The sequence below is a fragment of the Polypterus senegalus genome, chromosome 11, assembly GCF_016835505.1.
Source record: "Polypterus senegalus isolate Bchr_013 chromosome 11, ASM1683550v1, whole genome shotgun sequence".
Lineage (NCBI taxonomy): Eukaryota > Metazoa > Chordata > Cladistia > Polypteriformes > Polypteridae > Polypterus > Polypterus senegalus.
The window spans coordinates 163,238,886-163,310,974 of NC_053164.1; the positions used below are offsets into that span (position 1 = coordinate 163,238,886).

At 37.4% G+C, this 72,089-nt stretch overlaps 1 protein-coding gene and 1 pseudogene across 1 annotated transcript; one reads left to right on the top strand and one right to left on the bottom strand.

The window, feature by feature from the left end:
- Positions 1-29,229: 29,229 nt before the first annotated feature.
- On the bottom strand, positions 29,230-56,584 carry ppp1r10 (protein phosphatase 1, regulatory subunit 10). The gene is made up of 18 exons (XM_039769998.1): positions 56,271-56,584; positions 48,788-48,905; positions 47,823-47,909; positions 47,255-47,390; positions 47,093-47,144; positions 46,550-46,642; positions 46,248-46,385; positions 41,477-41,579; positions 40,889-40,992; positions 40,654-40,754; positions 40,392-40,524; positions 40,145-40,294; positions 39,726-39,972; positions 39,239-39,314; positions 37,633-37,833; positions 34,152-34,275; positions 32,428-32,808; positions 29,230-31,357 (listed from the first exon to the last, which is right to left on the bottom strand). Exons 2-18 carry the CDS (start codon positions 48,892-48,894, stop codon positions 31,251-31,253), a joined length of 2,340 nt encoding a protein of 779 aa, XP_039625932.1. The 5' UTR covers positions 48,895-48,905; positions 56,271-56,584; the 3' UTR covers positions 29,230-31,250.
- Positions 36,507-36,611, top strand: LOC120539877 (annotated as a pseudogene).
- Positions 56,585-72,089: the final 15,505 nt, after the last annotated feature.

The window sequence follows — 72,089 nt, forward strand, 5'->3', positions numbered from 1 at the left end:
GGTGTCTGGGCTTTCCCTTAAAGATAGGGTGAGAAGCTCAGTCATCTGGGAGGGGCTCTGAGTAGAGCCACTGCTCCTCCTCATCAAGAGGAGTCAGATGAGGTGGCTCTGGCATCTGATCAGGATGCCTCCTGGACGCCTCCCTGGTGAGGTGTTCCGGGCATGTCCAACCGGGAGGAGGCCCCGGGGAAGACCCAGGACACGCTGGAGGGACTATGTCTCCCAGCTGGCCTGGGAACACCTTTGGGATTCTCCTGGAAGAGGTGGAAGAAGTGGCCGGGGAGAGGGAAGTCTGGGCCTCTCTGCTTAAGCTGCTGCCCCTGCGACCCGACCCTGGATAAGCGGAAGAGGATGGATGGATGGATTGATGGACCCGCACAATTCACATGTTTTTGTAGGCTACCACACAGCAAGGCTTAGTTACTTTCACATTTCCACTGACACGAAAAACAGTTGCTCCAACAGTGCCTAGGGGGCAAATATCTTTCTTGTCCTTCTACTTGACTGCAATCATTTTGCCTTTTTTCCACGCATCTACTTGCACCACAGTGCAGACCTACAGGTGACTGGATTCACCAGGCATATCACTACGGTTCAGTTGTACAGAACCATATGCATCAGTTTCATTATCTTTGTCAATGTCTGATGACCAATTCACATTGCCATCACTAGCGCTTGATTCAATTAGTGGTTCAGTTTAAGTGTGTTCTAAAACTGGCTTACAGCTTCTCTTTTACACACCATTATCTTTTGGTTACCTTAAAGTGGCAAAACGCATAGAAGTATTCATGATTTTTTGCAGTATGATGTTATTTCATCCACTAGATGGTAGAATACTGTCCCGAGAGTTATTCAAGCTTAACACTGTAAAGTGAATCCTTATATGTCACCCTGAGTCTGACTTGGGAATAACTGTATTTTCACAGAATCCTGTATCCAAGTCAGTAAGTCCAATAGAACAACAACAGATATGTAGTTAGAGTCAGCATTAAACCACAAGCCAATACAGTTTCTGTACCATGATTTGGTCTAAAACCTGACTGAAACTTATCAAGAATAGAGTTTTTATTTAAGTAATCATTTAACTGCTGAAAACTACTTTCTCTAGAACTTTACTTAAAAAGACAGGATAGAGACGGGCCTAAAACTGTCAAAGACAGAAGAGTCAAGATCATTTTCTCAAGAAATGGTTTTATTACTGACGTCTTTAAGGAATCGGAGGAAACACCAGCACCTAATAAACATTTCATTATTTCTAGCGCACTGTCACTGAGCACATCAGAAACATCTTTGAAAAAGCCTGTTGGAACTGGACACAAGTGAAAGATTTTAGCTGAGTAGAATGTAATTCGTGTAAACCTATATTAGTGGAGGAATTTAATTTACTGTCGTGAACACACTGAGGCTCTATAGTGTTGGCTTTTGAGGGACATATTACATTACATCGGATATTGTTTATTTTGTCTTTAAAATGCTGCAGAACCTGCTTTATTATAAAAGCTCAGATTTCTTTTTTATATAAATTTGCAATAACCTGTTCCACTGAAATCCATAGCTTGAGCACCATTGCAAACATAAAGAAAACTGTGCGAAAAATATGGACTTTTTTACTAAAATACAAAAAAGGTTTAGTTTTGTGTAAATCGGAATAAAGCTATTCCTTCTGTAGAGCATGCAAAAACATACAATCAAGGAGATTAATCCACTACAATCAAGCATATCTGCTTTTACTATAATGGAGCTTGTTATTTTGTGCCAGTTGCATTCAGTTTTAGCAGTAAGATAACCACATGAGAAAAATGTAATAGCCATCATTGGGGGGAAAAAGCACAGAATGAATAAATGAAATTGTATTGCAAAACAGCATAGTTGCTACAAATTAGTCTTGGCATTACAGTTATAAATCCAATAACAGCAACATAATGACATTACCATAATATTATATACAAAGGTAGAATAGTGTTCATTAGACAGGAAATACGTAAATCAGTATGACAGAGTGTAGACGTTCACTCATTTCCCATAAACTAATGGTATTGATTAGTCAATATAAATTAGGTTTGGCAGAGTGGAGTAAGGATCTACGGAAGACAAAAGTGAATTAAAAGTTACAATTGACCAGAATAGCTATATCATTTAACAAAACAAAAAAATTACTAGCCCAGAGTTCTTCATTACTGATGTACTCTTGCAAATGTATGTTTTCCCAATTGGTATTTCATAACAATGAAGGGTGAGCAATGAAAACTTGAAAAACACAGAAGACACATTGGTTGTAGAACTAAACTTAAACTGAAACCGTGTGAACCAGGAGGCTACCTGCTGCAGCATGTGTTACTGTTCTTTTCTTTTACCAATGTGCAAGTTTTTAAGTATATGGCACTTGCTGTGCTACCCATCTGCGATGGGATGAAATCTTAGCTCTCAACGTGGTGTAGTACACCATCTATTAAGATGTATTTTGTAATGCATGTAGTAATGAAATGCATTACATTTGCCATTCCAACAAGCATTACTACAAATATATGTGATATGCCATCTGTTGGAATGACAGAGATAGCAACCAGACAAACACATGTATCCTTTTATTTAGGTGGATTCTCAAAGAATAACTAGCTGCGTCTGTAATGCAATATAGTAAGGCTCGTTATTATTGACATTGGTAGCGCAAATGAAACATTTTTACTGTTTGAAAGTAATCCTCCTTCCACATATTTTTATGAATGCTAAACATCTCTGGTTGTCATTTACCAATTTGACAATCTGGATTACACTTTTATTCTCAAATGTCCTTTATGGAATTAAAGTTTAAAATAAATGAAATCTTTGCTAGTCAGCTGAATGCTTTTTCTCTGTCAAAGTATGTGTATTTATAATAATTCAGGCAGTGTTCACATGTAACATCATATAAATTTACTCACATTTTCCTATATGCTTATATTAATTTGGGAGAATAGAGCATTGTAGTCTAGTAACTAAGGTGTTGGACTTTAACACTGACAACATTTATTTCTTTATCACATTTTCATATCTAAATGTAGTTCATACTGTTTCACAAGTAGTGACAGAGGTAAAATGGAAAGATCCCGAGTCTGTAAGTCACCAGTGGTCACAATGGTAAACATTAATATCTGATTTGACAGCTAAGCTATGTTCAGATGAGCAGAATGAAAACTAAAAACTCCAGCTTTAAAGAATACTGGAGCAAACCCTAGGAGTCCCAAGGCCCAGCCCAGCATTCTTCAGTAGTTAAATTCAACATCCCATTAATATTATGAGGTAATAATATTTGGACCAAATGTTTGTCAGTCAGAATATGCAGCTTTGGGGTCCCATCTTATATATGAAGTCTTTCTTCAAGATGCATAAAAATATAAATACCCTACAAAACATACAGACCTCCCTCCAGTCCTCCCAAGATCGAGATTCCAGCTCCAATAGCGTGGGAGCATCAGCAGGTTGTCATGCCACGTGTGCTTGTGGAGCACTGGGTGGAGATTCTTCTTCCTCCTGACATGTAATCACCTTCTACAATTTGCTTCACACTCAGTAGCCATGTCGCCTTCTCGATCATTTTGCCTATGCAACTTGCTGTAAGAAAGACGTGGACCACAGCTTCACAGAGACAGGAGCTGTCATTGTTTTTCTTCCAACCATGTAATGGGCTTCTGTAATTTATTTCACACACATTTCACACACACTGGAGATCCAGTCCCAGTAATCTGTGAGCACCAAAAAGTTGGACACAGTGGAAAATGGGGCTGTCATTATTTTTCCTCCTATAACGTAATCAGCTTCTGCATGTTGCCTCGCTTTCGGCAGATGTCACCAAGGTTCTTTTCCTATAGCAATGCCACATGCCTACGTAGTTGTTTTTTTTCCTGCCAGCTATGTGCAGCCATGGAGCTGCTTGCCATGTAAAGGATCCAAATCCCAATTACATGCCCAAGGTAGCCCACACGTTCAATTCATGAGTTGTGTTATGTATATCATGTCATAAACTCTTGATTAAGACCAATATCAAGGCTGAAGACTGATTTCCCGCATGGTGGATGGATGCATGTTGTGGTGTGCAGCTGGGACGCCTCTGTGCTGGAAGGACTGGGGAAAGGAGCATATCCAGAGCATTAACTTCCCTGGAGCGCTGGGTGGTAGCCCCCTGAGTTGCCGCGGTGCCTTGGACTCCTGCAGGGCTCCATGGGAGTTGGAGTTGGATACAGCCCTGTTGGGATCCGCTGCTGCTTATGGGCAGTTCCGGAAGTGCTGCCAGAAGCGAAACAGTGAGCACCTGGAGCACTTCCGGGTGCCTTAAAAAAGGAGCCAGCAGCCACTACTCCGGGAGCCAGAGTTGGGAGGGGGGAGACAAAGCTTGCCAGGAGGAGTGGAGAAGAAAAGAAAGAGAAGTAGAAAGAGAAGAAGAAGAAGATAATTGTCTTGTGCTGTGCTTAGTGAACTGTGTTGAACCGGAAGGTGTTTCCCACGAGGAAAGAAGAAAAAATAAATGTGTGTGCTTGCACTTGTGCCTCCTGCGTCTGTCTGGGTTGGGTTTGGGTGGCTGTACGTGCCCTTAGGCTTCACAATCTATAAATATTTTGATAAATTGCCACACAAAATGCTTACTTTTATTTAAGATGACATCTAAATGTAGTGGTAGAGTAAATGTATTATTCAGAACAGGAGGCATGTCTGTCCCATACTATGTCATCATTTGTAGGGTAAAAGTTATCACAAGCTTGGAGAAAAAAGTTTGTTGGTGGAGCACAAATAGAAGAAATGACAATTTACCACAGTGGGAGTGAGAAAAGAAAAAGGAAGTAAAAAGATGCAGGATGAAAATGTGACACTTAAAGAGTCTTTTCAAATCTTAAGTAAAATCCAGGAGCAAAGAAAAATAGATTTCAACCACAAGGCAGGATTGTAGCCAGGAACTAATTTCAGAGGGGCATGAGAAAGGGCACAAATCATGATCAATCAGTTGGAACTGTCATAAAATAGTTTTCAGAAAGGTCTCAAACGCAACCTCCCTTGGCTACACCTATGCCTGAAGGTACCGATAACATTAACAACAACTGCACAGGCTAGTTTGTCAGCTATTTTATCAGCTCACTACTTCTCCTTGTCGACAATACTCCACACAAGAATCCTGCCACACTTGTCCCATGACAACACCAATACCACCCTGGGCCCTGCTGCTCACCCCTTGAGAGAAGAGAGACATGCACAGGGATAGTGTGCAAAGTCAGCACAGGCAGAATTTGAACTCAGGATTCTGGAACAGTAAGGCGGCAGTGACGGCACTGTCTTTATAAAACATTTTATAAACAGAGAGTTGTCTAATTCAGGGAGCTTGTGCTAAATGAAATGATAGGATACTTAGATGAACTTACAGTATATGATATTACTTGTCTGTCAAACCTAATGACAAGAATGGCAATACTTCTGCTAACTTAAATTATAGATTGGTTTAAACTATTTAACCAATTAGAGGTTGGGAGCATGCGCAGATTATAGTGCGTTGCCACATCCACTACACGGCGAATCACCCGGATTGAGATCTTAGTGCAGCCGTGCCACGGATGACACCTCAGCATCACAATGAACAGTGTCAGGTTGTTTTTTTACAGTGGCTGGGAGGACATTTAATCTAATGTCATAGAAATTTGTTTTTAGAGATTCTCCAGTGGTAACATTGTCGCGGTAGCTTATTAGGGCCACAGAGAAAAAAAAGTAGAGGCACAATGAAGAAAAAAGAGTCCATTTCGCGATTAAATCTAAAATGTTCACACTTTAATCTCGTAGTTCATGTCGTCATTAAAGTAAAACGTTGTAAACTTCATCTTAAAATCGATTTTCACGTTTAATGCTTTGTATTCTAAGTGCGCTCGGCCCAGTCGGAAATCTCTACGGATTTCCTCTTGTGCCGTTAGGAGCCGCAGGCAGCAGTCACCACTGAGAATACAGTAAATGAATAAATTCGTGATAATATAGCTCTCTGGACATTTACAGTCGTAAGATTTTGATTCGATACCAGTTACATGATGAAATGCATTAAAGCATGTATATTACATTTTACAGATAAATTGTTAACTTCATTTAAATAATTTAATAATTAGACACGTGGGGAGCACGGTGGCTTTGTAGTAGCGCTGCTGCCATGCAGTTGAGGGGGTCACGTCCTGGTGTTCCCTGCCTAGACAGTTTGCATATTTCCCTGATGGGTTTCCTTGGTGTACTTCGGTTTCCTTCCAAAGACATGCAGGTTACAGGATTTGGTGTTGCTTAACTGACGCTTCTGGTGCACATGCAGTGATCTGGCGCCCCGTCTAGGGTTGTTCCTGCCTCGCGCTCGATTTTTGCTGGGACTAGCGCGACCCTGCATTGATGGAATAATTAAAAATGTATGATGAATATTTCTCAATATTCCTTAAAGGCTTTGAAGAATCGGCGTTCTAAGCTTACAGATGGTTTTACATTTATTACAGATGGTGGGACTGATGTATATAATAAATAAGTATAACGAAGATTTTTTAGTGTTTCTTAAAAGTTTTGAACACTCGGTGTTCCAAGTTTGTAGCTAGTTTTACTTTCACGAGGACGTTGATTGTATTGTGACTGGATATGCGGAGAAAGGAAACTGATGAATAGAAAGTGGGTGCTGCTATGTTACGGCTGTTACACATGTTTAATTATTTCATCCATCCATCCGCCCAGGGCCCCACCCCTAGCAGCAACCATCGGGAGCGAGGCAGGAATAATCTCTAGACAGGGCGCCAGATCATCGCAAGATGAATACAAGCACACACATACACTAGTAGCGTCAATTTACCATCACCAAATCTCCTAACCTAAATGTCTCTGGTAGGAAACGAAAACACGCTGAGGAAGCCCACTAGGAAATATGCAAACTCCAGGCAGGGAACACCGGGGACGCGACCGCCTTAATGCAACGCCCACATGTTTAATTATTAAAAGTATTTATTATTAAAATGAAGTTAACAATTTATCTGTAAAATGTAATATACATGCTTTAATTCACTTCTTCATTTAAATGGTATTAAATATAAATCTCACGATTCTAAATGGTCAGAAAGCTGTAACATTATGCATTTACTGTACTCAATAATACTAATAATAATTATTATTTGCATTTATATAGCGCTTTTCTCACTACTCGAAGCGATCAGCAATTGCAGGCTAAGGGCCTTGCTCAAGGGCCCCACAGAGCAGAGTCCCTTTTGGCATTTGGGATTCGAACCGGGAATCTTCCGATGTGACGATCCCTGTTTGCGGCTCTTCTCAGTGCAATAGGAATCTCGTTTAAGAGGCGATTAACGACTGGGCACTTAGAATACGTCAGGTCAGGTCAGGTTGGTGGGCATGAACTGGTACAGCGCATTGCCGCACCCACCACACGACGAAACTGCTCGAGATCCTGGTTGGCAGGCAGACACTCGGTCCAGTCCAGTCCTATACCCCGGAAATGACCACCCAGCTGCGACAGCCAGGTGTTAACGTGGGCATCCCCTTGGCCTAGAAAAGCTTCTCAGGTCCTCAACAGTGAGGATCCTGTGAGCCGGACTACTCTCAGGGAATAACATGGCCGTAGTGCCGTAACTGATGCTTCCTCACAATGCAGGTACTGTGCCTCATTTGGGACTCCACGAGGAACCGTTCATTCGAGACAAAGCCAAACCAGCGGTACTCAAGGATTCTCCGAAGAGACGCAATACCAAAGGAGTCCAGTCTTCGTCTCAGGTCATTTGATAGTTTCCTTGTGTCACAACCATATAGCAGTAAGAAGCATTTACCTTGCTGCTTTAGTTAAGATGGAGTTTGAGAAACTCATGTAAATCAGACATCGATTTTAAGGTGATGTTTACAACGTTCAGTTTCAATGACAACATAAACTATGGGATTAAAGTGGAAATTTCGATTTTAAACAGAAGCATGTGTCCCGGACAACAGAGTACTCCAGCCATGGTCATGTGCAGTACCAGGCAGGATTGAATGATCTTACCATCAAATACACATTTGGGGTAACTATCCAGTATTGGCTGGGATGGTGTATTGACATTTAAGTCACTGGGTAGCTGAGCGGGTTGCTTTGGGGCAGCAATAGTTGGCAGAGGTACAGGAGAAGCAGTGTCTGTTGACGCCACAGGAGTAGACATGCCAGCTGATGTCTCTGATGTACCAGCAGCAGCATCATTGCTACTGCTATTGGTACAGGCAGGAGCAGCGCCACACTTTTTAAAACCTTGGAAAAAAGGATGCATCTCACAGCATTAACTTTCCCTTTGTGAGCTGTTGGAAGCTGGGGTGGAAAGTGAATAAGCTTTACTAAAATCGATGTGATTACATCAGTATATGAAACGAGAAAACTGTTGAGTGCAGAGTTGAAAGCTGGAGCGGGGCTTTATGTCGGGTCTGACAGACAGACATATGTCCTCAAGTCGGCTCTATGCAGCAGACAGGCTCACAGTGGTGCTTGTTGGATCGAGAAAGGAACACGTCTCTACCAGACTGAAACTGTAAGAAGAACAATGGACTAGTCCCCCATTGACTGTACAAATATAGATGTATTTTTTTTAGTTGTAAAGCAAAACAAAAATGATTTCCTAATATGGAGAAGGGAATAATTGATGTAATCACTTCTGTGCAATATAATTCCTTCTTCAAGGCAGCTAAACCACATTCTGTCTCAGTTCCACAATACGTAATGTCATGGTAAGGGCAATAATAAGAACAAGGAAGTCTGGTCATATTACTCCTGCTTGTAATTCTATTCATTGCCTTCCAGTTATATTCAGAACTAACAACTTGTAAAGCTCGGAATGGTCCAGTGCCAATTCACCTTGTTGAACTCCTAAGGATAAACACAATTATATGTTGAACAGAGTGGATGTAAACATATGTCACTTAAAGGATCTGGTTACTTTTAACTGAAAGTATAAATCTACATGACTCTCAGATTATTTCAAGGAGGAATAACATCTACCTAGGGGGTAAAACATTTCATCAACTTTCAGATTCAGATAAGCAAATATGAAAGATATCCAGATGACAATGCAACAAAGGTTACAGATCCATATTGGTCATGATCTAACCTCTTACTGTACTGAGAGGGCTTGAGTATACCAAAAAAAAAGCTGAAAGATATACCAGAAGGAATGCAATTTTCCAGAAGTGACAGTTAAAGCTGTAAAGCTAAAGCAGAGACATCAATCCCTACAAGTCAGTTGCAGGAGCAGGAGTGGCTAAAATACGGTAACAGTGTCACTACCTCCCATTCAATCAGTCTTTTATGTTGCTTGGGCCTCTATCCGTTGTACATAAAAATATTATTGAAGATAACAAGATAATAAACTGTAATACAAATAACTGATAGTAATTATAAAACGAAGAGATTATACAAATAAAAATAAATGCTTACAATGACAGAGCAGATGCCAGTAACAGATGAAGACAGACATTGTGAGATAAAAATGATGGTTCTAGAAAGAAATGACATGTTGCATGTTCTTTGAAACATTAATAGAGTTTAGTACAAGTAAGAATTTCACTGTTCTCTGTACATTAGGCAAAAATCACTCATTAAACCCATAGAACCATGCAGTAGAATGTGGACATAAGAGGTAGCCAGGACATTTATTTCAAGGATGCTTCTATAAAGTACTGAATTCAGGGTCTGAATCCTTCTATGAATGAGAGATTTTAGTTTTTGATTTTTAATAAATTTGCAGACCTTTCTGAAAACATGTTTCCCTTTATAATGATAGGCTGTCACCATTTGGAGAGTAGAGTCATGGGCAAAAGTGGCAAATTTAAAACACAATAAAGTGTGTAGAATGTGAAGGGGCTTAAATATTTTCTAAACCCACTATATATTCAATATAAACTGGGACTTTTTCAGTACATCTCATAGGCACGCTCTAAATTTGGAACACTCCTAAGCCTGGAGGGGTTTACATATTTGAGCTGCATTAAATTGTGTTACGCACATTTGTACACAAAATGTGTTCCATCTTTAGTTAATTTCAAGTAAAAGGTTTGTTACATTTTAGGTGTCCTTAGTGTGTGCTTGGTGTGTGGGTGTGTGTGTCCTGCGGTGGGCTGGCACCCTGGCTGGGGTTTGTTTCCTGCTTTGCGCCCTGCGTTGGCTGGGATTGGCTTCAGCAGTCCCCCGTGACCCTGTGTTAGGATATTGCGGGTTGGACAATGAATGGATGGATAGATGTAGGAGTGTGTTATTGTTAAGGCATTTATTTAGTTGGATGGTGTTTCTTCTTCAATATGTATTATCATTTTATAGTAAAGAACTTTTAGTGGATAGTGGGAAAATGATCAGGAGCTAAGTTGTATTGGTTTTAATAAAATCATTGAACTTGCATGCAACTGAGGAAAAACACATTATGAATACAAGCACACACATACACTAGTAGCGTCAATCTACCATCACTATATCCCTTAACCTGAATGTTTTTGGAGGAAACTCACTAAGAAAATATACAAACTCCAGGCAGAGAACACGTGATCTCTTTACTGCAAGGAGGACTCTAAAGACTTGGACCTTCATCCTTTTGCAAAGATATTAAGTGCGCCACACACCCCTTACCAGAGATCTCATGACCCCCCCCACATGCTCTCCTAATGCATCTACCTACTCCATATGAAGAGTCGCCAGAGATAAAAATGTCACGGCCAAGGTAAGTAAACCTCTCGAAAAGGTCAACACTCTCTCTGCAGACAGAAACACTGCTGATGGCTGTGCCCAAGAGGTCATTGAAGGCCTGGATCTTGTTTTTTATCCAGGATACTCACAACTCCTCACCCAGTCTTTTGAGAGCCCCAATCAGGGCCTCCATTGACTCCGCGAAGTTCACAGCATTGTCAGCAAAGTCAAGATCAGTGAACCTTTCTTCACCAACGGATACCCCACAGCCGCTGGATCCCATGAACCTGCCCAACACTCAGTCCATACAAGTACAAAGCTGCTCTTAGCACAGCTTTATTGAAATTTCATCTTCTCCTGCTGCCAAATCTAAAAACATAACATCACTTATTAGAACTATTCTTCAGCTTTAATAAGATTTTTGCAACCAACAATATTTAAGTGAAAAACAAATGGATCATATTTAGTAAAAATACAATATGTTCAGTAATATAAGTTTGCATGCCCATTAACTAAAACTCTGTGGATCACCTTTTGCTTTCATTAGAACAGTATGTCTGTTTGGATATCTCTATCGACATCAGGATTTTGCAAATTTATTTCAGTCTTCTTTACAGAAACGTTCAAGTTGAAAAAAATTGACAGGGGATTTCTTTGATTCACCATTTGCAAGTAAATCCAAGGATTTGGGTTAGAATTTGTGAATTTCCCCTTGAGATTAATAAAGTATCTATCTATCTATCTATCTATCTATCTATCTATCTATCTATCTATCTATCTATCTATCTATCTATCTATCTATCTAGAATTACTGTGACGTTGCAGGATGTTGATATTCTTTTTTGTTCAGCTATTTCTTGACTGAGTTAACCATGTACGATATGTGTAACACAAAAAGGTAAAAGTCTTCATTAACATTAGGTTTCTGGCAGAGAGCAAGCAGGTTTTGTTTTGCATGACAGTGGGTACTGAATTGTTGAAGCTGTCAGCTGTTTTAGTGTTGTTTCAGACATACCTTTGTGTTCTACATTTGTTTCTTTAAATGATTTAGGGGATTCTGTGTGCATACATACTTTAGTATTTTGAAAGTGTACATTTATTTGGGTGTTCTTTTTTGTGAGGAATTGTTTCCATCTTGCCCACCTACCCCTAATGCCTGCGATCAGTTCTGCCCCATTTAGTCCAGATACTGAAGATTTCCCTTCGCTGGTCCATTCTGGCTATTCTTTTTACTTGTTCGGGTTAAAAGACTGCCACTTGTGTCCGGACCAAACCACTGAAGGGGTCATCTCTTGATGCCATCACATTCACAACTATGATGAGACGTTTATGTTCATCTCTGTGTCCACTGTGGTAAAAGTCGCCTGATAGTTCTTTAGAAGGCTAGTTCAACTTGCCATTGCACTCACTAATAAAAGCAAATTTGTAATGCACATTTCACTTTGGGCAAAAGTGTTCATTATATGTTCTTAATGTAAACATTACATTTCTTTGAATTCCCCTCATCATGAAGGCAAATGACTTGAAAATATTCTCCTCTTTAATGCATATTCTAATGATGAATTAAGTAACATATAACAAATACTAAGAAATATATATTTCATAGCATTATATTATATAGAATATATATGTGTCGCATGCTGTGTATACATTTGTGTGTGTGTCTGTCTATGTTGATATTGCATTATTGTCAACTGTTATGAGGAGAAATGCAAGTAAAATTCAATTGTGCTATGTATACATGACAATAAATTTGAACTTGGAACGTTAACTTTCTCCATTTGTCAAGTCAGAAGAATCACAGGAATCTTTGATTTCAATCAAACTGTTCTTTTGGTAATAGAGGGGCTGTTAGCTGAAGGGAAGTTTCACTCTTTTGTTGGTGGCCTCAGCAGCTTGGGACAGAAAAAAATGTCACGCTTATGAGTTATTTTTGTGCCAGTAGATGGCGCTGTTGTCCAGTGTGGGTTTAATTCTTACACTAAGTTGCAGTAAACACAACATACCACCATAAATGTTTCCATCAAAATACATTTCAAGGATTTTTAGGTCTTTAGCTCTTGTCTTTATTAAAATTTAATAATACTCAACAGTGGGAATGCCGAATGTACATAGGTTACCAGATGTTGTGCCAGGAAAAAAAACACTTTTGGATTTTGAGTTTAAAAGTATTTTTTATAGAATTACAAACATTCAAAACTGGCTGACTTGAACTATGCAAATATATATGTCTATGTATACATATATGTTTATTTATTTATTTATAAAGCACTTTAAAAACAACATCACGGCTGACCAAAGCACTGTACAATAAACAACCAAATTACACACAAAACCAAACAGTAAATGAAACAGAAATACATAAACACATAAGAACTGAGGAGATTCTTAATAAAAAATATACAGATAGCCAACATATCATACTGGGTTAAAAGCCAGAGAGTAAAAATGTGTTTTTAAAAAGGATTTAAAGGCAGCTAGCAAAGGAGCCTGCTTAACGTGCAACTGCAATATGTATATAAATTGTTTGGTCAGATACATTCACTCCAGTGGCCTGATGGATTTCATTTTGTAGGGCTCTGGCAGTGCTCATCCTGTTCCTCCTTGCCCAAAGGAGCAGATACCGGTCCTGCTGATGGGTTAAGGACCTTCTATGGCCCTGTCCAGCTCTCCTAGAGTAACCTCCTGAACACATGTGACAGACATGAAAGGGTCTGGAGAAGCCATGGAGATCATTATACTGCCTGTAACATTGTTCAGCATTACTGGTTTGGTGGTGGGTCAGTGATGGTCTGGGGAGGCATATCCATGGATGGACGTACAGACCTCTACAGGCTAGACAATGGCACCTTGACTGCCATTAGCTAACGGGATGTAATCCTTGGACCCATTGTCAGACCTTATGCTGATGCAGTGGGTCCTGGGTTCCTCCAGGTGCACAACAATGCCCAGCCTCATATGGCGCGAGTATTCAAGCAGTTCCTGGAGGATGAAGGAATTGATACCATTGATTGGACACCCCATTCACCTGACCTAAATCCAATAGAACACCTCTGGGACATTATGTTTCAGTCCATTTGACGCCACCAGGTTGTACCTCATACTGTCCAGGAGCTCAGTGATGGCCTGGTGCAGATCTGGGAGGAGATCCCCCTGGACACCATCTGTCATCTCATTAGGAGTGTTAGACATTGTCAGGCATGCATACAAATACATGGGGGCCATACAAACTACTGAGTACAATTTTGAGTTGCTGCAATGAAATTTCAGCAAAATGGACTAGCCTGCCACATCATTTTTTCACTTTGATTTCCAGAGTGTAATGGAATTCAGCCCTCTGTAGGTTAATAATCAAACGATGTGGCATCCTTTCATTCCTAACACATTACCCAGTCTATATCAGTATAGATATCTATCTATACTTAGTTGAGCCTCCTTTAGAAAATATAACTACTACTACTAAACCTGCGTAACATCAACTTTGTGACTGATCCTTGAACGTTATCCTGAAGAATTTGTTGATATTGGGTTGAATTTATCCAACCCTCAACTTTAACAAGGGCCCCAGTTCCTGAACCAACCACACAGCCCCACAGTATGATGGAATCTCCACCAAATTTAACAGTAGGTAGCAGGTGTTTTTCTTGGAATGCGGTGTTCTTCTTCTGCCATGCAAATCGCTTTTTATTATGACCAAATAACTCAATTTTTGTCTCATCAGTCCAAAGCACTTTGTTCCAAGATGAATCTGGCTTGTCTAAATGAGCATTTGCATAGAACAAGCGACTGTTTGTGGCGTGAGTGCAGAAAGGGCTTCTTTCTCATCACCCTGCTATACAGATGTTCGTTGTACAAATTGCGCTGAATTGTAGAACGATGTACAGATACACCATCTGAAGCAAGATGTTCTTGCAGGTCTTTGGAGGTGATCTGCGGTCTGTCTGTAATCATTCTCACAATCCTGCTCATATGCCGCTCCTGTATTTTTCTTGGCCTGCCAGAACTGGGTTTAACAGCAACTGTGCCTGTGGCCTTCCATTTCCTGATTACATTCCTTACAGCTGAAACTGACAGTTTAAACCTCTGAGATAGCTTTTTGTAGCCTTCCCCTAAACCACGATATTGAACAATCTTTGTTTTCAGGGGCCTCATGTATAAACGGTGCATACGCACAGAAATGTTGCGTAAGAACGTTTCCACGTTCAAATCGCAATGTATAAAACCTACACTTGGCGTAAAGCCACGCACATTTCCATAGTACCTCATACCTTGTTGTACGCAAGTTCTCTGCTCGGTTTTGCAGACTGGCGGCACCCAGCGTCAAAGCAGTGCTACACTTCCTGTGTGGTTATCCTTTCCTTTCCTGAAGCGGCTTTATAAGTACAGTAGAATCTCAGTTCATGACCATAATTCGTTCCAAAACTCTGGTTGTAAACCGATTTGGTCGTGAACTGAAGCAATTTCCACCATAGGATTGTATGTAAATACAATTAATCCGTTCCAGACCATACAAACTGTATGCAAATATATATTTTTTTAGTTTTTAACCACAAATATAGTTAATTATAGCATAGAATGCACAGTGTAATAGTAAAGTAAATGTAAAAACATTGAATAACACTGAGAAAACCTTGAACAACAGAGAAAACTAACACTGCAATAGTGTGCGCTATAGTGCAAGGAAACGCTCGCTAAAAACACTTTTTTTTAATGAGTTTTAAACACAGGGAAAAAATGAACATTTGAAAAATCCTTAATTTAATAAACCACCAAGAAAAGTAACATTGCCAAAATGCACGTTATGAACTGATCGCTGTAAACAGAACTGAAAACAAAAACAAGCCTTTTGCACCTTATGCTTCCAGCCCTCCCTCTCTCGCTCGCTCGCTCGCTCTCTCTTTTGTGTGTGCGCGTGTGTCTCTATTTCACGAGCCTGGAGTGCCTGTGTGTATCTAGTGCGCTCCTAAGTGTGTGTGTGTGTGTGTGTGCCTCTCACGTGCCTGTGTGTGTGTGTATGTCTCTCTCGCGCGCCTGTTTGTGTGTCGCGCTCTCTCTCTCTTGCTTGCTCGCTCGCTGCACAGGAAATGCACAGGGAGAGACTGAACATGTCCAAACCGTAAGGGAAACTGGCTTGTTCGTACACCGAGTGTGTGGTCGTGAACCAAGGCAAAAGTTTGGCGAACTTTTTGGTCGTAAACCGATTTGTACGTGTACCTAGACGTTTGTGAACCAAGGTTCCACTTTACACTGAAATTAATCGCATATTGTTTATTAGTGTAATGCATCTGATAGTAATTAACCTGTAACAATATAATGGTCCAGGGAATAGCCATATTATTCCAAATACCATAACTGCTTTAGCGTTGTTACTCTCATTGCACCTTCTTTTTCTTCTTCTTCTTTCAGCTGCTCCCGTTAGGAGTTTCCACAGCGGATCATCTTTTTCCATATTACTCTCACTGCACCACTCCGAGTATTTATATCACTGTATCTGAGTGTGAATCACAGCAGCAGCTGAACGGAAAGAGAATTTTCGGTATAGAGCATCAAGCACACGCTGTCTCAGCCATGGCAAAATGTTTCAAAGCCTTCCCTGTATGGACCTCGCAGTTCAGAAACAGATTCATCCCAAGAACTATAAACGCACTCAATCAATTGCTCCTTGTAGAACTATCTGTACTTATAAGTAGAACTACCTCACTGTAAACTTGCACTACAGTTATAATATTGCACAACCTGAGCCACGTTATAAAGCGCATATTTACATATGATGACGATATAATTTTTAAGACGAAATGCAGCAAAATAAGTTTATTATATTATACAGATAAAACTAACTTCATTTAAATAATCTATATTCTTCACTGGGACTGGCGTGAAGGATAGAATAATTAAACATGTACTACGAAAATATTTCAATGTTCCTTAAATGTTCTGAAGAATCGGCACTCTAAGCTTATAGATGGCTTAACATCCATTACAGAGCTGATTGTGTGGCGATTGATTACTTGGAGAAAGAAAAGCAAGGACTGCAGGGGTGGCCACGCCAATATATACTGAATATAAAACAGAAAGAGAAAATAACACAACTAAAAACGCAGTGGCAAATTTCGACAAAAGTTAAAGGCTTGTGTCATGAGCACGAGGCGGCTATGCAGTGTTCGCAATGGATGTGGCCATCCACTGTGCATAAGATACCATATTGACATTGGTGGGCGAAGGGGCCACCAATTCTTTCTCTGCCTAGAGCCGCCCATGAGTACTGCTGCAATCAATAATTTCATCGAAGGTCATGCACAATGACTGTGCTGTAAAACCCATGTTTAATAACGTGCTTTAACTCTTATCATCATAAAAATTATATCACGTATACATCTCAGTATTTTAGTTATTCAGAGAGCTGTAATTAGAATTAGAATTAGAATTAGAACAATCTAGACGAGAACAGGCCATTCAGCCCAACAAAGCTCGCCAGTCCTATCCACTTGCTTCCTCCAAGAAAACATCAAGTCGAGTTTTGAAAGTCCCTAACGTCTTACTGTCTACCACACTACTTGGTAACTTATTCCAAGTGTCTATCGTTCTTTGTGTAAAGAAAAACTTCCTAATGTTTGTGCGAAATTTACCCTTAACAAGTTTCCAACTGTGTCCCCGTGTTCTTGATGAGCTCATTTTAAAATACAAGTCTCGATCCACTGTACTAATTCCCTTCATAATTTTAAACACTTCAATCATGTCACCTCTTAATCTTCTTTTGCTTAAACTGTAAAGGCTCAGCTCTTTTAATCTTTCCTCATAATTCAACCCCTGTAGACCTGGAATCAGCCTAGTCGCTCTTCTCTGGACCTTTTCTAGTGCTGCTATGTCCTTTTTGTAGCCTGGAGACCAAAACTGCACACAGTACTCAAGATGAGGCCTCACCAGTGCATTATAAAGGTTGAGCATAACCTCCTTGGACTTGTACTCCACAGATCGTGCTATATAACCTAACATTCTGTTAGCCTTCTTAATGGCTTCTGAACACTGTTTGGAAGTTGATAGCTTGGAGTCCACTATGACTCCTAAATCCTTCTCATAAGGTGTACTCTCGATTTTTCGACCGCCCATTGTGTATTCAAACCTAATATTTTTACTTCCTATGTGTAATACTTTACATTTACTGACATTAAATTTCATCTGCCACAAATCTGCCCAAGCCTGTATGCTATCCAAGTCCTTCTGTAATGATATAACAGATTCCAAATTATCTGCTAATCCACCTATCTTGGTATCATCTGCAAACTTAACCAGCTTGTTACTTATATTCCTATCTAAATCATTTATATATATTAAAAATAGCAGCGGCCCTAGCACTGACCCCTGTGGAACACCACTCTTAACATCGGCCAGTTCTGATGAGGTTCCTCGCACCATCACCCTCTGCTTCCTGTGTCTGAGCCAATTCTGCACCCATCTAAAAACATCACCCTGAATTCCCACTTCTTTTAACTTGATGCCCAACCTCTCATGTGGCACCTTATCAAATGCTTTCTGAAAGTCCAGATAAATAATATCATAAGCTCCACTTTGATCGTATCCTTTTGTTGCCTCCTCATAGAATTCCAACATGTTAGTAAAACACGACCTCCCCTTCTGAACCCATGCTGACTGTTCAGAATAACTCCTGTCCTTGTCATGTGTTGCTCAATCTTATCCTTAATAATTCCTTCCATTAATTTTCCTGTGATGCTTGTTAAGCTTACTGGCCTATAGTTGCTTGGATCTGCCCTGTCACCCTTTTTATATAATGGGATGATATTTGCCATTTTCCAGTCCTTTGGAATCTCTCCAGTGCACAGTGACTTCCTAAAAATATGTGTCAAGGGTTTATATATGTACTCACTAGCCTCCTTAAGAACACGAGGATAAATATTATCTGGGCCTGGTGATTTGTTTGATTTCATCTTATTTAATCTGAGCAGCACTTCTCCCTCTACAATTTCCAAATCCCTCAGTACCTCCTTAGTAGTTGTGTTTACCTCTGGCAGGTTATCCACTTGCTCACTTGTAAACACCTCAGAAAAATGTAAGTTTAGGGCATCTGCTATTTCATTGTCTGTATCTTTTAATTCCCTTTACTATTCCTGATGAACTTGACCTCCTCCTTAACTGTTCTTTTACTACTAAAATACTGAAAGAATCTCTTGGGGTCTTCTTTCGCCTTATCTGCTATATTCCTCTCCAACTGTCTTTTAGCCTCTCTGATATCCTTCTTAATGGTTGCCCTCATTTTCTCATGCGCACTACGGTTCTCTTTGCAGTCATTAGTCTTATATGCCTTATACAGCAGTTTTTCCTTTGCAACTTCTTTTTAAATCTTTATTAATCCATCGTGGAGATTTTTTTAGTTTCCCATTACTTCCAAATTTAGGTATGTATCTGTCCTGCATTACATGTAAAACATTTTTAAACCTGTTCCACTGCTCCTCGACTGTCTCCACATTTAAAAGCTTATCCCAGTCTATCCTACTTAGACTTTGTCGCATCTGCTCAAAATTAGCCCTACTAAAGTTCAACTTAACAATTTTAGTCTTTGCATCTGTACTCTTACAAAATACTGAGAATTGTATTACATTATGGTCACTTGACCCTAGTGGTTCAATCACCTCTACACCCTCAATTCTATCCTGATTATTACAGAATACTAAATCCAGACAGGCTTCACCCCTTGTTGGTGCTTTAACATGCTGTGTTAAAAAACAGTCGCTGATTACTTCTAAAAACTCCTGCTCTTGTGCTCCTCCATCTGCAAGGTTATCCCAGTTAATATTTGGATAATTAAAGTCCCCCATGACTATAATATCCCCCTGTAAACTTGCCTTTTTGATATTACTAAAAAGATGTGTGTTGAAATTACTGTCTGAATTGGGTGGTCTATAACACACTCCTAAAATGAGACCTTTTTCCCTAATATTTTCCAGGCGAAGCCACATGTCCTCACTAAGATGGGGCTCATCATCCAACTGAAGATGACTTACATTTAATTCCTGTTTGGCATAAACAGCAACCCCACCTCCTTTTCTGTTCTGTCTATCCTTCCTAAAAAATGTGTATCCCTCTATGTTACACTCATCCCCATCTTTGTTATTTAGCCAGGTTTCCGTTATTGCTATAATATCATAATTGTGCTCTGCTACATACAACTCCAACTCACTTACCTTATTTTTGATATCACGAATGTAATGGATTCTGTGTCCAGTCGGAGGAAGAGAGCCGGTTTAAGAAGCACTAGTGATTCACACACATATACCACATAGAAGATCACATACAAAACAAAGCATTTAACGTGCTACTTTAATTATGATGTGATTTGAGAAACTGGTTAATTAAATGATTTTAAGATGAAGTTTATGATGTTCTACTTTAATGACAATATAAACTACATGATTAAAGTGGAAATTTCGAGAGTGAAGTTAACATTTTATGCTTTTTCCCCACTGTGTGCCTTTTTTTTTCTCTGTACCCTAATAAGCTTTCATATGATACTGAGAAGGTGGGCTAAGACTTTTTTATTTCCGGCACTGTGCGACTTTGTGAACTTGAGCTTTCAAGTTTCTCCAACACGCTATGTCACTCGATCAACTTCCTTTTGTTGATTATACCACGGTTTATTTGAACAAATAGTATGTTTTTCCTTTGCCTCCACTTGGTATTCGCTGAAATTCTGATATTTTCCCCCATGCTTTTCCCATTGTCTTTTCACAGCAGGCTGAGCTTAAGGGCTATATATATATTGATTTGCATATTCAAAGAGGCGTAATTCTGGGAGAAATTGGGGCGGGACAGCATGCGCATGCGCAAGCGTTACTTTTCACACTGACCGGAATTTATATAGCGGAAGAATGCAGAAGTTGGAGTACGCACAGATTTCTGCATCTGGATTTTTCTGTGCATAAGCACATTTCGGCTTTTGTGCTTACGTCATGTTATAGTGTGAATTTTACGCACGCCGTTATGCATGACACCCCAGATCTTTTGAGAGTTGCTTTGTGGATCCCATGCTGTCACTCTTCAGAGGAGAGTCAAAGGGAAGCACAACTTGCAATTGACCTCCTTAAATACCTTTTCTTATGACTGGACACACCTGTAGATGAAGTTCAAGACTTAATGAGCTAATCCAACCAATTTGGTGTTGCAGGTAATTAGTATTGAGCAGTTACATGCTTTCAAATCAGCAAAATTACAAGGGTACCCAAATTTTTGCACAGCCAGTTTTACACATTTGATTTAATTTCATACAACTAAATACTACTTCACTAAATATCTTTGTTTGGAAAACACCCCAGTACTCAGATGGTCCTAGGAAATGAAAGACATACCACTGTTATCTTTTTTGTTGAAAGTAGAGAAAATTATTATGAGGGGTTCCCAAACATTTTCATATGACTTTATATATATATATATATATATATATATATATACTCGGGAGCTTCATCCCCTGCTCGCTTCACTCACCAACCCCCTTGCATGCGCTTCGCGCCAGCCACTTTGTGTCTTTGCCATGCGTGTGTGGATTTCACTTTCACCAAACAACAAAACTTTAAATTCTTACGCATATTCTTCATCATTGGGAAGAAACACTACTTTTCCCTGATGGCAACACGAATTAGACGATCTACAAGTCTCCGACATAAATATTAAATATTAAACAATATATTATATTATATTATATTATATTATATTATATTATATTATATTATATTATATTATATTAAATTATATTATCTATACTAATAAAAGGCAAAGCCCTCACTCACTCACTCACTCACTCATCACTAATTCTCCAACTTCCAGTGTGGGTGGAAGGCTGAAATTTGGCAGGTTCATTCCTTACAGCTTCCTTACAAAAGTTGGGCAGGTTTCATTTCGAAATTCTACGCGTAATGGTCATAACTGGAAGCTGTTTTCTCCATTTACTGTAATGGAGATGAGCTTGAACGCCGGGGGGGCGGAGTTTCGTGTGACATCATCACGCCTCCCACGTAATCACGCAGTACATAGAAAACCAGGAAGACCTCCAAAAAGCGCTGAAGAAAACATGCATTATATAATTGAGAAGGCAGCGAAACAATAAGAAGCGGCGAGTGACATATACAACCATATTCATGAGTTCTGCTACTTGAAACAAAGCACGATGTAAACCTACACTTTAAATTAAGTTCATAGACAGGCTGCGCTGGCGTTTGTAATTTAGTGCCTGCCCATATAAGGCCGTCCGTCAGCGGCAATCCAATAGCAAACTCCACTAAATATTCACGGGTTAAGGACTGTGCTTATGCAGAGGAAGATGAGATGGTCAGGGTGGTGTTTGGCACAAACTCAGCGAAACTGCGAGAGAAAGTTTTAAGTGCCAGGACTAAGGTAACATTAAATACAGCCATGGACATAGCACGAGATGGCACCAGCACAACTGGGAACCTTCGATGCATGTACACCGAGCGGCTCACGTGAACTGACGCAGTGCACAGATAAAAGCAACAGTTCCAAAGAGCTGAACAAAACCGAATTACACAATTGAAAAGGCAGCAAAAATATGAAGCGCCTGATACATACAAGCATATTCATAAATGCTGCTACTGTGGAAACAAAGCACACGGTGGAAAAAGTCAATGTCCCGCTAAAGGAAGACAGTGTAAAAAACCCGTGCATGCAGTGTGTCAGGTCTCAGATAAAGAAGAAGACGAGCTGTTTATTGATGCAGTAAGAAACGAATCGATGAATGAAACCTGTCATCTTTACAACGATTGACAAACACGGAATGTAACTTGAACACAACACATCCTACAAATACGAACCTGATTGAAAGAAATAATGATAATCAAATCCTTGATGACAGCAACACTCAGTAACACTCACAAAACAAATACTGTATATTGACAGTCATGTTACGTTATTTTTAAAATGTTTCCTTTTCTTTTCTAGCTTTTTTAACACACTACTTCTCTGCGATACGGGTATATATATATGTATATATATAACCCGATCTACATACTCGAATAATGGATACTTTATTCGCCATCAATGATTGTTTTGGTAAAGCCATACTCAGTGTATTCATTAGATGAACGGTAAAAAGTAAGAGCGAGGGGAGGATGACTAATTGAGGCATGCAGGCTGTAGTGCGTCAACTCTATCTGAATTGCGCGATCACATTTGAAAAATATATCTTTTCAAGTTCTATTTAGTCCATATGTGTCAAACTCAAGGGCGGGCCACATCCGCCCCGCGTAATTATATCCGCCCGAGATCATTTTATATACTGTATTATTGTTATTAATGGCCCAGGTATATGAAGCGCTGGTAACACAATAAACTACAGATCCCATAATGCAGCGCTTCAGCTGCCTTGCCGAACAGTTACCGCGTTAATCAAGTCTACCTTAAGATGCTGCAAGTTATTGCGAAGCTAGCTCACACGATGCTGAAGAGAAAAGTTGATTCTGAAAATAGAGCCTTTAAAAACCGATGGGAGGCTGAGTATATGTTTACTGAACCCGTGTGTCTCATTTGTGGAGCTAATGTGGCTGTAATTACAGAATTTAATCTAAGACGGCACTATGAAACAAAACATAAGGGTAACCTGAATGCAATGCAGAAGATACAGAAAGCAGCATAATTAAATAAGAATCTGACACTTCAGCGGACGTTTTACCCGTGCACAATCACAAAGTGATTTCAAGTGAAGCTGCTTTTATGGGAGACACAAATGCACCAGTTCACCTTGCCCCACTTTCCCTGTTGCCAAGTAATGTTAAACCAAGTCGTCACTACGGTGTTCCCAAATACGCACTTTGCTGATAAACTGAGCGCACTGAGTTTGCACGGCGCTTTGGTGACTTTGAAGAACAAAAAAAGTCCGTCTACATGCGGCTCGAACCTTGTGCATGTTTGGTAGCACATATCTGTGTGAGAAGCTCTTCTCAGTGATAAAGACTAACAAAACAGCACACAGGAGTCGCCTCACTGATGAGCACCTTCAATCCATCCTGAGAATCTCCACAACACAGAACCTCACACCAAACAGAAACGAACCTGTGGCCAAAAAAAGATGCCAGGCGTCCAGCTCTAAAATGACATATGAGCAAAGACAACTGAATGATTTGATTTGTTATTGCTGAAACGAACACATTTTATTTATATTTCCAGGTTTTGTTATGCAGCATGTTCATATTTGAATTTGTATAATTTTGACAGGATATATTTTTATGGAGAGCAAAATCTTTTGGGATATTTAAAATCTAAGTTTATTTTTTATATAAAATTACATAAGAGTAAAGAAATTTGAATGTTTGTTCTTTTAAGTTATTTAAGGTTTGAGTTGATTTATTCAAGAATAATATTCCTGTCTGTTTTTACCATTCCTACCAAAGATATTTCTGTCGACTAAATAAAAATTCCTTCTATTTAAAATTTAAATAGAACTTCAACAAATCGATAGTTCATAATATCCACGCAGACTTGCACGTAAGATCGGGAGTTATCCGTTTTAACAAGCAGCGTATTGCACTGATACGAAATAGCTGTGTGTGTATATATGTAGATATGTATGTATATGTATATATATGTTTATATATGTGTGTGTGTATGTATATATATATATATGTATTTGTGTGTATATATGTGTGTGTGTATGTATATATATATATGTGTGTGTATATGTGTATGTGTATATATGTGTATATGTATAGATATGTATATATATATGTTTATGTGTGTGTGTGTGTAAATATATATATATATATATATGACAACAACACTCATCACTCACAACAGTGACAAAACAATAACATTGACAATCATGTTACGTTATTTTCAAAATGTTTCCTTTTCTTTGTCATTGCTTCTTCAACACACTACTTCTCCGCTGCGAAGCGCGGGTATTTTGCTAGTATTATATATATTATAATATATTACATACTTCTGTTATATCACCTATGTCCATATATACGATTTCTTTTTGTTTTTACCTTTTTGTCAATATTGCATTGAATTTTGATTCCGTGTTTGGAATTACATCGTGACAACGCAACGTATCCCCATGAGTGAATATCGTTTCTTTCTCTCTACACAAACTGTGTCTGACAATAGCATTCACACAAATGAGAAATGATTGAACCATGTGCATGGTTGTAAATGTTTTAGATGTGGGCAGGACTTTTCCAAATCTCTTTGCATAAAGTGTTGTCTCACAGGGGCTTGAAATTTTCTCTCGTGGGATTTCACTTTCACCAAACAACATTCTCGTGAATATGCCTCTTCATTGGAAAGAAACACTACTTTTCACTGATGGCAACATGAATTAGACGATCTACAAGTCTCCGACTAAAAGTTTAAATCTGAACAATATATTAGATCTGTTTTTGCTGTTCCGTTATTTCACCGAGTAAAAATTTCTGTTTGTTTTTGCTAATGTGATCTTTACTGTCATTTTTTTGAGACTTTCGAATTTTCGTACTTTCATTACCTCTAACCTGCTCTGCATGTGTATTGTGCCGTTTTTGAATTCTTTACAACATTCTACTATGTCATCTACTCTTTGTGTCTTTTATTTCTTGCCCCAGGTGTGGTTAAATCTCTTGGCACAAAGTCTCGTCTTGTGGGACGTGAAAGTGTCTCTCTGAGAAAGTCACCTGTTGTCCCAAAATTTTTTAATTATAATATATAATATATATATACAATAAAACCTTGGATTGCAAGTAACTTGGTCTGCAAGTGTTTTGCAGGACAAGCAAAAATTTTTAATACATTTTAACTTGATAAACGAGCGAGGTCCTGCAATACAAGTAGTATGTATTGTGAACACGGTGAACGCGGCCCCAATGGGACATGGCTGCTCCTACAAAACCCCCTCTTAAACAGTGATACAATGGAAAACAAACACAGCTTTTCATCTCCTCTTTGTGGGATCAGCTACTAGCATACTGCTTGCTGCTATGCCACGCCGTGCCACGCTGTACCGTGTCATTTGCATCTCATGCAGGGCATCGAACATTTAAAAGACCGTACCGCGGCTGTCCTAGTGTCTCACTGCCTTGTCTCTCTTCTGCCAGACATCCTCTGCTCCAGTCGAGGCTCGACTTTGATCAAAAGGCAGAGCTGTGGCGACCGATTTTGACAATGCGCCTGGATTGCTCCTGAAAGAGACTTGTCTTTGTTCCGCTGGTAATCAAATAAAGTTTCTGTCTCTTGAAAACCCTGAGTAAACCTGTGAAACTTGGTGACCCAAGTGTGACAGTATAGCTTTGTCTGCCTAGCATTACGTGATCACAACTGAGCTGATGGTTCTTCTGTCTTTCTCACTGCGGGATTGTGGGTTATCGCCTCCCATGCTCGGTCTTAGTTGGCGTGCCTCACTCATATAGTCAACATCCATACAAGCGTATACTGTATACTAAAGCATTGTGACCATGTGTGTGTGCATAACGATTCTTTTCAAAGTTAAAGTGCATGTTAATTTGTTTAATGTATTTTTACTTTATATTTTTTATTAATCATTTTTATATGAATGTTTAGGGTTGTGGAACAAATCATCTGAGTATCCATTATTTTTTATTGGGAAATTTGCTTTGACATACGAGTGCTCTGGATTATGAGCACGCTTCCGAAACGAATTATGCTTGCAAACCAAATCATCACTGTGTGTATACTGTATATATATATATATATATATATATATATATATATATATATATATATATATACATACAGTGGGGCAAAAAAGTATTTAGTCAGCCACCAATTGTGCAAGTTCTCCCACTTAAAAAGATGAGAGAGGCCTGTAATTTTCATCATAGGTATACCTCAACTATGAGAGACAAAATGAGAAAAAAAAAATCCAGAAAACGTTGTCTGATTTTTGAAGAATTTATTTGCAAATTATGGTGGAAAAAAGTATTTGGTCAATAACAAAAGTTCATCTCAATACTTTGTTATATACCCATTGTTGGCAATTACAGAGGCCAAATGTTTTCTGTAAGTCTTCACAAGGTTTTCACACACTGTTGCTGGTATTTTGGCTCATTCCTCCATGCAGATCTCCTCTAGAGCAGTGATGTTTTGGGGCTGTCGCTGGGCAACACGGACTTTCAACTCCCTCCAAAGATTTTCTATGGGGTTGAGATCTGGAGACTGGCTAGGCCACTCCAGGACCTTGAAATGCTTCTTACGAAGCCACTCCGTTACCCGGGCGGTGTGTTTTGGATCATTGTCATGCTGAAAGACCCAGCCAAGTTTCATCTTCAATGCCTTTGCTGATGGAAGGAAGTTTTTCACTCAAAATCTGACGATACATGGCCCCATTCATTCTTTCCTTCACATGGATCAGTTCTCCTGGTCCCTTTGCAGAAACACAGTCCCAAAGCATGTTGTTTCCACACCCATGCTTTACAGTAGGTATGATGTTCTTTGGATGCAACTCAGCATTCTTTCTCCTCCAAACACGATGAGTAGAGTTTTTACCAAAAAGTTCTATTTTGGTTTCATCTGACCATATGACATTCTACCAGTCCTCTTCTGGATCATCCAAATACTCTCTAGCAAACTTCAGACAGGCCTGCACATGTACTGGCTTAAGCAGGGGGACACGTCTGGCATTGCAGGATTTGAGTCCCTGGCGGCGTAGTGTGTTACTGATGGTAGCCTTTGTTACTTTGGTCCCAGTTCTCTGCAGGTCATTCACTAGGTCCCCCCGTGTGGTTCTGGGATTTTTGCTCACCGTTTTTGTGATCATTTTGACCCCATGGGGTGAGATCTTGCGTGGAGCCCCAGATCGAGGGAGATTATCAGTGGTCTTGCATGTCTTCCATTTTCTAATAATTGCTCCCACAGTTGATTTCTTCACACCAAGCTGGTTACCTATTGCAGATTCAGTCTTCCCAGCCTGTTGCAGGTCTACAATTTTGTTTCTGGTGTCTTTTGACAGCTCTTTGGTCTTGGCCATAATGGAGTTTGGAGTGTGACTGTTTGAGGTTGTGGACAGGTGTCTTTTATATTGATAACATGTTCAAACAGGTTCAACCAAATCCAGGAGAATGTATAAGCAAACCCAATGCATTTATGGAACCACTAATATAAAGGTAACCATGTCCCATGCTTTGACCATAAATGGAGTAAGATATTAGGCGAGTATTTAATTGTGGTGCAAATTCACTTTATGACTTGGCACTTTTGTTTGGAAGTAAGAAAGACACATTAAAATCCTCAATTGACGTCTTAGTAGTTAAGGTTTTGCACTTCAAACTCTGAGGTTCAGATCCAGCACTGTGTGACCATGAGCAAGTCACATGACCTGCGTGTGCTCCAATTGGAAAACCAAAAAAATGCAACCAATTGTATCATTAATGTTGTTAAGTCGCCTTGGATAAAGGCATCAGCCAAATAAGTAAATGTAAAATTTTCAGTGTTGCACTCAACCCCTAAATGTTTATGGTGTATCTATACTAATAAAAGGCAAAGCCCTCACTGACTGACTGACTGACTCACTCACTGACTCATCACTAATTCTCCAACTTCCCGTGTAGGTAGAAGGCTGAAATTTGGCAGGCTCATTCCTTACAGGTTACTTACAAAAGTTGGGCAGGTTTCATTTCGAAATTCTACACGTAATGGTCATAACTGGAACCTATTTTTTTGTCCATATACTATAATAGACTTCTGCTCGATGGCCGTGGGAGGCAGAGTTACACCTCCCACGTAATTTAGTGCCTGCCCATATAAGGCTGTCCGTCAGCGGCAATCCAATAGAAACACTGCCGCTAAATATTCACAGGTGAAGGACTGTGCTTATGCAGACGAAGATGAGATGGTCAGGGTGGTGAAGACAGATGCGACTTCAAGAGCCCCCATGATCCATCTGACTTCATAGGAGGAGTCAGACATTAATGTTGCTGCCAAGGTAAGTAAACCTCTTGACAAGGTCGACATTCTCTCCACAGACAGACACACTGTTGATGGCTGTGCCCAAGAGGTCATTAAAGGCCTGGATCTTGGTTTTTATCCAGGACACTCAGACTTCTTGCTCAGTCTGGCGAAAGCCCCAATCAGAGCCTTCATTGTCTCCACAAAGATCACCGCATTTTTGGCAAAGTCAAGATCAGTGAATCTTTCTTCACTAACAAATGCACCACATCCACTGGACCTCATGACCCTGCCCAACACCCAGTCCAATTGGAAAAACAAAAGAAATGGAACCAGTTACATCCCAAGATGTTGCAAGGCACCTTGGATAAAGACATCACACACAAGAATATGTAAATGTGTAAGCATTGCAGTTACTCAATAAAAGGCACTTTATAAAATGTAGTTTTAAAATGCAGTATGTAAATATACAAAATACAAAACGTGCATGTGTGTGTAGTCTTCAGCCGTGACCAGAACCACGGAAAGATAATTGTTAAAAACTTTTTTAAATTAAACAAAATGATAACACAAAATCAAGTAATACCATTTTTAAATTATTAAAAAATAGTATTTTACCACTGTTTCAGTGTAACTGAATAGAATACACAACAAAATGCAGCTATAAACAATTTCTTTACCTTTATTAAGAAATATACAAAATATATACAAAACATTATTATATTTACATCTCAATGAAGGTGAAAGAAAGTCCCAGAAGAGACAGCAACACGTTTTCACAGAAAACAAGAGATTGTTGAGCACCTTTTTGCAGCCTATGACAAATTCTAGTGTCATAATTATACAGCCAAATTTCATAAAAATAGCAGCTTATTTATTTTCAGTCTTCCCCCTGGGTTAACAAAATGCATGTGGAGGCCAGTACAAATGCTACTGTGCTTAAAAGGCAAAGGCTGCTTTTCACGGCAAGTGCTTCACCTGATGGACCCAACTAACTTACAGTTTTGATGTCAACATTGTATGACTGCAATGTATACTGTGCTATACTGTAACGTTGTCATTTTTCAGTTACCTATAAGGACTCTACATTAGATGTTTGAAACTTTCTTTTGGTATTGTTAAATCTTTTGAGTAGTGGAGAATACTGTCAAAGGATCAGTGTGTTTACACAAGTCTCCTGTCAAATTAAATACTGAGGAAAAATAACCAAATGAAATGCAATCCATCACTCTGTGCCACATCTTGATCGGTTCTAATCTAAATCTAAAAACTTACATCAGTACAACTCAAGTTTATTAAAAAAAAAAAAAAAAATCACTGGATTCAAATTGATGGATTTTTAAAAGGTGACCTGCTGCATTAATGCAGATTAATTTAGGGTATTTAAAATCGAGGTGTGTGTGTGTTTGGGTGGAAAGAATGAAAAAGTAATTGGTGGAGCACTAAATCTGCTGGTGTTTAAATAGAAGTCAATATTCCAAGCCATCATTCTTGTTCTTTGCAAAATGAGACAAAAAAAAAAAAAATTACCAAGAAACTTAACAATGGGGTCAAAGACAAACAGAGACAATTTGCTTTCTTTAAAATCATGCTGATCAGGACAATGTGGTTTTGGCAGCCATGGGTCTGCTTCTTGTTTTTTGGGGATGGGTGGTTAAACTGGGTCACAATCAGCAGAAGCACTTCAGCCACCATTGAATGTGGGGGTCCAAAGACATTTCAAGACTTGTTCGGAGAACACTTACAGCCCAGCAACTTTTTATGCACACAGCATTTGAATGTCTGCGTAAACCTGAACGCCAGAACTTACTGGCTTAGTGGTCAAATATCTTTAGGTAAAACAAAAAATGTTCATTTTTAAACACAGGTCTATACACAATATATACATCAAAAATATACACAGATCAAATAAATATTTCAAATGTGTAATACTGTAGTCTGCTTTCATTAAAACATGTCAGCTTAATTATGTCGTGCTGCTGCTGCACCGTGGTAAGAGTTTAAAAACCAACTGTAAATGTGGCAGCTATGCTTTCCCCGCTTTAAGTAGGTTGGTTAAAAAAGGCAATTTACGTAATTACCAAAGTTCATATCAAGTTAACTTTTAATGTTTCTGACAAACAAAATAAACTAACTTTTTTGTAAGAAATCATTTTTCTGTTTGAATGGAGAAATCTGGAGCCATACACTAAAAAGTGTACTATTGTTGAAAAATATTTTAAAATAATGTGTAGATCCACTTTGAAAATTGCAAAAAAGTCACCTCGTGTTTTAACCACAGACTTTTTTTTGCTTTCAATTAAAAATGTGGTCATCTCATCAGATATATTAAATAAAAAGGCAGAAAAATATGTATTTCACAGTGGATATACACAGCTGACATTCAGTGTCATTTGTACTCCCTCATTCAATTTGGAAAATGAATTCCTATTTCTATGGGAATTTTAGTGAATATACACAAAAAAGTCTTGATTTGGTCAAGCTGTTCAAAAAAAAAAGACCATCATAATGCTGAAATGATAAAAGAACAGCCCCACTAAGAATGTTAGCTGCACCACCAATGATGAGCCAGACGTTAAGGCATGGATGGAAGGATGCTCAATCACTGCAGCAGCATCAGAAATTAAAGTTCAGAGAGGTGCTACTTTCTTAGGCCCAAAGTTCATATAAAGCCCACAAACATTCACAAAGGTGGTCCATTCACTCCCGGATGGTAAAACGCACAGTTGCTCTCATAACGACAGCTGCCCTTCATCATGAAATGACGGCATACTGGACGCATTGACATATCTATTGAAAGAAAGAACAGCAGGTTGTTATTTAGCTATAATCATAAAAGTCAATGGACATTATGTGCACTCCCACCAGGACGATTTTAGCTAAATAAATAATAAAAGTGCCTCATTAGCAAAGTCCACATACAGTATGTCATTATTCAGATCAGCTTAATCCAATTAAAAGTTTGGCTAAGATCAGTAAGTAAAAGGCTTTAAATAGTTAACATAAAAGCTAGGAAAAATAAGGCAAACAAAAATTACAAAGGTCTTTGGAAAACATTAAAATACAATCACTATACAGTAGAAATAGTAACTCGATACACATACTTAAGATTATTATTTAGGGTAATTCCCAACTACAATACAAATGCAAAAAACATTCTAAATGCAATCAGTGTTAGTTTCTCCTCCATAAACTAAAAGACTGTTTGAAGTGGACAAATGCCTCCATATGTCCTTTTATCACAGCGTCATTCACTCTGCTGTCACTTTCAACTTCATTGCCTGGTTTAGTCAGACAAATCAAAGGTAAAAAAACAACAACTCTGAAGTCAATTACTAAACAATGCAGCTAAAGTTACTGGGGCAGACGATGATTTGGTGCAGACGATAATTTGGTACACGCGTGTCTGATGGCAACATTGAAAAAACAGTCGTCTCAACTGATGATAGACACCATTTCATTAAATCAGGGAGAATAATCACTTTGAAAATGCACACAAATGCCCCCAGAAATTCCATTTTCCACTGCTATAGTCTATTTAATAAGGAATGTCAGAGATAATTAAAAAAAAACACTACACTTTTTCAATCATCATGTATAATGTACCCAATTTTAGATAGATGAATGCTCGAACTGCTAAGAGACATTTTTTCAAGTGATGTAAACAATTTTGGATTTCTATGCAAACCTGTCTGTTTTTTATTTCTGTCTGAACAGAGAAGACAAATTACATGGTTTCTTCTGCAAATGAGACTACATGAAAACCCTGAACCTATGAGAATACCCAACTATTACATCACACTTTGCACTTAAGACTTCTAATCAATGAGAAATTAACATTTAAAAAGTGACATTTTTACCTGCAATATGCTGGTTGTTGGGCCCTCCACCCCTTGGTGGTCCACCATTGCCACCACCTCCCCGGCTCTGTCGCCCTCTGAAGTTTGGCTCTCCACCTCTTCCCCCTCTCCCACGATGGTAAGGGCCACCTCTCATGCCATGGGGTCCTCCCCTCATAGACTCGCATGGCTGATCCCAGTAACCATCACCACGTTGCTGGTTAGGTGGTGGTCCAATCATTCGTGGCACTCCAGGAGGTCCTCCGTCACTTCCACTGCCCCCACCATGAGGCCCCTGATAATGTGCACGTTGTGTACTGTGTGAAAAATGAGGACCATTCTTTGGAGTAGGAGGAAAGTTTCCGTTAGCTCCTGGCCCAGGTCCTAGCAGTCCTGAATTTGCTACAAATAAAATAAAAAAAAAAAAGTTTGGAAATTTCTCAAATTTCACCAAGCTGCCATTTTTGTTAATCATTTCACTAATTAATACTGGAGAACAACGATTAGCTAATGTAGGAAGAAATTGACATTTCCTCAATTTTCTAGGCTTTCAGTAGAATACAAGACATGCAAAAAATGCAGAAAGCCAGCTGCATCCCCAACTGAGAACCAACAGATCAACTGTAGCTCTACCAACAGCTTATGAATTTGCTGTTATATTATTACAAGCCGATGGAGGAAACTCCATACTATAGTAAAAAAAAGAGAACATGAGGCAGCACAATTAAGTCAAGTAGTTCAATAAAATTTATACACAAACATATATAGCTGGAAATCCACAAAGGGAGAAGATGAATCGCATATTTTTACAGTTGGGCTTTCAAACTACTATCTGACATCAACATCAGAGGTTGATTACGACATACAGGAATCAAAAAGCAATATATGGGGGGTTGGTAGGTGAGTGAAAGAGAGGTAAGTTAGTAAGGCGAGGTTCGGGACCGCACATTACTGATCCACTTTTCTTAAACCCCCTTCCTCATTTGCTACATATTGCCTTTGATTGCTGGATGTCTCATCATTTTCCACTGATGATGACACCTTTGTGGATATCTAGCTACTAATATGCAAACTGCATCACAGCACATTGCTTGTATTCCACTGTATACGTAAATATATATATACACACACACACCCCAGGGGGCTTTCTCCCCTACTAGCATTGCTCGCCCACATCTCTTTGGGGTTGGGTAGCTTCACACTCACGTTGTGAAGGGGGGGCTGAACGCATGGTAAGAAAATGCGGACAAATCACCTGCTGGCTTGCAGCTGCTGCGACTGAGCTGTGTGATCTGCATGTCACGCTGCGTGACGATCATTTTAAATGCCTATACAACAGCTGTTGCTACCATGCTGCATGTATGTCGGGCTGCGCAACGATTATTTAGAAGCCCGAACAGCAGCTGTTCTTTTGTCTCACTTCTTTGTCTCCCAGCACGTTAAAAGTGTCTCCGAGAAATTGTAAGTTGGGCATGACATCTAAGTAGTCTCGCGGGACTTCAAAGCGTGTCTTTATCTATCGATTGATCAATCTATTATATATAATATCCTTGATCAATCTATTATATATAATATCCGTACATACATACACACACACAAAATCAATCACATATGCCACTTGACAGTCAGCACAATAATGTACTGCTTTGGAGACAGGCTACAATGTGTTAAACACATTTATAACTAATACAGATTACACTGTATTAGACAAAAGACACTATATGCCAGTAATCTAACCTACTCACCTGTCCCAGAACCCTGAGTTTGGCTTTGGTTCTGATTCTGCAGAGATCCTAGAAGCTGCTTTATTTTATCAGAAAAGTCAGGCTGCTTTATTAGGTCCTCTGTCTTCTGATTCCCCTGGGCTCCCTAAGGACAAAATATTGATCAAATTTATAAACAATTAAGAATCTTCACTAGAAAAATGAAGCTGATTATGTAAAGATGCAAATCATACAAAGAACAAGAGTACCAAAAACAGTTTACAGGAAATGTGCATACTTTTTGCATTTCTGCAGATCCATATGCATTATGATATTTTTAATATTGAGATTCGGATGCACCACACTTTGGCATAAAATTACACTAATACAGTTACGGGAGACGGTCAAAAAGTTTTCGCACTTTTATATTTTCATTGGAAGCAGTGAAAGTGGGAGGAGTAGTAATTGGTTGTGTCCAAGAGTGTCATGTGACTAATTCTGTCTGGCAAGCTGGCTTCCCTTGCAGTGTAGTATAAGGGCTGTCACCCTGCGGTGTAGATGGCTGCGAAACTTAGAACACCATTCCTCTTTGGTGCAATTTATGTAATACACTTTATGTGGGCAGCTGTGTCAGGAGCACTAATTCATCTCAACATGTGTGTTCAGTATCGGGATAAACTACTCTCTCGTAGAGTTGTCTATGAGTGGATTGAAATGTTCGAAAATGGCCATGCTAGTGTGATGGATGCAGAGTGCTCTGGACATCTAGCTACAGCCAGGACCATGAAGAACGAACCCAGGAACTAATTTGTGAAAACACAAGAATTGTTTTGCTGCTGGCATTAAAAAGTTGGTATGACACCTGGAAAATTGCAAAGGGAAGTGACTAAGTAGAAAAATGATGCCATTTGTTTTTGAATTTCTAAACAAACAGAGTTAAAGAAAAAGTGTGGAAACTTTTTGAATGTGCCTCGTATATTATTAAACAGAAAAACAGTGTTTAGAGCACCTATGTCCCTCTTGCAATGATACAGAATAGTGTTTTGTCTCCTTGAAAATAATGAACACCAGACTCAACTTTTACTTTGCTTTGCATTACAAGAAAAAGAATGCAATTATAAACAAAGAAAATGGGGTGCTTTTTAAAAGAAGAAAAAAAAAAAACTCCAGCAACGCGGCTTTGAGGCGATTTAAGAAACTCATCTCAACTATGGATTACTAACAAACACTATCATGTCAAATTAATTATCAGAAACAGCAATGCCACATGTTTGCACAGCAAACCCAAAGAATGGTGATAAAGCAGGTGAAACATGGAAATAACTTGCAAATACAAAGACGTGCTAAAAAACGTATGATGATTAACAAGAGCCTCATACACCCTCTTTTTATTCATCCGTACATTACTAATGGTAGTTTTCTTGTCTGGTAACAGTTCTTACTTGCAAGCCCTTAAAATTATATAGGATTTGCAATTTGATAAATTAAATCTGAATGCAACGTAAAGAGCAAATAACCTTTTTTTTTTTTTTTAAAGTAAAAAGTAAAATCTGGCTAACAAATATTCTTGACTGCCTGGATGTTAAAACTCTTGTGTAGTAGTCAAGTTTAACCATCGTCACTTCAGATATTCTGTGGCATATAAACTCCTATAAAACAAGAAATGTACTTGCTATCCCTCATGCTACACAGTTATTCCTCTGCAAGAGGATTTCAAAAGCCAGCTTATGATACTGTTGTAGTATAACACCTTTATACAGCACTTTTTTGTACAGCACTTTTGTATCACAAAACACTCAAAGTCAGTGTCTAATACCCTGCTATAAAGAGTCAGCTTTGCATTGAACAGTGCAGAGGTAATTTATCTTTAAAAACTTTAGAGTAACCCTGGGCAATACTAGTCTGGTGTTAAAAATAATTAGTCTTCTTAACAATTCACAACTGAACAAGGTGCTAAGTAAATGAATAACTGGAGTCTAATCAATCAACCACAAATGGTATAACCTAAGGCAGTGGACTCATGGCCCCGGGGTCAGCGGCAAAATGGCGAAAACAAAAATCATACAATTGTTTAAAAAGTTGTAAACAGTAAAGCATATGACAAGTTCACCTGTATTTTAATATCAGCATTGTCACTTCATTAGTGTACTTACCAATTACACCCATTATTAAACACATTTTTCAAATGCTAGTCGAAGACTACCATAGACATGCATACGATGCATTTATTTATTTAAAATGTATTTATCAAAAGCAGCCCATTTTTTCCTACATCATAAAAGTGCCTTGGTTTTATATTGTTTTCTTACATTCACTTAATAGGTAGGCCTGTATATCAGTTTATTACAGCCATGTGTGATCTGTCATTTTTTAGAAGGCGATAGGTAGAGGGAGATAGTTTACAGTCATACCACCCTGAATACACCCGATCTTGGAAGCTAAGCAGGGTCGGGCTCAGTACTTGGATGGGAGACCACCTGAGAATACCGAGTGCTGTAAGCTAAACCCAGCCACAGGGGATGCACAAACCAGCGAGTTTCTTCGTGCCGGTCTCAAGCCCGGATAAATGGGGAGGGTTATGTCAGGAAGGGCATCCAGTGTAAAATTTTGCCAAATCAATATGCGGACAACAATACAAAATTTCCATAACGGATCGGTCGAGCCCTGGGTTATATCAGCAAGAGTGAAAGGGTCTACAGACCAGATATGTTACATGGGTTGCAGACAGTGGCACTGACCAGAAAGCAGGAGGTAGCAGAGTTACTAAAGATGCTAAAATTTGCATTGGGAGTGACAAGGATGGACAGGATTAGAAGTGAGTACATTAGAGGGTCAGCTCAAGTTGGATAGTTGGGAGACAAAGTCAGAGAGGTGAGATTGCGTTGGTTTGGACATGTGGAGGGGAGAGATACTGAATATAGTGGGAGAAGGCTGCCAAGGATAGAGCTGTCAGGCAAGAGAAAAAGAGGAAGGCTTAAGAGAATGTTTATGGATGTGGTGAGAAAGGACATGCAGGTGGATGGGTGTAACAGAACAAGATGCAGGGGATAGAAAGATATGGAAGTTGATGATCAGTTGTGGCAACCCCTAACAGATGCAGCCGAAAGAAAAAGAAGAAGATAGGTAGAGGGATCCTCAGCCTAAAGCAAATCTTTCAAGGGGGCTTTGGAATAAAAAAGGTTGGGAACCCCTGACTTAAGAAAACAGATAGCTCTTAGTCCTTGAGATCTACCACATCCACATTCATAATATCTTCAATGTACATCACATTAAAAGTACTTAAAACAGAACAGATTTAATTGACAAATAAGGTTTAAAAAGCATACTTGCAAAAAGATACTGTCAAAATGAAGTACTAATGTGAATTTCCCCTTGGGATTAATAAAGTATCTATCTAATAAGAAAACTAGCCATACAATTCATGGATATTGATAAGTATGAAAGATGCTAAGTACCATCATAAATCTGACCTTGTGTTAGAACAGAAAATAAAATGTAATGCCATAAAATTCTGTTTCTTTACCATTATAGTGGAGAGGAGCTCTTGAACATTGACTGGTGGTGCACTTCCAGCATTTTGCTGCTGAGGGCTCCTGCCAGCTCCCATGCTGCCCATAAGATTAGCAAGAATGGGTGGTAGCTTTGCTGTTGAATTATCTGGAGACTGAGAAGGGGCAGCTGGATCCACAGGGTCCATATAGCTGTCATCCATAAATGTAGAATCCTGCAAAGAGATAAAAGTAAACCTTGGTAAAACCACTACGCTCTTAAGATTTTTATTAATCAGCTGTACAAGGAACAACATGCCAACCTTTTAAAAATCCATAACTGGCTTATGGGAGGGACACACACACTATAAGATCCTCTCCAGTGGATACTTTTTTCTCACACTTGACACAAATAATCTGCACTGCCAGTGAATCAGATGCACATATACACTGCAATTTTATGTGCTTGCAAACAACTGAAGGTGTTTTGAACAATTACACGTAACTATGTGGCAAGAACACTGACCCAAGACTTTACGGTACCCCATTAGACTATGAAGATGGAATTCAGAATGTGTTTTTTTTGGAGCAATGTAAGTAAATCTAAAAATGACAAAACTTTAATCTAAGCTGTTACTTATACAAAAATGCAATGCTTTCAGGAATATGCAGATATTGGTCCATGTAGATATTCCAAATTACACATTTATGACACTTTATGTTGCATAGTTAATATCAATTATTTCTATTCAAGTATAACTGTCACTCTTTAAATATGTAAAACTGCAAGATTCACTTTCACTCACTATTATTCTCCAAATCAAATTTATCCTGTGATCTGTCGAGCTAGAACTTTAGAGGAGTTAATAATCTGTCTTTCAATACTGTGGAGGGATGGGGAGCTGGATATGGGGCAAGAAACGTAAGAAATTGGCACATGTAGAACGTTAGCGCTAGAGTACCCAGAACTCACTGAAAGATACCAGAAGAGTAAGAAATTAAAAGCAGTAACCAAAGTGAAACCCCATGTATGGATGGATGGAGTTTCTGGAGTGTGTGGAGAAACACACACACACACCAAACAACGTAATCCCCATGGACATTTCTTACTCTGAAAAGGAACACCTATAACTAACAGGCTGCTAATATCTGCAGAATGATCTGCTCTCTTGTTCAGGGGATATACTAGTGAGTCCTGACAAATGACTCACCATCCAGATTGATTAGGCTGATAATACTGCAACTATGAATTATTTACTCAAATTAAAACTTTATTAATGCCCATTATGTCATTGACCCTAACCTATTCTGGTTTAGTTTTTGGTATCCTGCTGAAACCACAGCTACTTTGCCAAGCTACTGTTCACTAACACAGAATGTAACATCAGATTGGTAATTTTTTACAAAGCATCAAGTATCAGTTCAAATTAATTACACAGTTAAGGATTTCACCACATTGTTAAAATTTTGTAGAAGGTCACGAAAATAAATGTTTGACTTTGCCTGTTAAAAACCACCATAACCAAGCTTTCATTCTTCTAGGAATGTGGTTAGCTAAAGGGTACCAACAAATATTACATCTATAAAACAGCAGAGTTCTTGGAAGACAACAACTAGATTACTGCTACAAACCAGACTCACCTCATCCAAGGGGATAAGCTTTGGTGGTATTGGCTCATATGCTTCTGAATCAGGCTCATGGGGGCTGTCTGGGACACTGATTAAAAGGAAGAGGGGGGGAAAAAAAAGTTCATTAATCTGCTGGGAAGGACTTCTGAATTTATCAACAAAGATTCACTTATACTTTCCAGAGAAAATGAATATGTCATTTGATGGAAAAAAATTAGCCAACTTCAGAAATACCAAAGCGTTCTTTAATGAAAAAATTAAGAAGGTGGTAAAACAAAGACCACAATTTGTTAATGGTTCTTTTATGATTTACTGGATACATTATATAAATTAAAGGAAGTTTACTGTATTTTTAAAATTGTTTAAATTCTGTATACTGTACAATTGAGAAAACTATCAATTATGGAAATGATACAAGTTTAGCTCACTTAGTTTGCCTTAAAGGTTCGATTCAATTCAGTTTTATTCTCCCCAGAGGGAAATTTAAGTAAATATGTACCTTTCTTTATACAGGAAGATCTCTTGGAGGATCCCCTTTTCTCTTTCCTGCTGTATTAACTTCTCTTCACTTCCACTACCTGGAACAACAAGGCTCTCGGGAATGGAAAGAGGACGTGGACAACTCCAAGCCACCTTTTCCTCCATAGCATCATGAGACAGTCGCCGTGCTGTTTCAAAGGCTCGACGATCCTTCATCATCTCTTGTTTGGCAGCTTCGCCAAAGTCCTTGATTTTGTTGACATTAACTAAAGTTTATAATAAAGATTTAAAAAAAAAAAAGTCAGGAGGGTTGCATTATAATCCTGTAAATGTTCGCTATTTTTGACAAATCTGCTAAATAAAGCACTTTGCTCCCTTAAGAAGTGTAAATTAAACTATTTATATCAGTATCAAGAAAGATTTAGCAAGTCTTGTTACCTCTCTCTGTCTCATCCAACTCAAAATAGTAGTACTGCCGCAGAGTAAGCTCTTCTGCCCAATGTACTGTCTTCTTCTTCTTTGATTTCTGAATTGTCATAGTGTTATCTTCTTTACGTGCCTCTGGTAGTGCTTTTGTCTCATCAGGAACTACAAGGATTACTAACATTAATTTCAAAACGAATACTTCAAAAATTTAAATTGCTGTCAATGTTTTTAATATTACAGATGGTCAATAAAAACATACCAATATCCATGGGCTCTGGTACCTCCACTGCTGGAACTGGAGTGCCTGGCTGATCTATGTCCATAACCTCAACTGGAGAAGGTGGCTTTACAGGACTGGGATCCTGTGACATTTTGGTCTCAAATGGGCAAGGCTAGAAGTGGATGGAAAGAAAAAAACAAAAAAACCTGTTGCCGATTTCAGTTTCTGGGAAAGTCAAGTAAAAGCTTACAGTATTGGATAATGTGTATTTTTCAAGAAAGGTACCAATAAACTGTCTTACCTTCTGCGTAGTTGGAGACACCACTTTCTTCTTCTTTTTAATCTTTATTCCTGGAACTGGAGCGGAATTCAAAGCATCCAAAAACCCACTGCATTCCATTGCTGTAGAACATAATAAAAGGAGGAGTCAACTAAAAAACGCAACAGATCAGACTTCACAAAATAAAGTGCATAAAAAATGGACTAAACCTAACTTATCTGTAGGAGGAAAAATACATAAACAAAAAACAACTCACGCTGTGGTGGGATGATTTTAACTTTAACTTCCTTAGTAGAATTTGGAGTAGTGTTGAGAGGTTTGTATTTCTTTTCTATTGGAGGTGTCTCAACTGGAGCAGAGCTGTCAAAAATCAAGATATACTGTATAACACAACTGGGCTATAAAAAAACCATTTTGTTGTTCTAAAAGTTAAATAATCTATTTAGAAATAGTTGCAATGAATTACCTTAAGCAAAAATGTATTTTATAGTGCGTGACTGTTAATTTATTAAAAAAATTCAGCATTTATTAGATTACTGCTCAAAATAACATTTCTTTCTATTTAACACCTTCACGCCCATGACTTCCAAAAGCATAATTACTGTAATTTCTTCATTTTAATCATACTGTCTAAAAATCAGTGCCCTTAAAAATGTACAAAGGAAATAAGTTCTTGTCTAAATATGCAGAAATCCTCCAAGAGTAATATCTTTTAAAGATGGTTCTACAGTGCTTTCAAAATTCACATTTGACAAAGTGAAACTGCATGTAGAAACAATTAAAATAAGCAGCCTGAATAACGAAAATAGTTTATAATCTGGTAAACTAAGAATAAAATACACACCTTTGCCTTTTTAGTGGAGCTACTTTATATTTGTCACCTAGCTGAATTGGCGGGGGTTGAATCTTTTTTGTTAAAACTGGAGTAGGCGTTTCCAGTTCCAGTCCTGTCATTGAAAGGGAAAAATAAAATTACAGAAATTCAAGGCTCTACTAAATAGCTTTTAAAATTATCAGAGAAGTTACTTTTCATCAAAAAATACATTCTTATAATTGCTATTTTCCCCAATTTTACAGAAGCGGACATTCTCTTGCTGTCCAGGTTTAGATTTTTTTAATTTTATTAATTTTAATGTAATCATTCCATACAAATCAATTTTTACAAAAAAAATAGGATGAAAACAACTTAATCCCCACCCCTAAGAAAGAGAGCGTGGCCAACAGAGTAGAACTTAAAAGCTTGTAATCATACATAAATTGATTAGTTTAAAAGGGCAATAGAGATGAATGGAGAAGAAAAAGAAATGTGTAAAGAATTGCTTCCTCTGTGCTTTAAGAGCTTATTCTAAAATATTATTGATTAGATCCTGCCAGGTTTTGAAAAAATTCTGTACCGGTCCTCTAACTGAGAATTTGACTTTTTCCAATTTTAAATAGTATAAAAAAAAAAAAATCGCTTTCCCACTGACTTAAAAGAGGAGAGTTAGGATTCTTCCAGTTTAGCAAAATAAGTCTGCGTGCCAATAGTGTAGTGAATGCAATCAGTTTGTTTTGTTTGTTCTTCTCCACTTTAAGCCCATCTGGAAGAACACCAAACACAGCTGTTAATGGGTTTGCTGCAGGCCCAAAATATGTGACCCAGTGAAGCCGGGACTTGATTGCAGCGTTTGCAGGTTGGACCTTGACCTGGGACAATTTTAAATGGTTTTTAAGAGAGACAGATGCGCTCGATATATAATTTTGAGTTGAATAATTGCAAACTTTTTTGCATATGGAGCTAAAGTGAATTCTCTGCATTGCTACCTTCCACTTCTTTTCTGATATATTGATTAAGAGATCTTTTTCCCAGTGTCCTCTTGGATCTTTGAAAGGGAGGGACTGTAAAATAATCTATATAATTCACTAAGGCAAGACACCCATGGAAAGCACGCCGGATGGGGCGTGGATTCACTAATCCGCCGACAAGTAAGACACCTACGGCGCACGCAGGGAGGAGCTACGCACACCAACTCCAAGACCATTGGATAAAACGACAACTCGCAGAGCCACGCCCACCAACTCTGACGCGACGACACAGAACGCCGTCATTTATATTCGACCATCATAGTGGCCTCATGTACCTCCGAGCCACCTTGACTGTTCATAGAGGCATGTTTCTCGCGGAGGTGAGTCGCCATATGCGGCGTGTAAAACAGTTTGCAAGGGGTATCCCATGGGATCCTTAAAACAATCCTTTACAACTGAGGTTAAAGCACAATGAAGCAAGCAGCCTTTAAAAACTGAGTTTTCGGTTATGACGCATGACCACGTGCACCATAGCAAGCTGTTTTACACGCTACATACAGCAATTCGTATCCGCGACAAACATGCGTCTTCTTCGCTCACGGACAATAATATGTTGCTCTCTCCAGAGTTCCACCTTTTCATTCACTTTCTGTTGTATCCTCAAACCCTCCCTTTTTAGACAACTGTGTCTTTCCAGAAGTGTTCAACCATCAATAAATAATTATGTGGCGTTTGTTATGCCGCGGGCTCACTATTGTGTTGTATTTTGCTCTCTCCACAGTTCCATCTTTTCATTCACTTACTGTTGTATTCTCACACCAACCCGTTTTAGACAACCGTGTCTTTCCAGAAGTGTTTAGCAGTCAAATAAATATGCATGAAATTGAGTGTGTGTCTACCCGGCGCAGAGAGCCGTGGGTAAGCCGTTGAACCCCATTCAGGCTGTAAACCGTGGAATTCCCACTAAGTGCGACTCATATGCTCCCACTGGTTACGTCCCTACCCTTTGTTCACAACGCTGCTACCGTGGTCAGGTGTCTTCATGGATTATATATAGAAAAACAGCTAAAACCACACAGAGCAATGAAACGTCTACGTGAGTCACAGGTGCATCTGGACTGTGTAAATACGACAACGACTCAAGTGACGAGTTGGAGGTGGGCACATGAGCGGGGCAGTGCATACTGAACGAGAAATCAGCAGACCAGCATGACAGAGGGAGCAGAATGGACGTCCTTCTCCTCCCGTTCCACACTCCGCGCCGTGCACCCCCATCATTCCGTCTGGCAGGAGAAGGCACAATGGCGGTTCGCCAGTTTTCAGTCATGGACGATTGTGTGTTTGTTCGTTCCGTGCATTGTTACAATGTTGCTTTTCTTGCTGATTTATTACATTACCGATTTTTCAAATGTTCATTTTCTCCCTGTGCTTAAAAATCATTACAAAACCGGCCTGGTTATGCGGCGTATGGCACGCCGCGGGTTGGCTAGTTTTATATATTGCAGAGATGGGGTCCAAGTCCTTGAAATTGAGCAATATTTTTTCCAGCCTGGAGGAGGGTGCAAGATGAGGGAAAAAATCGGGCAAGTTCTTTTTAACAATGTTCCTAATTTGAAGATAGTGAAAAAAATGTGTAGCTGGAAAGTTAAATTTGGATTGTAATTGTTCACAGGATGCAAAGATGTTGTCTATAAAGATCTCTAAGCAATCTAATCCCACATCTTTTCCAGATATTAAAAACTGCATGTGTTTGCGAGGGTTGAATGATGTGGTTCTCTTGCAGTGGTGCCACAGATAAAAGATTTTCCATCCTAAAATGCTTTCTACATTGGTTCTATATTCTGAGCGAGTGAAGCACTAATGGATTATTAGAAAAATTTCGATAACTTACATTTGTTTGAGCACAGAGCAGGGAATATAAAGAAGTACTGCAGGATTTTACTTCCACTGTGGACCAAGCCTGTGTATGTTCATCTATTTGTGTCCAGGTTTTTATAGCTTGTATGTTTGCTGCCCAGTAATAAAACTGAAAGTTAGGTAGACCACCTTCTGCCTTTGGTCTTTGTAGGGTCGCTCTTTGGATACGTGGATGTTTCGAGTTCCAAATGAATGAGGTTATTGTTGAATCTAATTGCTTAAAAAATGATTTATTAATGTATACTGGAATGTTTTGAAATAAAAAGAAGTTTAGGAAGAACTAGCCGAAGCCCGCCATAGCATACGGTGGTGTAAGAATAGGAACAGAAAACGGTGAGAAAGTAATTCAGTACAACAAAGGCTTAGGAAACCACCATTGCAGTATAACAAAAATAGCAAGGAGCAAAACCAATGCCAATGGTCAACAGAGTACCTTTCTGTAGCAGGCTACAGAAAACAGACATATATAGATAGATGCCGCATTCACTATGTTGCCCAGTCGACACGGTAAGTCAGCGCATCCACCCTATTGCGAGTGGTAAAAGTGCCATTTAAACTAATACAGGTAGACGTGGAAACCGGGTTTTCTGATGAAAAAACAACGTTTTAAACAGTATCATTTACATACAACAGATTTTGACAAATCGTTTACATGCATTTATATTCATTTATAAACTAATAATGGCAATTATTAAATAATATTATTATTAAATAATTCCTCCTGTATAAGTAACATTTCTCTGACTGCTTTCTTCCATCTCCGAAACATTTCTAGACTTTGTCCCGTTCTTACGCAACACAGTACTAAAGTATTGGTTAATGCCCGAGTCACCTCACGTATAGATTACTGCAACGGTATTCGGTCATCCCACAAAAACGTATCCATCGCTTACAATTTATTCAAAACTAGCAAAATACCCACGGCTTCACAGCGGAGAAGTATTGTGTGTTAAAGAAATTTTTAAAATGTTTCCTTTTCTTTTTCATAATGTAACATGATTGTCAATGTAATTGTTTTGTCACTGTTATGAGTGTTGCTGTCATCAAGGATTTGATTATCAATATTTCTTTCAATCAGGTTCATATTTGGAGGACGTGTTGTGTTCAAGTTACATTCCATGTTTGTCAACCGTTGTAAAGATAACAGGTTTCATTCATCAAAGTGTTCACTACCCAAATACTACTCGTGAATCTAACAGGTTTAGATAGAACAGGCATTCCTGGTATTAACTTGTGGATTTGCCTGTGAATATTTAGCGGCAGCATGTCTATGAACTTGTGGAATTGCCTGCGAGTATTTAGCGACAGCGTCTCTATGAACTTGTGGATTTGCCTGCGAGTATTTAGCAAAAGCATGTCTATTAACTTGTGGATTGTTCTGCAAGTATTTGGCGGCAGTGTCACGAAGTTGTTTCCGTCTAGCTGCATCAGAAAATGTACCACAATGTCTGTCACGCCTCCTTTTTATTGTTTTCTCACAGCTTGGATTGCTGCGGTCATAATCGGTTTGAGTTTCATGGTTTGTTTCAATTACGTTAGTATTTGCAGGACTTGTGTTGAAGTGACATTTGGCATCTGTCAAGTGTTGTAAGCATACAATCGGCGTCAGATAACTTTGCATCCAGCTTTTGAGAGTTGAAACATTCATAAACATCAGATTGTCCACTAATGAAATCGTCACCTGTCAACCAAAATGTGTCCACTACTCAAATTGAAGGTCACAGGTTTTTCAAAGCTCCACAGAACAAACATCCATCCATTATCCAACCCGCTATATCCAAACTACAGGGTCACGGGGTCTGCTGGAGCCAATCCCAGCCAACACAGGGCGCAAATCAGTAAACAAACCCCGGGCAGGGCACCAGCCCACTGAAGCAGAACAAACATGAATTCTTGAAATAGTGTTTACTAACCTGTAGACCTAAATTTCGCATGGCTTGGTGCCGTTGTTCTCACAGTCTTTGGCTTATCTTTTTTGTTGGCATCTTCCATTTTTGTCTCCACTTTTTCTACTATTTTTACTTTAGATTCTTCCTTTTTCTTCTTCTTATCTATATAAATTAAAAAAAGTAATAGTACTATCCATTAAAAAAAGAAAATTAATTGTCTTCTTTCAGCAGACACTGACAGAAGTTTACTTTAACAGGAAACCCTGTTTCCAGCAACTTACTGGCATAAAAACGGCATCAAGACCACAGAAAACAACTAACCATACCTATATGTGTATTGGATGCTGCTGCCGTGGCACTCTGGGAACGTATAATGGCCATCCATCCATCAACCAGCATAGCTGCTAGCTTTCTGAGCTCTGTCAGACAGAACAAGAGTAGGGGATGTGCTTAAAATGTGGGCTACTTAGTATATACTACAATTAACACAATACTGCATACTTTCAAACTATTTTGATTAATTTTAGTTTCACCCTTCCTGGTCATGGGTGGGAAGCTAAAAACCATCTGGACAAAACATGTAGACAATCCATAATTTTTACATCTACTGTCAACAAGAATGCTTTTACTTATTATGGAGTAACATTTTTGCAATTACAAGAAGATATGAAAACAAAGTTCACAAAAAACATTGGCTACTTAAAATTCCAATTTGTAAAATGGAATGAACTTTCTCTTGGAATAAAAAAAATTACTTGATCCTGATTTTTCAATTTTTTTTTTTTTTTTAATTTGGTATAATATTCTACTAAGAGTGCAATTACCATGAAAGAAGCTATATAAATAAGAAAAGTACTTAAAAAAAATACCTTCATTTTCTCCAGTTTTACTCAGTTGTTTCACCAACTTGGCTGTATTATTCTATTAAAAATTAAAGACAGATGTTTAAAAAGGATATTAACTTGTCTAAGCAATAAAAAACACACTTGTAGATTAAATACAGTAGAAAAAATATGACACTAATCGTTTACCTGTTTGAGATGGTCAACAGTAAGTGGCAACATCTGCAACGTCTGTAGTATCAGCTGCATAAGAGGTGCATTGCTTGTTGATTTAGCGTAGGTTAACCAGGCATTTAACAGTTTATAACCACCAACTCTTATAAACCTATCAAGCAGAACAAACAAGTTTAGTTTTAATGACCACAAATAAACTACTACAGATCGGTTACTGACCACAACTAACAGAATTCACTTTTTGCAATTAAGAACTTTCAAAACCACCTTCATTTTACGTTTTTCCAGAGAAGTTATTTACAAGTAAAAAATACAACTGTTAATGCCCATCTCCTAGGGAATATAAATGTTACGTTACCCATTTGGGAACACACAGTTTGGTCTTTGACTAATTTCAAGATGTCTGATATAACAGGTCAAAGTCTTAACTATTAAAATATAATGACCATGTGAAAAGAAACAGTCAATAAGTAATAAACAAGTACACTTTATTGGTAAAATGACATTATTACTTTGGAAGCACAGCTACTAAGTAAAAATGTATTATCTGTATGGGAAAAAGTCTGTACTATGAGTTCCTTACTTGTTAAGATGATCCTGTGATTTAGTCTGCAACAATATATTGAGATAAATACATCTGCTGACCATCTTCTGAGAGCCTTTCATTAAGCTGCATTAAAAAAAACATTTTCCAATAAGCATTTTATTTTTACACAAAAAAACTTAAATTTTCGCTATTAAAAATTACAATTCTAATATGAAGTTAATTTTTAATGCATTTTACAAGCTGTACTTAAGTTAATTACTCAAGTCTAATGTAAAACTGCTATACCAACTACATACTTCAGATGCTCAAAATTCATTTTATAAGCTATAAGAAATCCTCAACTTTGTACAAAGTGAGGGTGAGAAACAATTTCCAAGAATGTACTTAAAATACACAAGTATTCAGAGGACCATAGACAATTTTATGCTATATTATATAAAAGTGGAAAAAATTAAATAAGATACATTTATTTTAGTTTACTATTGGCAGGTACCATATGGGGATATTTACTTTTTAAAGCACAAAGAATTCCTTCTTTGAACACATTCAACTGAACCAAACTTTTGGCAGATGGAATAAGCAGCTCTATAGTACAGGTTTGGGTGAGATTTGCCAATCCAATTCTCTTTAATACATGTCAATGTTCAGACGAATAGCTTATACTTTAGACTACTAGCAAAGAAAGTAGTTCTTTAAAATTAAAAGGTTTAACATTAAAAGGTTGAGCAAGAAGTTTTCTTTTCACAGCTTAAGCAAGAAAAATCTAAAACTATTAACCTATTCATTTCCTACTCCCACAGTATCAACTACACATTCTTTAGGGAGCTGGATGTACCCCACATGGCAAAATACCCAAGAAATGGAAATTGTGCACTCTGCACACACAACAAACAATAGGGGTCATTACTCCACTGCCAAGAACCTATGCAATAGTGGCACTACCCACTGCAGCATGCTACTGAAGTTTTATAGTTACAGTTGGGGGAAGGGGCAAGCCTTACTTGAAGATTTTAGAGACTCCCTCTGCAGACTTGATTTCTCCTTCCTTGCCCAAGAAGCAGTCAAGAGCTTTGAGAAGTTCTCTTGGGTCCACAGGTCCTGTCCCCATGGTATATGACTCTACAAAACAAAGTTATTAATTAAAAAAATATGAATAGATGTCCTTCAATCGTTTCTCAACAAAAAATAAAGGATAAAGATCAAAAAAACTTGACTGGAACTTGTCACTATAAACTTTAGTTTTGCGTTACATTGGATCACCCCCTTGTTTTTCTGGCAATCCCAACTGGTAACAAGTGATTGGCATAGAAGCTGGTGCTTACCAAAACACTTCTTTAATATTACTGGGAGTTTAGCTCATAAACAATTGAAAACCTAGCAAGCTGATGGTTTCATAATGCTAAAAAAAATTATTGCAGAAGATGCTTAAAGATGTCAAGGCCCAAATACAATGTTATTCAACAGATTACACCACAAAAATATACTTAACATATATACACATATAACCTGTACATATGCTAGCTACTATGGCTGGGATACAATGTAAGTTAAATGGAATTTTTAATCATGTCACTGAAAAGTTTAGCTGCAACATGGGTTTGACGGATAAGCACTACATTGTTTATGCACAACACAACTATCAAATAATGGATTGGTTTAGCCTCTCTCAGCACAGCCACTTCCACCACAAGTCCAAGGTTACATGAATTCATTTACGCCAAAAGGTATGGTCCATCTAGGTGGGCAGCAGCAAAAAACTGTTTAAAACTACTCCTACTACCAAAGGTTACAAAAGGGAGTGAAGGCAGCTGAAATTATTTAAAACTGTGAGAAACCATGAAAAAAACTGAAGTTAACTTGACATCAGGTGTGACTCTAGGGCTGACGTGTGATGAAAAGGTCCATAAATGATTCAAGAGTCAATTTTGGATTAATATCACTTGGCTGTCATCAGTTGAAAAAAATCCTTTCATAATACTTCTTAAGAATTTTTCCAAGAGTAGTCCTTCATTTCATTAACTCAGTTTATTAAATACTGGTCTTTACAGAAAAAGGCACTATAAACAAATCTTTATTCATGATCTATTTTCTAAACACAAAATGGACTTGTACAATATGCTGTTACTGTCTGTAAAGATTTTTAGGGGAGGGTGTGGGGACATAAAAGATTAAAATTATAATCTAATAAAAAATGACAAAATATAAAAAGTACAAATGCAATCAAAATAACTTTCTACCCAACTTTACTGATGTATCAATGGGTAAGAGAATACAAGCAAAGAAACAAAATTTAAGTAAATTTTAAAAATGGAAGTCCAGTGCTTTGCCTGCCCAAAGTGACAAAATTCTTTATCAAAAAGTTAATTGATTTTTTTTTTATTTAGAATATGAAAAGCATATATAAACTCAATCAGTAACTTGCATTAGGTTAAATGATGACTGATGTTTTCTATACATCATTGATAATACTGTGAATGATGTATAGTTTCAACCTAGTTAATACATACCATTAAATGTTATGCAAGAAAGGGGGCAAGATATACTTCAATTTTATAAAGCACATTAGATACAAGACTATAAACACAGTAAACATTAACAGTTCACTGCCACAAATTCAGGAGTTGCCACTTGAACTAAAACACCATCTGAGATGTTAAGAGAATACCTAAATACAGAAAAAAGCACAGAACTCCATGAAACCCCACCCATTACAGAATGGGTAAGACAAAGAATACAACGGAAACAGAATGACGTGAGCCCTCAAGTACCAGTTATTAGCCACATACCAGTTAAAACATTCAAATATCCAATTTCTTAGTGTCCCAGGATTTTCAAAGACTATTTTTCTAGGGATACATGATATCAGAGTAGATCTACTGTAGGCCTTACCAAATGTTGACAGATTACCAGTCAGTTGTGGTTGAACAAACAAGTTGCATAAAGATTAATCTTTAACCTGAAATTTAATGTTTCATATGCTAAAACAGAACACGGCCTCTAAAATGAAGTGTTGCAAATTCATAGTGCAATCAAAACAAACTGGTTTAATCAAGGTCTAAATTTCTTCTGCCTCACTGCACAATTAAGTCAACAAGCTAAAAAGAATACTTTTTTGAAGATTTTCCTGAAGTACTAAAAATAGCGATTGTTGAGATGGACATGACAGAGAGCACATAGTTTGCTCACATGCATATTAACAGGTGCTTGAATACACAAGTTCAGCAGACTGGAACAACTCGTTTAAAACACAAAAGCAAACCAATCTGCGTACCTGGAGAAATCCTATTCTACTAAAAATTCTAAGCATTTCTTCTTTGATTTCAACCAAAAATTGAAAGAATTTATGTTGATCGTTATGTGTATTCTAGTCCTTAACCATAAATCAGAAATGCCCACTTTGGGATTAAAATTCCAGAAATGTGGATTCTGACAAGCAAAAGCACCACAAATGTAGTAATAAGACGGGCTACTCATAAAAAAGTTCAAGTGAAGCTTATACATGTGGCTTTAGAAAACAGCTTGCAAACAATGCCCTACATGTTTAGATCAGGCTCCACCAACAAACAAAATGGGGTTTGTTCACTGAAATTATCCAATGTGTATTAACTGCTTACTTCTTTAAAATTGTGTACATTTATCTAGAAGCCAATTATTAAACGTTAAAAAGGGGGTTTATAATCCTTGTGTGGTTCATTGGGAAAGTTCACTTAACCAAATATATAAATGGTACACATAAGGTTTTAGGATACCATCAGCATACTTTGGTCACACTATCAACGTGCATCAGTTCCTGTATTTATATGATAAAAAATTAACCCTGAAACTGCATCTTCCTTTTTAAAGGACAGATTAACAAGACTGTAAACATTATTTCATAAAGGTTGTGTTTGAAGGTAATTTTAAAACTGACAAAATCTGGTATTAATGAAATAACTTCCATTTCCCAATTACAAATACTCCTTCAGGTGAATACAAAACCTATATGAACAGTCCATGTGAAACTGAAGATAAACTAATTTTATATTCAACATCACAAAAATGGAGTCTGAAAATTTTAAGTCAATATTAAAACTGCCTAAAAGAAAAAGTGAGAGTTCCCACAAATTGCAGGTCACCAAAAAAATGGCACTGTAGCTAATAGGCTTTCGAGTCCCCATCATCTTTTTGTTTTAAATATTGCGGGTCCTACATCAGCTTAAGATCAGTTGGTAAAACTGAGTTGCTTTGACCCATTTCACAAGCAAATGTGCCATCTGTAAAAAAATTAAAAACAAAACAAAATTTCGAAGTCTTGTACATGATTAAATGAAATGTTCATGTTTTTCTTCAAAGCCTTACTTCTGTTGCAAATACCACAAAACTATTAAAAATATCAGCTGAACTCATCATATAATCTCTCATATTATGTGCAGGTGTAACCTTCAACACGGTCCAAATTCAAAAGACCAACCAGGAAAACTAGAGGAATCTTTCCTATACAAATAAATTCAAAATGCCCTACTGTAATGAAAACTACTAAAAAAGGTACGCCTTTAATGTACATAAAACACTACTTATGTTAACTATAATCAGTAAAAACCAGAGTAATGCACTCCTTTTCATCCAAACTAACAAGTGTGCTAAACTTCCAAGAACATTAAGGATTGTTGTGAGCTTCATTACCTACCATGACCAATGAACATCACAGAAAAACGCTTCAAAATACAATGTGGCCAGACTTTGCAAATAACACCCCTATCTAACCAAAATTTGTTTATGAAAACAGGATTCAAGTTTAAAAAAAAAAACTACAACTTTCAAAAACAGCAAGGCACTGTTACTAATACAAAGTGCAGGAGTCTTTTTTCCCCTTTTAAATATGCAGTAATATTTAGGGTCAAAAGATGTTGCTATAAAAAAATTAAGTGATGCATGTGTATGACATAGGGAAAACAAGTTGGAAAAAAATATTGCCTGGAAAGCTTAGAACATTACACAATGGGATGCATTCTTATGCAATATGAATTGTGTAAAACACATGTCCATTCATAAAAAAAGCATCATGTAGTTTTTTTTGTTTGGCAAACTCAGCCTGTTGTGCTGAATGGATTGCAGATTTTATACCATACAGACCTCGCTTTCACATTCTCCTCAAAATACAACACCCACATCCCCCCCTTCCCAATAGGCAAAATGCCAGAATTCCTGGCAGACAAAGGATGGTTCTAATAAAAGAAAAGAGTTATGTACTGGATTGAATTTTTTTTTTTTTTAACGTTCTATCCCTAGATGTCATACCAGTTATTTGATGTTGCACACTGACCTTGTCTGAAAGAAATGAAATGCAGAGTTCATACAAGGAGGTTCATCACATCAACCTTTGAAGATTAAATGCCCTTCTTAAAAATAGTCCTTTCTAACCTTAACACATTCAGTATGCATCTAAGCATACTAGTGAACTACTTTCAGTTGTAACTGTTGTAAACTTGGGATGTGAATTAATCACTTGCTACAGATTCATTGCAAAAAAAAAACCAAAAAAAAAAAAACCAGTATGTGGGAAAATTATACTTTTAAACATAAATGCATTGTGTATGCATCCATGCTGAGCAAATCTATGACACTACTTCAACAGACTGGAGTTAAAACTGCAGTAAACATATGTATGAAGTAAGTACTTATAGGTTCAGCACTACTGAAAGCACCGTCGTGGTAAAGTGCAAAGCAAAAGTAATCTGAAAAATATACTTTTTACGTGAATTAAAATAAGACCAAAACTGTCATTTGAAATGTAACGCAAATGTTAATGGCCCATAATTTATAAGGGTATTATGAATCTAGTCAAGATAAAAAAATGAAGTCTAATTTATTTGATTTTCCTATGGATTTTCCCACTTTAACAAGGTACATAGTTGAAAGATCAAATAAGTTTTAACAATTTGGACAGAAAATGTCAACATCTTGCACACATAACCTTCAACTAATTAGTTTACATATTTAGTCATTTTATTGCAGTTCCTGTTATGAGGAATCTGTTAAAATATTCCACTTTCTTGCCCACTAGTATTTAATATGATGTATACCAAATTCCCCAAAAAATGTTAAGGTTATGGTTTTGCAAGTTTATCGAAAGTGAAGTCTCAAACCTTATGGATTTTCATTAAAAATGAAGTTATTTGCAGAACTTGCCTTTTATTGGTTTACATTAATGTTACACTTCCCACTTACCTCAACACTTAAAGGTGTGCAATTCTCTATTGTAAGGTATATGGAGCTCTGTGAAACTTCTGTGTAATGTAGGTCTGAGTTGTTTAATCAGTTTGCATACTTCTAAATGTCACTGAAAACTAGGAATATAAAGATGTGCATGTATATACTGTCATGCATGTTAATTATATATATATAAAAAATATATATATACACACAAATAACTACACTGATGTTTTTACAACCTTCACTTTGAAGACTTCAGATTTTGCTGCAAGCAGATATGCTATAAGCAAGACCTTAAACAATATTTAATGCACTGGGGGTCAGGGGGTTGAGCCTGTGAAGGTAAGGAGGATATGAATGACATTTAAGCCAAAGCATATTAAAAGTCATAAACTAGAAAAATACATTCCTTTCCTTCTTATTTTTGAAGCCAACCCCAGGCAAAAAAAACTTATTTTCAACACAATCTAACCTGATATGTTTCCTCAAGGACAGTTTAATGAAGCAGACTATAACTATTATACAAAATAAGCAGATTTTATTACAAATAATGCTGTACAAAACATATAGATGTGCACTGTTTATACAAGGATGATCAAATATGATTTAAAGTGTAGTTCACTACCTTAACAGAATTCTCAGTATGTATGTGTGAAATGCTATTATTCTAGAAATTATATTTTTTTTTTTTAATAAGTGCACTCTAAGTTGACTCAAAGCACCAGTATTGCAAAAAAGGAAAAAAGCGAGCCTGTGTCATCAGGCATTTCAACGATATATTGTAGACATGTCAAGATGCATGCATATAACTTTTACCCACCGATGACGTAAAAATGAACAAAAATGTAGAATTAGTGATTTTAAAAGACAAGAATGGAAATTGTGAAATGTAAAATTAATACTATAAAGGTATTTGGCTTACCAGTTGAAACTGTTGGCTCTTTCTTTGTGGAGAACTTAAAACTGACGATTCAAATCCCCCCTAAACTCCAACTGAACATTTAAACTCTCAATTATTAATGGGATCTAAAACAAGCATGTGGGCTCTTACAGCATTTCAAACAGTAAATTCCCAGCTAACAACAATGCTAAATTAACATCCCTCCTTAAACTAAAATGCATAATGGATTCTTTCCTGAAATTTTATATCTTTAAACTGGTATTACAAGTTTTTTTTTTCCCTAGTTAACTCCCACATATTAAAACACCTAACACACAGCAGTGTACATCTTAAAAAGAAAATACAAAGGGAGTAAAGTGCCATTGATCAAGTTGAAGTATATAAATATATATACAAAATGCATAAATCCATTTAAACAGGGTACACAAAATGAAGAAAATATGAAACACAAGGTAATTATGCATCATGTTGCAAACATGAGGCGCGCCACAATGGACTGTCTTACAGGCGCCGTGTCTGCAGGTCTGCCTCCAGGATTTTCATTAATTCCCTGGAACCGTCAATGAAGACGGAAAGGATTAGGCATTCAACAGAAACAGTGCAGTACCGCCCATTTTGTGGTGACGTCACGGCCTCTCCCTGCTTCTTCATGACAGCCATTTTGGGTCTTTTGGATGTTAGGGGAAAAAGAAAAAAAACCAACACCACACACACACACACAATTACATACAACCGTTCAGCATTTGTCAGACAGCAATGATTTCAATTGAATATAAAATGTCCACACACACGTTTGTGAAAGAAAAATCAGGCCGTTCCTACATCCCAATCCGGCGAAAATAGCACAAAGACAACCCATCCGCCATTTTAAAGCACAAAGACTGTGCGGTGTAATGTCCGTATTGCTCACCAGCGACCGCAGTTTTATCAGATTATGTATGCTTCTGACCCTGGGGAGTAAGTTGTCTAAATTCGCTTCATAATCATTAAAAACGCAAACTTACTAATTAAATACGGAGTACGATGGACATACAGCAAACAATTGTATGCATTACTTCCTATTCAGCAGCAATCTTTATGTACAGATTGCGGTCTCCTATTCACCAAACGAAAGCGCGATTACATTTCATGTTAGCACATACCTACTTCTGCAATCTTTATGTACAGATTGCTCATTGAAACGACTAACATGACCGTTTAGTCGATGTTTTAACTTGTCCCACACACAATGATGCGCGACTTTATGCATCAGCCAGGCAGTCTATTGTGTGTGAGCTCATTTAACCTTTAAAACACTCTTCGATTATCACTGGATTATGATTACTTCCTGCTAAATGCAACTGTTTAGCTGTAAAATTTGGTTTTAAATTTGGTTTAAAATTGACACTTACTATCAAAAACTTTTCTCCTCAGCGCCCAGGTTGTTTTTTTATAACTGTGCTTTATAGCAACACGAATTTTGATTGCTTTTATAACAGTTTAAAAGAGAAAACTGTCATGGCTGTATAAAGCAAACTTTTGTAAAGGAAAAAATTTGCTTTGTTTAATGGGCGGGTTTTATGCAGGTTTTCTTCTTGAACAAGTAAGTAAAGTGGAATCAAAATGTCCGTCGCTGGTGAAGAAAAAATTGATCAAGATGGTATTCTGTCGTCTCTTCGGTCTGCGTCCTTGTGTTAACTCAAAGCAAATCTGTAAAGAAAAACACAATTCGATTACTACTATATTTACTAGATCGAAACAAAAAAATCCGAATTAGACACTACGCACTTCATATTCGAAAGCAATCCGTAACAACCTACTTACCTCAAAGAAAATCCCAGAATGGCGGAAAACTGGGCGGGTCGCTATTTTTATAAGGATGACGTCATCAGCACGCCTCCTTGCTACTGTCGAGTCCGTCGCGCACTGGTCGTTTTCCCCCTCAACCAACAAGACACAGGACAAGAGCCCTCCTCCCACCTCGACGCCTCTGCTGTTTCGCTGTCACAGTCTTGCCCGCCTTCCTACTTTATGGCGGAAATGCCGCAAAAGCACGTGTAACAGACAAGGAAATCACTGCATAGGTCGAGAAAGGACGGCGCTTGTCAGCCATGATAAGCGTGACCAGTGCAGCCAAGGACAAAGAAATTATATCGAGTTTTACACGTTAGTCGTTTTTTTATGCATTGATTGCAAACTATTCCTTTATTGCAGTATACTGATTTTTTTTTTACTCGTAACCTTTCACAAACCATCATGTACTGCTTAAAAAGCTATATGGGTCGAATGGAATAAGACAGCTTTATTATCTTTATCCGCATACATCAGTGTTCTGAAACTGCAGGTATGTTTGAACAACTGAAGTAAATTGTAGATCTTAATAAAAAAAGAGCATGACAAAAGGGCACAGGCATCAGAGTCCATTCATTTTCAGAACACGTAGTTCTCCCTGCAAGGTCCTGAGGAACCACAGCTTCAGGTGCCATGCAAGAATCAATCCCAGATGGAGTGCCATTCCATCACAGGGCACAAAGCCATACCCACACAAAATGGGTCAGTTTCAAAGTACTCAGCATAACAGGAATATGTGTCGAATATCAGAGCAAAATGGTGTAAACCAGAGAATGCCCACAAATAGAAAAGGGCAAACTCCATGCAGAAATTGATCTGTCTTGAAATTAAACAATACCACCAAGGTAGAAAAATCTGCTTTATCTATCTATGTAAAATCCTACATGTTGTATGTCTATCACACAGACGTTTGCAAAACCCTGGACCTTGAGTCTTGATGTTGGTCTCAATTAACAGCTTATGCACAATACATTTAACACAACCCATGAAATGAACACGTGGGGTGCCGCAATCACAAAATTGGGCTTCAGGCCCTTCTCACGGGAGGGAGTGACATGGATGCATGCTGTGGCTGACAGGAAACACCCACTGATAGGCAATAGGTCATACAGTCCAGACAGAATAGAAAATAATATACAGGCCATATATATGATAAGATTCCCTAGGCACATGATTACCAGGAGCCCAAGGAGGGCCCCAATATATGTTTATTAATTAACCCCACAGGGCCCCCCGTCACTTTCTCTTTTTACCGGAACCAGTGTTGGTTCTCAATGCCACCAAAAGATTGAAGATGTGGGCTTGTTGCACCGTGTTATTAGGCTTTGGAATACATCGAGCACAGAGTGTGTTTCTCAGGAAAAGAGTCTTGGTGACACTGGATGGCAGTAAAGGACATTGCAGCTACCTTGACAGAGTGATCTAGGGTGCTGTAGTTCATGATAGGCATATACACTACTTTTCTTCAATAATTGAAGGCACAAGTAAGTTATTAATACATTTTGAGATAAAACACCCATCTTTGTTTAATAAAAGGTTTCCTTAATTTTCGTGTTTCCAGTTTTTCTATATTCAAATTCTGGTCCAGGTAATGTGTGTTGTTTTTTTACACTTTCTCTCTTTCCGTATGGGATAGGTAGCCTAGTTTTACTCTCACATCTTAAAGATGTATATGTTAAGTCAATTGTTTAGTCCCATATGTTTTAAGTATGGGTGAACTGGCCCTGAACTGGACTGGACATACTTAACCAATTAATCCAGTGAGTATAGCATACATACAGTAAGTCAGATAAATACTATGTGAATGGCAGATTAAAATCAGAACATTTTGTTACATTCTGGGAAACAATGCATAAAAACGTGCCTTACCAGAAAGGGGTCTTTTTGTTAGGCTAGCTGTCTTGTCACCCTAGGACTGAATGAGTAGACAGCATTTGGACAGAACCTGGTCTTATTAATTTTATGGGGTTTAACCTTATTGAAACAAGTGAAAACATTATATAAAGTGCTAAAACAGCAAAACAAGATGTTATGAAAAAATGTGAAATCACAAGAAAATAACCACTAGCCAGAACATAAAATATATTAAACATGCACTCATGAGACTGTTCATTTTACTGGAACAGATACATTCAGAAAGTGCACGGTAAGTGTGTACAGGAGCCAACTGAGTAAGCATTAGTACTACAAGTGAATATGATTCAGATACAGTTGTGCGTGAAAGTTTGTGTACCCTTTAGAATTTTCTGTATTTCTGCATAAATATGACCTAACACATAATCAGATTTTCACTCAAGTCCTAAAAGTAGATAAAGAGAAACCAGTTAAACAAATGAGACAAAAATATTATACTTGGTCATTTATTTATTGAGGAAAATGATCGAATATTAAATATTTGTGAGTGGCAAAAGTATGTGAACCTCTAGGATTAGAAGTTAGTTTGAAAGTGAAATTAGAGTCAGGTGTTTTCAATCAATGGGGTGACAATCAGGTGTGAGTGGGCACCCTGTGTTATTTAAAGAACAGGGATCTATCAAAGTCTGCTCTTCACAACACATGTTTGTGGAAGTGTATCATGGCACAAACAAAGGAGATATCTGAGGACCTTAGAAAAAGAGTATTTGATGCTCATCAGGCTGGAAAAGGTTACAAAACCATCTCTAAAGAGTTTGGCACCAATCCACAATCAGACAGATTGTGTACAAATGGAGGAAATTCAAGACCATTGTTACCCTCCCCAGGAGTGGTCGACCAACAAAGATCACTCTAAGAGCAAGGCGTGTAATAATCGGCGAGGTCACAAAGGACCCCATGGTATCTTCTAAGCAACTGAAGGCCTCTCTCACATTGGCTAATGTTCATGTTCATGAGTCCACCATCAGGTGAACACTGAACAACAATGGTGTGCATGGCAGGGTTGCAAGGAGAAAGCCACTGCTCTCCAAAAAAAACATTGCTGCTCGTCTGCAGTTTGCTAAAGATCACATGGACAAACGAGAAGGCTATTGGAAGAATGTTTTGTGGACGGATGAGACCAAAATAGAACTTTTTGGTTTAAATGAAAAGCATTATGTTTGGAGAAAGGAAAACACTGCATTCCAGCATAAGAAACTTCTTATCCCATCTGTGAAACATGGTGGTGGTAGTATCATGATTTGGGCCTGTTTTGCTGCATCTGGGCCAGGATGGTTTGCCTTCATTGATGGAACAATGAATTCTGAATTATATCAGAGAATTCTAAAGGAAAATGTCAGGACATCTGTCCATGAGCCGAATCTCAAGAGAAGGTGGGTCATGCAGCAAGACAACGACCCTAAGCACACAAGTCGTTCAACCAAAGAATGGTTAAAGAAGAATAAAGTTTTGGAATGGCCAAGTCAAAGTCCTGACCTTAATCCAATCGAAATGTTGTGGAAGGAAACCCACCAACATCCCAGAGTTGAAGCTGTTCTGTACGGAAGAATGGGCTAAAATTTCTCCAAGCCGGTGTGCAGGAATGATCAAAAGTTACTGGAAACGTTTAGTTGCAGTTATTGCTGCAAAGGGGGTGTCACACCAGATACTGAAAGCAAAGGCTCACATACTTTTGCCACTTACAAATATGTAATATTCAATCATTTTCCTTAATTAATAAATGACCAAGTATAATATTTTTGTCTCATTTGTTTAACTGGTTTCTCTTTATCTACTTTTAGGACTTGAGTGAAAATATAATGATGTTTTAGGTCATATTTATGCAGAAATATAGAAAATTCTAAAGGGTTCACAAACTTTCAAGCACAACTGTAGGCAGTAACATAAACACAGAAATCGTCTAACCAACATGCAAGAGCGAAAAAGTAGGGTTTAAGGTTAACACTGTCAGGAAGACCTAGTAGAAGAGTTTAAGAGAAATGCCATGTGAATGTTCATGAATAATTGCATCATTAGTCTTTGGAACAGTGTGGTGGCTGGTATAAGAAGATCTCAAGTACCTAATAGGTTGGCACGCAACAAAATCTGATTGTTAGTCTATGGTGTTTTGGTTTACAAGTTTATAAGTCAGTAGCTACACTTTGAAGATGATTTAATATCAGACAGAAAGTCGGTTTAGTAAAGTATGTTGAATAAAACAGCAGCATTTATTCAGTAGAAATGTTGGTGTGTGTATGTGTGTGTGTGTGCGTGCCCTGTAATAGGCTGGCACCCTGTCCACCCTGTGCTCAAGTGCTGCCTAAAGAGAAAATGGCTTCTTGTGACCTTCAGCTGAATACTGAATAGATGGCTGGAATCAAAGAAGGTTTCACCCTTACCTTTTAACACATGGCTTCTGTATTTTGCCATGTTTGATGTTGAATAAATAAGAAGATAAAATCTGTTAACATTTTGTTTGTTAATTAATAAAAGTATCAAATTTTTAGGACCTGATGAAAATCATATGATTGTTATTTAAAACACAATAATTATTAATAGAGATGGCAGCCCTATACCTTATTACAATATGTTCATTATGGTGAAGTTTTTTTGAAGGTAGAGCTTTTTATTATTATTGGTTGATAAAAATATAGCTCCTTGGTTACTAAAAATCTCATTGCCTTAAATCAGGAACTTTCTTACCAGATTTTTCTTCAGCCTAAATGCTCTTCCTATAGAAATGTAGCACTCCTTGAGGCCTGTGTAGGAAGAATTAACAAAACTACTGTCTCGCCAATGAAATTATGGAGGGAAGCATCCTCCAAGATTCAATTTTGTATTATTATCCTAGTTCATTTTCTTGTATATCTGCAACATAAGGTTTTATAAATGTTTAGTTTTTTTGAATATATAAAAAAATACATACAGCACATTTATTATGTACTGACATTTTTGTGTTTAGGTTGGTAATCTTCATTTTTACGTATGTTTGTATATAATTCATAAAGCGCCTATTGTGAAAGCCCATGTTTGTCTGTCTGTCAGCATGTATGAAATAACTCAGTCACCCTTGATCTTTCAGTTCCAGATATACACAAACAATCATGGCAAGCTCCTGATCTTTTTGCCAATTGTTTACCATTTGTAATTCCAATATACAATAAATCTTTAATTTCCAAATTCTCACTTATACAGTATATATAAATTTAATGAATTACCATGTTTTAACTAGTATTAATAGCTAGATGGGGAATTTATTTAAGTTCTTTTTCTCCTTTCATAGGGTACTGATACTGATTTTATGCTAGTATTGGTTATTTTGCATTAATAGTTATTTTTCAGTTGCTAATTATTGGATCAGGAACTTTCTTACCAGATTTTTCTTCAGCCTAAATGCTCTTCCTATAGAAATGTAGCACTCTTTGAGGCCTGTGTAGGAAGTCTATTGGATGTACTTTCAAAATGTTATGTTTAAGAAAGCTAAATAACAATTAGCCACAGACCTACCAGCAGTAACACTGATCAATACACAAAAATGTAATAACTGACTCTTGGATAATATAAATAACTCTTGGTTAAAATAAATGAAAAGTGAAATTCTACAATTTTTATATCAGTTAACCTTAGTTGAAGAATGTCGCAGAACATTACGTACGCCATGTGTACATTGTCTTAAGTTGTTTTTACTATGTTATGTTCTGCTTTGCCTCAGATCATAATTTTGGGATTTGAGTGGTGGTGGAGTTAGTCTGTTCTCACCATTGTTACTTGATATAAATGTGCATTATTTTTATAATTTACATCACTCTTAATATGTTGGATCTACATGGATGATCCAGAAATGCCAGATTACAGTGAGTGACTGTTACTACATTTACAAATGTTTGCCATGCTGCTACAGAGGAAAAGAAATGTGTAGGGGACTGTGTTCAAAAAGAGAGTTGGCAGATGTTATATTATGTTGTATTATGTTATGTTGTATTACATATTCAATGATCACAACCATCTCAGAAAAATCAGTTGATTCATCCCTCATCTAAACCCATCCATCCATCCGTTTTACAAAAAGCTGAAGCCAGTTTCAGCAACAGTAGACACAACCAGGAACCAATTCTGAAGCTAGTTTTGAGTTGCCACTTGACTTCATTTGCAAGTCTTTAGGACATGAGAAGAAAACCTGAGGACACAAAAGGTATAACACACAGACTCAGGGAAAACACACAAACTTCAAACGGATAGTGGGTAGAAGCATTTATATATTGATACTTCAGATGTTCTTGTCTAGATCCAGAATGACATTCTGTATTAGTGAAATCCTGCAGACTTCAAAATATCATGATTTATAACTGAATTATAATGTAATACAGAATAATGTGATTGGGGTGGGACACTGCAAACCAACTAACAATCTCATAGACCAGATATTCAATTCTAAATAGTAATAAAGAGGCTTTATTTAGCAACATTCACATTAACAGTCAGTATTCTAGTTTCATAGGTCCCAGAATATTTGTTGAGCTCTTCCAGATGCTCTCTAGAGCCCTTCTAGGCTCTTTATATTCAATGTCACTGCAAGGATTACTGCTCTAAGTTCTTGTCCCACTACGTAGTCCTTGTGTGTGACTCATAGGTTGGCACCTAGCATAAGGTGGAGTTTCACTCAAGTATGGCAGGAACTCTGGTCTTCCTGTATCTCATTTTATTCCTGGTCTCAGAGCTATTTGACCAGAAATGGTTGCAGCTTTTGTGGCTTTGTTTGGCCTCACTGGGCAATCATTCAGCTAGGTACTTATGAATTCCTTAGTAGATTCCCCCCATTACATACCATTCTCTTTACCTTTCCCGAGTAAAGAAGAAAAACATGCTTTAAGGCATCTAGGAGTTCTTTGCTCATCCTCTAGAGTTTTCCATGTGCCCCCAACCTGGTCATCATGAAGAAGAGCTGGAGTGAATGAACTGTGATAATAATAGAATAGAATAGACAGTGGATTCAGAAAGTTTTTTGGCCCCTTCATTTTCTGCACATTTTTGTGTTGTACATTTAATTTTAAACAGATAAATTTAAAATTTTTACCCATCAATCTACACTTAATAATGATAATGTGACAATATATTTTCAGAAAGGATTGCAAATTTATTGAAAATCAACAACATGGTCCCCGCCAGTCTGAAATGTTTTGTATGGCTGGTGCCTTATTGTTTGCAGTTGTTTATTTCTTTTCCAGGTGATATTAACATATATTGTCCTCAGATCTGCCCACTGATTACAGCATGGCAGGACCAGCATTGTAGATTTGAGATACTTTATAATATTTTCTGTGCTTCAAAAACCATTTTTAGTTATAGCAAACTCCTTTCTAATTAGAATAAAATAATGTTCTTTTATTGAAATTGTTTTAAATCCAACAATGGTCCTTTCTTTTTACCTGGTTCAGCCCCTTGCTTGTTCTTTTAACTACATTTGATCCTGCTTTTGATTTTTTGTGGCTGTCTTAACATAGTCATGTATGTTTACAGTTGCTATGCCTTTTGCTGATCACATGACACTGAGATCATGTGATAAGCTGTGCCATCACACAGTGTCTATATAGGGCTATAGTCCAGACTGAAGACATTTTTTCTATTGTCCTAAACTTGTCTTGAGTTTGGGAGTATTCCTACTCTGACCTGTCTTGGTTTTGGCCATTGATCTGGTCAAATATGTTTTTTAGACATGATTAAGCCCAGCTGCCTTCTTTAAAGTTATTTTTTTGCCCTCTGAACTCCAGGCACATTCATTTTAGGACTCCATTAGTACAGGTGTGAACTTGCTATGCTTAATTTCACTTTCACTGGATAGATTCACATTTGAGAATATCCTGGTAAATGTTATTTAACTTTTGCAGTTATTACTATTCCCCTTTTCTTTGTAATAATTTTGATTCCTACCTTTCTTAGACGCGAACTAATCACATCTGATTGTTATGAATACAAGGGAATGACTTAGGATTGTTCTGGATAAGAATATTCATGAAAACTTAGTGACAATTAGGGAAAGAATTTAATTTTTGAGTAGCCTTTTGGTCCTTTTAGTTACACTGTGTACAGTACAGGCCAAAAGTTTGGACACACCTCCTCATTCAATGTGTTTTCTTTATTTTCATGACCATTTACATTGGTAGATTCTCACTGAAGGCATCAAAACTATGAATGAACACATGTGGAGTTATGTACTTAACAAAAAAAGGTGAAATAACTAAACATGTTTTATATTCTAGTTTCTTCAAAATAGCCACCCTTTGCTCTGATTACTGCTTTGCACACTCTTGGCATTCTCTCGATGGGCTTCAACAGGCAGTCACCTGAAATGGTTTTCACTTCACAGGTGTGCCTTATCAGGGTTATTTAGTGGAAATTCTTTCTTTATCAATGGGGTTGGGACCAGCAGTTGTGTTGTGCAGAAGTCAGGTTAGTTGGACAATCATTTATTTTTCAACAGGACAATGACCCCAAACACACCTCCAGGCTGTGTAAGGGCTATTTGACCAAGAAGGAGAGTGATGGAGTGCTGTAAATGGTCATGAAAATAAAGAAAACACATTGAATGAGGAGGTGTGTCCAAACTTTTGGCCTGTACTGTATATTTCAACTGTACTGATCCCTGCCCATTAGAACACTGCTTTCTTGTCTGTAAAAGTACAACTTGATCTGCGTGACTTATTTTTTTAAAAACAACAGTAGTCATTAAAACTGTGACTTTGTTTGGTTGAAAATGCATTTTGTTATCAGGATTAGGATAAGTACAGTACTGACAAACAATATTAGACTGATTCAAAACCTTTTTGGCTAGCTAGATATAATGTATATTCTCCGTCACTGTACAGACTGTTTGGTCATAAAACATTTGAGGTTTGAACATGGTATGGCTATAAAAATAGGTATTTTGAAATGTAACCTATTGTTTTTAATTTTGTAAATTAAAAGAAAAAAGTCAAGCTGTTTGGCAATAATCTGTTTGTCTGTCCTGATTTTCAATATTATATTTGAAAATGAAAATGAAATGTTTAAAAATGTACACAGAGTTCTTAATAAGTTATCCTATTTCTCAAGTGCAACCATGCACTTCTGTAATACTGTAAGGGACCCTGAGGATTATTGGGATTTTAGGGCAGAGATGTACACATATATGTTACCTACAACGGAAAAGAGTCATAAAACATATTACGCAGTAGTGAAAGAAATATTTAGAAAAGTTGCAAAAAGCAGAGACCAAATTGTTTTAAAAGCTAAATGCTTTGGCAAAATTAGTTTATGCAGTTTCAGCATTTTAAGTGATTAATAGATTGTGTTATGTGTTAACATGTGTGTGGTATTTTTCAAAGTTCTATTTTTTTTTTCCCTAGTATCATAGAGAATGTTACTGATAGAACATGCTAGAATGAGGATATGGATATGTGTGGTACATTAAAATTAACAATGTGAAGTTTCAGTTTAGCTTAATTTGACTATTATTATAATGCAGCACAACAAACTTCATGAGGGTGGGGTTACATATTACTCCATGTTTTAAAGAGTGCTTAATGTAATGTCACATGAAAAGCCAAACTTGAAATAAATAATATAGCCTAATTTGATCCTACACTGTGATTTTTCAATTATCTACTGCATAATAAAACACTACTTTCTGTGTTTGTGTTTGTCTGTACCTGGTACCTCTGAGCAATCTAATTTGACAGTTTTGCTTTGGTGGCTCAGCAGTAGGGATGATGACATGATAATAAATAATGGGATTAATAAAGTATCTATCTATCTATCTATCTATCTATCTATCTATCTATCTATCTATCTATCTATCTATCTATCTATCTATCTATTAGGGGTGCAAAGTCCAATTCCTCACAGTGACAATTTTTTTTTTTTTAAAAAGGAGTTAAAATTGAGAATTTCAACAACAACAAAGTGAATAAGATATCGAGGGATGTTGGGTTGCTAAATACTAATGAGTTGCAACCCAACTTTGCCTTCAAAGATGGGAAGTATTTGCAAGAATATGAATGGTATTTTTACCCCAGGTAATAGGGGTCTGTCTACAACTGATGGTAGACAAAAAGTAGACAGGAGGCGAGCAAGGAACATCAAAATGAAAGAGTCTGAGAAGTAGGATTTATGGGAACACAGTCAAGAGAAGAAACACACAGTAAGAGAAGTTGGGACACACAAAGATACTGAGGACTGGCGTAGGAGGAATACAAAGACTACAATTAGGGCAGAAAACATTACATCTCAAATATTTTTATATTTATTTAATGTAGCTAGGGTGCACTTATGTGCGCCTGAGGATCACCTTCAGGACTCACCTAAGGCAGTGTTTCCCAGCCTTGGTCTAGGGGACCCACTGTGGCTGCAGGTTTTTGTTCAAATCAGCTTTGGTTTTTAATGGAACTCCTGGGTTAATTAAGTGAACTGATATTTCCCAAGTTCTGTGTTTTGGGAAGAATATAGAAATTAGAAAACTAAATTTGGTAAAAAACTATATATATTAAAATGTACCAAGCAGTTTTATGGGAATAATGTATTTTTTTCTTTTTAACAATATTTTCATCTTGATTTTCATTCTAATTTTCTAGGTGTTCTAATTGTTTACTTAATCCATTATTTACTAATTAGTGGGTATGATGCTAAAGTAGTTGCAGCCTTTGATTATTCAGTGTTGTTTGCAAGCACGTCTGCTCTGTTCATTTTTAATTGTCATTAATAAGATACAACAAAGGGGACTGCACAGGGAAAGGGCAAAATATAATGAAATCAACAAAAGAGAGTTAAGCATTTAAATCTTTAGCAAAAGCAGAAATATTTCTAAATATGTCTTATAAATGTAGAAATCATACTGCTGTGCTTTTCTGAATGTAGAATTAAAGAAAAATAATACCAGCTTATTAAATGAGATCGGTGTTATAAGGTGTTGTCACTGATTAGGAATCTGGTTGGAACAAAAACCTGCAGCCACAGTGTGCCCCCAGGACCGAGGTTGGGAAACACTGACCTAAGGTATACGGTACTACCCAGGGATGTGAGGAGGTGCTGTTGCCTACAGCCTTGTCTCCCTTTTCCCTCACAGCATTGAGAAATCACCCTTTAAAGGTAATGGAGCCCTTCCACCCCTTCTGGTCCATCTGGTATAAAGGAAAGATGCTCCCAGTAAGTTGCAACTCAAATTGGGCCTGACTAGCCACAAGGAATGATATGCAGACACTGCACATATTAATAAACAACTGCAATTTGCTGACCTTTGCAGCACCTGTGAATGCTTATTTATGTTGAAATATTTGCTTTATTTTTGTGGCATTGAATTAAATGGGGTTTTACCCAGTTGGCATCCCAACTATTTTTGTTGTCGTCTTGCATCATGCTTTGCCCCGCTGAACTAGTTAGAAATAAAAATGAAACATCTAAAAACACATATCTTTAATCTCACACATCACTAAAAATATATTTTTTTAAATTAACTGTTAAGAAAATTTGTATATGTTATTTTTTGTAATTTGGATTATGGTCACATTTTTTGATTGGGATTAGAACCGCATGTTCATCACATTTCAGTAACTGGTGATATCCTTTTGCAAGCTTATATCCATTGACTAAAGTGAATCCAAAGGGGCACGGCATAGCTGAGTCTCAATGACTGCTCAAGAGAATTAACATATTTTGTCTAGAACTAAATGAATTCTAGTTAAGGCATATTGTTGAAGAGAACACCATTTTTACTGTCTTGGCCTAGACTCTGTCTCACTATTATCTGATCTTTTTAGTCTTTACCTCCTTTGTACTCAGCATTGATTTGATATCACGTAGTTGTGATCTTAAAAAAGGTGGTCTTGACTATAGCACTGTGCCTATACAGTATAAGACGATAGTGTAGAGTAGCTTGTTATCCTGGTAAAGGATCTTTTTAAAACAAGAATCATTAAAGTTAGTGAGGGCTCTGGAATTCCATTTTGTGTGAGGATTATTTAAATGTTAATTTTGATTATGATTTTTGGGTTTCCATTTTGGTTTTGACCTCCATTTTGGTGATTATCTGGTTTCATACTTTCGCAACTTTTGCAGACATTTCCCTTTTTTCTTCTTTTAGTTTTCATATCCCATTTTTTCAACACTCAAAATAATCTTCATGATCACCTGACACTTCCCTGGTAATCACCTCTTTTTTATGATATTTATTTCCACTGGTCACAAGGTTGGCTAGGAGGTCTTGTGGCCTACTGTATCTTCATTCTAGCTCTTAAATTAGGGGCAAGCACAATATGGATAATCTGCACTCTAGTTTTAAAGTATGCCATCCTTCTCTCTCTATTTCTGACTTATTTGCACCGGTGTACCTGTCTATTACTTTCCCTACCATGTTGTTCCCACTATACAAGTCTTGTAAAGCTCCCTTTCCTGCTCTGTGCTACTTTGGTGGTTCTCTTGTCTCAGGCAATTACTTTCTAACCATACACCCCTCATATCTCTATATTGCACAAAATGTTGTTTAACCTGGTAAAAGAAGTTCTTAGATAGTGTGGAAATGTAATGTCTGAGGGCTAGATAAATGTTAAAGATAAAACATGTAGTCCTCTGAAATAAAAGTCATACAAGTTGTCTTGCAATTTGCAGAGTTACCAAACCCTAAAATTAATTGTTTTTCCCAAATTTAAGGATAAGGACTTTTCAGTTGTGTACCTTTTCTCCTCACTATTGCATTTAATAAATGGTATTTAGAAATCACTAAACAAAGGTGTGTATATTTGCATGCAAATGCCCATTAATGCTTTTGAAAGACGTAGTGTAACAGTTATAGGTAAAGACAAAAAAAAATCAAATACTGAATGCTGAAAGACACCTTGTTGCTTTCCCCACCTCTAACAAATTAAGACAATTAACAAGTAACATCTGGAACAAAATTAAACTAATTAAAGAAACTAAAAGAAGATACTCAACATTTTGAAACAACACAAGTAAAAATTTAAATTTAGCAAAAAGACAAGAAATAAAATAATAAATAAATAAGTGCAAGCAACAAAAATCCATTCCAAGACCCACTTGAAATCCTGGGATGCTGTCTTTTTTTCCTTCTTGTAATTGGTGGCAGTGGTTAGAATATTGTGATGACACCCTAGCTTAGTAATTTATACCAATGTTCTATATTCTTCTTTATTTTTTGAGTTTACTCTTTGGAGTATTGGCATGGCATATAGGCAGTGTTTGTAGTCAGTCCTCACAATATGCAGTACTGGCACCTTTCACAACCTTGTGATACTGTAACAGCACAGTTGTTAATAGGATGGCATTGAAGCCAGGTGGAAAGGACAGTCCTTGTGCCTTAATTCTCAGCATCCATAGTCTGCAAATGTAATTACATGTCCCTCCTTCTCCATATGGCTTTCAATGCATAAATAACTTGAGTAGTGCTTCTTCCTTTTTCAAATCAAATTTTTATCAAATTTCATAATTAAGACCATATTTATTAAAAGAAACTAAATTTTTCTTTGAATACTATATACATTGTTTGTCCATTTTAACATGTAATATATATCAGTTATTTTATTTTATACTCTGGTGTATGTACACATAGCTGTTAGTAACAGAAACATCAATTCCTCAATTCAGTTTCCAATGTATTGGAAGTTTAATATATTACAGAGTTGCAGTCTTTAAAATTAAAATAGCAACAACAACAGCGTTTATTTATAAAGCATATTTTCATGCAAACAATGTAGCTCAAAGTACTTTACATGATGATGAAAGAGAAAAAACAAAATAAATAAGAATTAAAATTAGGGAACACTAATTAACATAGAATAAAAGTAAGGTCTGATGGCCAGGGAGGACAGAAAAACAAACAAAAAAAAAAAAACTCCAGACAGCTCCTGGAGAAAAAAAATAAAATCTGCAGGGTTTGCAGCCACCCATCCCCCACTAGGCATTCTAGTAAATTCATAAATGACCTCAATCAGTCCTCATTGTATTCAAGGTTCTAATGGAAGAATTTGATGATCATGGTCATGTGGACTTCTGGCCTTTAATCCATCAATGTAAGGGCATCGCGGTGCTTTGATCAGGTGGTGGTGGCGCAGATCACCACCACAGAAATCTGGAAAAAGAACAGCAGAGAAAGTAGGGGTTAGTACGGATTTTGGAGCCACCATGAATAATAATGATAATTAATTGAATATACAGAGCATCAGGATTTAACTAAGATGAAGCTATGAGAAAGCCACGTTAAAGTAATGTGTTTTCAGCAGTGTTTTAAAGTGCTCAACTGTATTAGCTTGGTGAATTCCTATTGGCAAGCTATTCCAGATTTTAGGTGCATAACAGCAGAAGGCTGTCTCACCACTTCTTTTAAGCTTAGCTCTTGGAATTCTAATTTCTAATCTCATTTAAAGATCTAAGGTTATGATTTGGAGTGTAAGGTGTAAGACATTCCAAAATATAGGTTTGTAAACCGTAAGCAGTATTTTAAAGTCAATTCTAAATGACACAGGTAACCAGTGTAGTGACATCAAAACTGGAGAAATGTGCTCAGATTTTCGTTTCTAAGTTAAGATTCTAGCAGCTGCATTCTGCACTCGATGCAACTGATTGATTGTCTTTTTTGGGTTGTCCTGAGAGGAGTGCGTTACAGTAATCTAGCCAACTGAAAACAAAAGCGTGAACTAATTTCTCAGCACCTTGCAATGTTATAAGAGGTCTAACTTTTGCTCTATTTCTTAAGTGAAAAAATGCTGTCCTAGTAATCTGATTAATATGTGATTTAAAATTCAGATTAGAGTCAATAGTTATCCCTAAATTCTTTACCTCCGTCTTGACTTTAATCCTAATGCATCAAGTTTATTAGGGTTAGGGTTAGGGTTAGGGTCTAGACCAGTAATTCCCAATGTGGGGCGCACACCTCACTGGGGGGGCAATTTGATTTTTTAGTGGGGCAATTCGAGAATTAAGGTACGTTAAACAATTTATAAAATGAAAAAACAGAAATTCACTGTTAAAAAGATAGAATTTTTTTTATTTTTTTTTTTACAGAGACATGTATATATTTATATAAACATACAGTAGAAGGGATGGTGAAAAACCCTTTCATTTATGATTTTATAACCGACTTGGGTTTTTCTAATTAGAAATCATTTTTACCATTAAAATAATATGAATTGTAACAATGATTATAAAATTTTGCAATATAACAAAAATATAAAATGATCAAAATATTACAGAAAAATCTGTCATTAAAGTTGATCTATATTTATGAATGTCACATCTCTTATTATATGTTTTCAAAACAGTATTTGCTGTATTTTCATATTACTTCTTATTATATTATTTTTTTTAACAATTTCTTAGTGATTTCTTTGTCAGTACTTCAACTATCCTTTCCCTCTTTTGTTTCCATGTTCTTTGGAAGCTTGTTTAGACCAAATTAAATGACATTATGGGCTTCCTCCACGTGAGTAGGAGTTCACTTTTTTAAT

Excerpts from the sequence above, each read along its gene's own strand:
- ppp1r10 (XM_039769998.1), bottom strand. The coding sequence starts at position 48,894 with ATGGGGACAGGACCTGTGGACCCAAGAGAACTTCTCAAAGCTCTTGAC. Across the intron at positions 46,643-47,092 it reads TAAAACTGGAGAAAATGAAG|AGCTCAGAAAGCTAGCAGCT; the intron begins GTATTTTTTTTA and ends TCTGTCTGACAG. Across the intron at positions 39,315-39,725 it reads ATCTTCCTGTATAAAGAAAG|TGTCCCAGACAGCCCCCATG; the intron begins GTACATATTTAC and ends CCTTTTAATCAG.